We start from the raw sequence: 72,089 nt of genomic DNA on the forward strand, positions 1-72,089 counted from the left end.
CTCTCCTGTACTCTCCATATACCTGATCACCACTCCACCACCCTGCTCCCACTCCATCCCCTCTTAGACCAAGTTGGTTTCCTCCTCCCTCCCTCCACCTCCCATATCTCTTTCCCTTTATGATAATGATTCAACCATCTTCCCTAGGGTCCTCCTTGTTATTTGCCTTTTTTGGGTGTGTGGATTATAGCATGGATATACTATTATTTGAGCTAATATCCACTTATAAATGAGTGCAAACCATACACGCCCTTTTGGATCTGGGTTACCTCACTCAGGATGATATTTTATAGTTTCATCCATTTACCTGCAAAATTGTCCTTGTTTTTTAATAGCTGAGTAGTACTCCATGGTGTAAATGTACTACATTTTCTTAATCTGTTCTTCAGTTAAGGGATATCTAGGTTGTTTCTGGTTTCTTGTGATTTATGAATAAAGCTGCTATGAACATAGTTGAGCCCCTGAGGGATGGTGGAGAGTCTTTCAGTTTTATGGCCAGGAGTGGAATAGCTAGGTCTTGAAGTAGAACTATTCCCAATTTCATGAAAATCTGCCAAACTGATTTCCAGAGTGGTTGAACAAGTTTGCATTCCTATCAGTAATGGAAGAGTGTTTATCTTGCTCTACTTCCTTGCCAGCATGTGCTGTCCCTTGGGATTTTGATTTTAGCCAGTATGTTGGGTATAAGGTAGAATCTCAGAGTCCTTTTGATTTGCATTTCCTGATGACAAAGGATATGGAACATTTCTTTAAGTGCTTCTCAGTGTTATCTCTCCTTTTTCAATTCTGATTTTGTTAATTTGAGTACTTTCTCTCTGCCTTTTTGTTAGTTTGGCTAAAGTTTTCTCTACCTTTCCATTTTCTCAAAGAACCGGCTCTTGATTTCATTGATTCTTTTTTTCCTTTTTTTTTTTAATTAGATACATTCTTTATTTACATTTTAAATAGTTTCCCCTTTCCTGGTTCCTCCTCCCCAAAAGTCCCATAAACCCTCTCCCCTTCCCCTTTTCTCCAATCAACCACTTCCAGCTTCCCTGCTTCCCTGTCCTGGTATTCCCCTACACTGCTGCATCTAGCCTTTCCAGGATCAGAGGTCTCTCCTTCCTTCTTCTTTGGCATTTTTTGATATGTGAATTGTGTCTCGGGTATTCTGAGCTTCTGGGATAATATCCAGTTACCAGTGAGTGCATACCATGCATGTTCTTTTGTGATTGGGTTACCTCACTCAGGATGATATTTTCCAGTTGTACCCATTTGTCTAAGAATTTCATGAATTCATTGTTTTTAATAGCTTAGTAGTATTCCATAATATAAATATATCACATTTTCTGTATCCATTCCTCTGTTGAGGGTCATCTGGGTTCTTTCCAGCTTCTGACCATTATAAATATGGCTTCTATGAACATAGTGGAGCATGTGGCCTTATTACATGCTGGGGAATCCTCTGGGTATATGCCCAGAAGTGGTATAACAGGGTCCTCTTGTGGTATCATGCCCAGTTTTCTGAGGAACCACCAGACTGATTTCCAGAGTGGTTGTACCAGCTTGCAATCCTACTAGCAGTGGAGGGGTGTTCTTCTTTCTCCACATCCTTGCCAGTACCTGTTTTCTCCTGAGTTTTTGATCTTAGCCATTCTGATTTGTGTGAGATGAAATCTTAGGGTTGTTTTAATTTGCATTTCCCTAATGACTAAGGATGTTGAACAATTCTTTAGGTGTTTCCTCAGCCATTCAATATTCCTCAGGTGAAAATTCTTTGTTTAGCTCTGTACCCCAATTTTTAATAGGGTTATTTGGCTCTCTGGAGTTTAACTTCTTGACTTCTTTGTATATATTAGATATTAACCCTTTGTTGGATGTAGGGTTGGTAAAGATCTTTTTCCAATTTGTTGGTTGCCATTTTGTACTATTGACAGTATCCTTTGCCTTACAAAAACTGTAATTTTATGAGGTCCCATTTGTCAATTCTTGACCTTAGAGCATAAGCTATTGGTATTCTGTTCAGGAAAATTTCCCCTGTGCACATGTTCTCAAGAGCAATTCTCAAATTTATCTGGAATATCAAAAAACTCAGGAAAGCTAAAACTCTTCTCAACAGTAATAGAACTTCTGGGGGAATCAGTATCTCCGACCTCAAGCAGTACTATAGAGCAACAGTGGTAAAAACTGCATGGTATTGGTACAGTGACAGGCAGGTTGATTTGAAGACCCAGAAAAGAACCCACACATCTATGATCACTTGATCTTTGTTTGACAAAGGAGCTAAAACCATCCAGTGGAAAAATGATAGCCTTTTCAAAAAATTGTGCTGTTTCAACTGGCACCTAGCATGCAGAAGAATGCAAATTGATCCATTCTTATCTGCTTGTAGTAAGCTCATATCCAAGTGGATAAAAGTACCTCCACATAAATCCAGACACACTGAAACTAATAGAAAAGAAACTGGGTTTCATTGATTCTTTGTGGTGTTCTCTTTGTTTCTGATTCATTGATTTCAGCCCTGAGTTTGACAATTTCCTGCCACCTACTCCTCCTTGGTGTATTTGTTTCTTTTTGTTTGTTTCTACTGCTCTAAGGTATACTTTTAATTAGATAGTATGAGAACTCTCCAGTTTAATTATGAAGGCACTTAGTACCTTGAACTTTTCTCTTAGAACTTCTTTCACTGTGTCTCATAAGTTAGTGTATGATGTGCCCTCAATTTCATTGACCTATAGAAAGTTTTTAATTCCTTTCTTTATGTTTTCTTTGACCCAATAATGAGTCCAGTTTCTATGAGGATGTAGGCTTTCTGTTGCTTCCATTGTTGTGGAAGTCAGCTGTAATCCATGGTGATCAAATAAGGTGCAAGGGGTTATTTCTGTCTTCTTGTGCCTGTTGATGCTTGCTTTATGACCAGTTATATGGTCAACTTTGGAGAAGACTCCATGAAGTGCTGTGAAGTTATATTCTTTTGTATTTGAGTGAAATGTTCTATAGATATCTGTTAGGTTCATTTGAATCACAGCATCTGTTCATTTACTTATTTCCCTATTTAGTTTCACTCTAAATGAACTGTCCATTGATGAAATTGTGGTGTTGCAGTCTCCCACTAGTGGGTTCAATGTGTGATTTAAGTGATTTAATTTTTAGTAATGTTTCTTTTATGAAGGTGGGTACCTGAAGTGGAAACTTAAGGGTTCTTTGCAAAGTCAGTTTTGTAGGATGGTGTTTGGCAAACAAATAAAGGAACATTTCACTAAAGCAGACACTGGTGAAAGGATGTTTTGCTAAAACAAGCACATGAAAGGACATGTGATGATGAATTCTTGGCTAGGAACTCACATGTATTAGTCCTGCTAACACTGAGTAGTTGAGCTCCTCTTGTCAGGACTCCATAAAGAGAAAACTCACTGAAAAACTTCTGGTGTTGTGCTGTGGCTGCTTTGCTGCTTCTGTGGACTCAGGCTGATTGGCAGAGTGATATCAGCTGAGACAGACTCACATGCTGAGACAAGACACCTGGTGAGGCAAAACCCATGGAGGACACATGATGTTTGGCAGAAGTACAAACAGACAGAGGAGTCTAGGCTAGGCTTGTTTCTAGAGCGATCTGAGCAACGCTTATTGGTTTCTCCACTGATCTTCACTTCACTGAGAGAGGGGCAGCAGAGAAATTCTTCTGGTCTCCCCACTGGTCTCTCATGAGGAATTGTTCTAATCCTGCTGAGGCCTAGCTGTTCCTTCTAGGTAGGGTCACTGGTACCACTATCCCAACACTAACACTGCTGAATTGGACTGCATGAAGTGTTTGCACGTGGATTGAGCTGTGACTGCTGACCTGTGAACTGAACTGCTGATTTCCTGACCACATTGGGATTGGATCCAAAGAACCATTTCAAAACAGATCCACTTCCCCAGTATCTTTTCCTTTCCTCTACCTCTGGTGGGTTAGAAGGGAGGTTAAATTTTTTAAGAAACATCATTAAAAAGAAGTTTTGTATGGAAAAAAATTAAAGTTACAGGTGAGCTTGCATTTGGAGCACAGGCATTCAGAATTGACATGTCCTCTTGGCGCATTTTCCTTTGATATATATGATGTGTCCTTTCATGACTCTTTTGATTATTTTTGATTGAAAATCTTATTTTATTCGATATTAGAATGGTTACTCTAGCTTGTTTTCCCAGCCCTTTACTCTGAAGTCATCTCTCTCTTTCTTTTTCTTTCTTTCTTTCTTTCTTTCTTTCTTTCTTTCTTTCTTTCTTTCTATCTTTCTTTCCTTTTTTTTTTTTTTTTTTTTTTTACAGAGATGTGCTTCTTTTGTAAAACACAGTAATGGATTCTGTCTGTGCATCTATTTTGTTAGTATTTATCTTTTTACTGGGGGATTGAGTCCATTGATGTTGACAGATATTAATGGTCAATGATTGTTAATTCCCGTTAATTTGTTGTTGTTGTTGTCATTGGTAGTAGTAGTAGTAGTAGTAGAAGCAGCAGTATTTTCTTTTATTGGTTTTAGCAGTGTGACATTATCTATTTCTTGTGTTTTCCTGAGAGTAGTCAGCCTCATTTGGTTGAAATTTTTCTTCTAGTATGTGCTGTAGGGATAGGTTAGTGAAAAGATATTATTTAATATGGTTTTGTCATAATATATTTTGGCTTCTACATCTATGTTGACTGAAAATTTTGTTCTGTATAGTAGTCTGGGCTGACATCTGTGGTCTCTGAGGGTATGCATGACATCTTCCTGTGGCTTTCTAGCTTTTTACTGTCTCTGTTAACATGTTGGGTGTAATTCTGATAGTTCTACGTTTATGTATTACTTGGCCTTTCCCCCTTGCAACTTTTACTATTCTTTCTTTGCTCTGTACATTTAGTGTTTTGATTATTATGTGGCAGGAGGATTTTCTTTTTGGATCAATCATATCTGTTTGGTGTTCTGTAAGTGTCTTCTATGTTTATAGGCATCTCTTTCTTTAGGGAAATATTCTTTTATTACTATGTTGAAGATATTTTCTGGGCCTGTGAGCTGGAAATCTCCTTCTTTGATTTGTATTATTATTAGGGCCGGTCTTTTCATAACATCCCAAATTTCCTAGATGTTTTGTGTTATGAACCTTTTAGATTTTGTGTTTTCTTTGACTGATCTACAATTTCTTCTATCATATTTTCTATGCCTGAAATTCCTGAAATTCTCTCTTCCATCTCTTGTATTCTGTTGATGATGGTTACCTCTGTAGGTACTGTTCTCTTCCCTAGGTTTTTTTTTTTTTATCTCCAGGATTAACTCAGTTTGTGTTTTCTTTATTGCTTTTATTTCCATTTTCAGATTTTAGACAGTTTTATTCATATCCTTCACCTGTTTGATTTTATTTTTCTGCATTTCTTTATCTCCTTGCTTCCTCTTTCAATGCCTCTAACTCCTTGGATATATTTTCCTGTATTTCTTTCAGGGCTTTATTCATTTCCTATTCAAAGAACTCTATCATATTTATAGGATTAGATTTAAGATCATCTTCTTGTGCTTCATTTCATTAGGATATTCATGGATTGCAGTATCAGGATAGGTGGGCTCTGATGGTGCCATGCTGCACTGGAACATGTTGATTATGATCTTGCACTGACTTTTAGCTATATGGTTTCCTGAGCAGTTGACTGTATCATCTTAGTGACAGCAGCACTTCTAGGGAAGGCTGGAGTAGCCATGTGCCAGACAATGGAAATCAGAGGGCTGGACTATACAGGTTGGGCCCCAAGCAGACTCGACTGAAAAGGGATTGGTGGGACAGTTCCTAAGCTGGTTACACCTGGGGTCCTGGAGACCTCCATGGGGATCTGGATACTCTTGAGGTTCATCAAAACTCCTCGGGACTAAAGAGCAACCCCAGAAGCAGACAGTGGAGTTCAAGGGAGTGTGCCAAATTCACCTCTGCTGGTTATGCTCCAGACAGACCTGACTGAGAAGGGATCCATGGGCAGGGTTCCAAGCTTTTTGGGGTCCCAGAGGCCTCCATTGGGGTCCTGCAAGGCTTCACAGAACTGAAAGCATGAGCCAGTGTGATAATATATTTAAACGGTTGAAAACAGAAGCATGGTTCATCAGCAACTACTTCATATTTATCCCGGGACCTTTCACATGTTTTATCACTCTTTCATCAGCTGAACATATTCCTCCTAATAGATTCAACAATTAAGTAATAATGATGTCTCCATATGAGAATTCTTAATGCTAAAAATATAGTACCATGCCTATAACATACTATGGTATAACATAGTTTAATACAACATAAGTATAACATGTTGTAGTTCATACACAAACATGGATGACAAGCACTCACAATGCCCCACTATCATTCATTTTGGTGAGGACTTCCTTCCTTCATTAGACCTTCCTCCTACATCTTCAATTCAGTGTTCTTCGATTTGTCATTCCTATCAAAACACAGTCAATCAATATAATTCATCTGTCTCTAAAATTGTTCCCTGATTTATAAATCTTCTTCCAGTCTCTATGTTTTCAGTTATGTTGAAATTCTCAGCTTAGGAAGACAAGGAAGGACACTTATGATTAAGTACATGATGTCACTTCCCCTTTCATTTTTCAATCCTCCAACTCAACCTCTGATGCATGTTCCATGTATTAGTCAGCCCCCACGGATCATTTACCTTTTATTTCAGAAAGTTTCTGTCTCCTCTTATCCTAATACATACCCTGAGTCATTCCCTGTATCATAAGAAATCCACTCAGGTGTGCTGATCCACCAAAAATTACTTGGAGAACCCAAACTAGCATATTTTTTCTTTTTCAGTTATACCTTCAGAGATATCCTATTGCCTCTGTCATTATCTCAGAATCTAGAGATAAGTGGATAATATATAACTTTTCTATCAAACAAATCTTTGCAAATTCATGTTTAATTTGCTCATATTTTTATTCAACAGATACTATTTAGCATGTGCCATATATGAGGAATTGTTGCAGACACTAATGATCAAATAGTAACCAGATAGAAATACAAGTTTCCTCACCTGATGGAACATGAGAGAGAAAAAAGATGAGAGAGGAAGGCCTGGGATGTGATGCAGGATTAAGGAAATTATTTTACTGCATTAGCACTGAATTTTCATCGGTTTATAAGACTAATTAGTACAGAACAACTGTTCACATTCACCTAGGGATACAGGCAAAGTCTCCTCCTTGAATCTCTATATCTCTATAGCACAAAGAATTCTTGTTATTAAAAGTAAAAAACAAACAAAAATACCAAAATCATATAGAACCTGATAATTGCAATTAAATATAATGAAAGGAAGGGATCATTGATTTCACACACACACACACACACACACACACACACACGCACACACACACAATTTGTCATGGAAAACTTTAGTCTAGTTTTCAAGTCTATTTTCCAAGTTGAATTCCTGCTAAAAATAGAATGGTCGATTGGATAGTGAGAAATGCAGAAATACATCATCTGGAACATAATTGACCTAGTAAGAGTGCCTAAAGAACTAGAAACTAGATGACTCTATTGAGAGTGCCTCTTTACCTGGTCTTCTTGTGAGTTACATTTTTTTATCTGTGTGCCTTCCTCTATATCTGTATGGACATCTTATTTCCTACTATATAGATGAATATCACTATTTTAATAAACTGGCAAATCAACTACTATAAATTTTTATATGAACGTAGCAAGGTCTTATAAATCTTCCTTTGCCTGTTCTACTTTGATAAAATAAAACCATTCTGTCCAATTCTTCAGGATTTTGCAAAGAATATGATATAAAGGATAATACTATGACTTTTTATGAGCATAGCACATGGTATAATGTAGCCTTTAAATATGATCATTTATTTTATCATGATAATTCTAATCATATTGAATGATTTTCAGATCATGTCTATATTTATCTTAAAATGGCTTCAATTTTTAGTACACAAGCAAATAAATGCTTTCTGTTATACATTTAAATCTGAGAAGCTACTTTGAACATGATATTTAAATATGTTGTGACATATGAAGATGACTATGTTTTGGAAAATGCAAGTTCATTCTGTACATGTATTTGACTGAGCTTCTAACTGGAAACTGTGAGAGAGTTGAGTGATATAATGGGAGTGCAGAGAATGCTAGACTTATTTAGGTACTATTTTTGTGAGATTGACAGATAATTATTATTAAACACAACACCAACAGTGAGGAACGTTCCAATTCCAACCTTTCAAAAGTGAACAGATAATTCAGAGGAAACACATGATAGGAAATATCTGTGTCCTTTCCAGTTCTTCTGAGAACTGAGAATACAGCTTTGACAATAAATAAAAGAGTCAAGAAATGATCTCATGAAAATCTAAAGCCAGGTTTCATTTTTAATATTGCCTTTCTGAATAAAGAGTAAATCCATATATATTTTTTACATAATGGGATATTTTCTGGTAGGTAAGAGATACAAGGAAAAAATGAATAAATTCCCTCACATATTTCATTACAATTTAAAACTTAAGTTCGAACTTTAGAAGCAGGAAAAAATGGTAAGGTCTATTTATGATGGGTAAGAGTTAAATACTGGTTAATTTTTTTATCTTCAGTATTAGACACTTTTACATTAATAAATTTTGGCACTAAAAGGTATTTTTCCAGAGGTTTAGTTATTTTTATTTTGATGACATTAAAGCAGAAAACTATATTGATCTGTCTTCGATTTAAGAAAGGTGGCTAAATTTTGAACTAAATGATACCAGGTAGGTAAATAAAACATGAAGTATCAGCAAAACCAGCTGTATCTAGGTAGCTGTATCTCCTGATGGTCCCAGTGCACTTAGTGGTTAGGTATCTTTGAAGATGCTATTAGATTCAAAGATCTCCATATTGGAAACTTGGGCACTACAACATATTCTCATGCATGTACGCTAATGAAGAGTTTCATCATCAAAATACCTATTGGCATAATGCCACTTCTGCTGTGGTTTTGACACCACCTCCCTTTGCCTTCTCTTAGTTTAACCAAACTGTTTAAACTATGTCTCTTGACTGAATTCTTTCCTTCAACAGGGTAATAACTGGGATGGATTCATGTCAAATAAGAACATTTGCTATTCTTGCCGAGGACCCCTGCTCAGTTCCCAACACCCTCACTGTAGCTCACGATTGGCTGTATCACCAGTGTTTGTAAGACTCTCTTCTTATGTTCATGGATAAATTCATACATGCAGACAAAATTTTCTTACAAATAAAAGAAAATAAACATATACTTTTAAAAACTCAAGAACTTGAAGACTGGCCAGTCCCCCATAACAATTCCATTCTGCCCAGACCAAAGATGCTGAATAAACTCATCTCAGCATTACAGTATTTTTGGTTTTAGTATGCAAAATGTTTATATGTCTAGTATAACTGCTTTGCCAAGGATCAAGGCTTTCTTCTCCGAATTCTGGGATGTGTAGATGTAGAGGTATTTTAAAGCACCCTGGAATGATGATTGAAAAGACTATGGCACAGATATTTCCTACAGACTTAGATTAGTGCCCTTTAATTGCTCATTTTGATCTTTGTGGCTCTTAAAAGTATGAAATTTCTTAGTCCTTACCAGGAAAGAGATATAAAGTGGCTTATTTGGTAGTGTTATTCTTGATTCTTATTTGACATAAAATCTTGATGTGTTTCACATGGAGACCTGACAGTTTTTTCAAGCTTTTGATTTACTTATTTTTGGTTTATTCACTGCTTTGTAATTTGTTATAAGAATGGGATTATCTTCTACTTCCATCAAGACTGAATCCTTGAGTTCTAAAACACAAAGTTTTTTGCAAATAACAAAATTACTCTCAGGAAAATTGCCTCGACTGTATTTTAAGAGCCTAATTTGGCACCTTAGTCATAGTTTGAATAATCTGCACAAACTCATCACACAGGAAATCTACAAATTGTATCCTCATGTTTTAGCTCCTGCGACTAATGGGAAGGAAGGACAGAAGGAAGGAGGGAGAGGAAGTAAAAAAAATTAGTTATGCACTGAATACACACTTGCTTTAGGTACACTGGGAAAGGTTATGAAATGACAAACCAAAAGCAAAACAATACAAAAGCATTCTACATGTAAAAATAACACACTGGATAAGCTGTGATTTATTATTACCTGTCATTTTAATTATTTTTAAATGTTACTTATTTTGTTTTTTCCTTTCTTATCTGACTCAGCCACAAACCTCAGTGAAAATGTAACACAAGCAAAGGGAATTAATGACCGAATGACAGCAGTCTTTGTGTTGTCTCACCTGTTTAATGCTGAACAGTTTGTCTTTACAAAACTATTGGCAAATTTAATAGCTTCTACACAGGCAGAGTTGCTCCTAACAACTGGAGTATATCTGAAAAAAGCAATCAACATATGCCAATTAATTAATTAATTGGTTGATTGATCTTTGGTTATTTTATTTATTTACATGTCAAGTGCTATCCTTCTTCCCAGGTTCCCCTGCACAAATCCCCTATTCTTTCCCCTTCCCCTGCTTCTATAAGGATGTTCCCCAACCCAACCACTCACTTCTGCCTCAACACCCTAGAATTCCCCTACACTGGGGCACCAAGCCTCTACAATGTTGAGGCTGAGCCATGAGTCTCTTTTCTGGCTGTGTAATATTGACTCTTCTGTTGTAAGCTTGAGAAAAGTCTGAGAGTTGCTGTGGGGTGTCAGTGACCATCAGGACTGGCAGCGTCTGATCCACACGAGGCAAAAATGAAATCTGGTTCAACATGACATACTGAGCCATGCTGGTTTAAATGTCTAGAGTCAGACCATGAACAGTTTATGGCAAGCATATTTAAGCATAGTATAATTTGAGGAATAAAATTCCTGGTGTAATACAATCCCAATGTGAGCAAGGAGGTATAATTACATTGAGACTCAATTCAAAGGACATGTAACTTATTTTAAGAATATAGGTTTTAAAGATAGACTACATATGTTATATCAAAGGCCTAGGGAAGAATTTGTCCTATAGATAGCACAGAGGTGATATGGGTTATTAGCCACCTCCAATGCTAGCTGTGAGAGCCTGGGGAAGCTCCTGATTATACAAATAATGCAAAGGTCACAGAGTCTATTGAATATCTCTGATTCTGGCTGTGGGAGCTTGGATGAATCCCAGGCCATACAGATAATGGAAAAGTCACCTAAATTAGCTATCTCTGGTTCTTTCTCTAAAACCTTGGAAGGATTTACGCTATAGATAATATAAATCACCCGGTGGTTTTCTTTCTTTTTTTAAAAAATTTTATTTTCTTTTGTTGTTGTTTTGGTTTTAGAGGTTTTATTTGTTGGCTTTTTTGGGGGGGGGTTGGTTTTTGTTGTTTGTTTGTTTATCAGGACAAAGTTTCTATGTGCAGTAGTCCTGGAACTTACTCTGTATGCCAGGGTGGCCTGAACCTCAGAGAGCCAATAGCCTCTGCTTCCTGATCTCTGGTTCTTGAACACTAAGTTAAAGTCTGGCGATCCCATTATTTTCCAAAATTGCCAAGTTATTGATCACCTCCATTTCCAGCCTTCTGGATGGAAAAACGGGTTATACATCTCTCCTACTGTTGAAAAGACAATTCCACACATTTAGCATTCTTGGTTTTCTTAGTCCTTATTTATAAGGCCGAGAACCTCTGTGCTTTCAACAGGTTATAAAGACATTTCCAAGATGGCTGAAGTACGTTATTTAGAATGGAACATTATTAGCAGTTCATATCAAGCTGAGTGTCAGTCTCAAAACCAGACTGTGGTGATATCAATTTTATTCTCAGGCCATGGTTATTATGAAGATTTATGTCTTCATTTTCTAATTCAATAATAACAAATTCATCCCCAGTCAACCCTAAGCTGGACAGAAAGTCTACCCAATCTTCTTTGAGGCACACAGTTGTTAATAAGAACAACAGTTCCACTGACTCTTTGTGACAGACTTCTAAGTCTTCTCTTTCTAGAGTCTGAGGATTGTGTGAGGTGGCCAGAGTTAACTCCATACAATTTTTACCTAAAGGAGCATCAGAGTGGAGAGAAGGGATTGGACCACTGCACTGTGATTCTTCTCATTTTAGCACACAAGTAGAGATATTACAATCCTTGACATCAGAATTTAGCCTCTTTTTTCTATATTGTAGAACAAAATGCAACTAATAAAAAATTATTCCTGCCTTTATAACTCCTTCAAATACATACTCACAAACCCTTGCCACTAAACTCAGATCTCAAGCTTGAGAGTTGTTTTCATGTGTCTTGTCATAGACTACAGGCTTAGATAGGTGCCATCCAGTAAACAATTATTGAATTAAATACAGAATTGTGTTCCAATTATGCAGAGAAACAACCCTACCACACTGCAGTTTCTGACTAATTTATTTCATGTCATTTATTTTCTTTGGAGTCAATGAAAATCTTTAAAAGAACCACTCCACCCCCAATCTCAAACTCCTCTACTCTCTTACACACACACACTAACACATACTATACATATACACACATACACACAGACATGGACATACACACACACACACACACACACACACACACACACAAAATTGTTTTGTTCAGAGGTTTGGCTATTAAAAAGGAGTTAAAAATCCAAACCTAGTGTTTGTTATAATGATGCACATTAACCAACCTCCTTCCTTACCTCACCTTTGAACTGCATTTAAATGACTTTTCTTTCTAGCCAAAAATGCTTCTAAATATAATGTGCAAATAAATACAAAACTAATTACTAAAAGATCCCTTCTGGCATAGGCAGACCATCCTTAATAGAATAATAAATAACTAGTTTGGGACTCCTTGATCTTCATCTTCTGTACTTTTTATTGTTATTTTTTTCTACTAAATGAGAACTAAATCAACTGAACTCAGGAAAACCAAAATTTAAATCACAAATAAACATCATGATTTAATAAACTTAAAATCTCCACCATTAACTCCTAGCACGTATTTATTAATTTATTTGTTCATCATAATTCACTTGGTAAAAGAGTCAACTCAAAATAGTTAAGTATTTCTGTGATTTCATTAAAAATAATAGAAAACAGCAAGCAAATTTTTGTATGGTAATATCTATGTAAATATATCCCAGAAATTTTATATATGCAATGTATAAAGGTTTATTCTTATTAAGAAATTAGCCACCATGCCTCATGCTTATAATCTTAGCACTTGGAAGGGAGGCATAGATGGAAGAATCACCATAAATTCAAGGTCAAATTAGTTTACACAGTAAGTTCTAAGCTAGCCAGTACATGATCTTGTCATAACATTATGAATAGAATATTTTCCATTTTACAAAAATATTTTATATGTTTATTTTCCACTTCTAGATCACCTCAATTCAGAAGCCAACTTTTAAAAACAGAAGTATATGTTTGCTATTTAAATGTGATAATGTTTACAGGTATGAAATAGACTTGCATATATATTTTGTTCTTTATAAAATACTTCTTTAGAAATTGTATTGACAGCTTTATATGCCATAAAAGTAATGCATATTTATGGAGAATTATGTGAAATTTTGATATATCTACACATTGTATGAGGTTCAAAGTGGGTTAAGCATATCAATGTCATCATTTTTTCATTTATTTGTGGTAAAATTTTCGTAATTCTTTTCTCTATATTTCTTAACTGAACAAAATACTATCATTATCTATAGTCCTAACACTTGATAGTAAGTACCAGAACTTGTGCTCCTTTCCTAAGATTTATTGACTAAATTCAAATTTACCTAGCTTTTTACTAAGTCAAGCCTTTGGTAACCGTTATTATATTCCCAATAATTTTTAATTTAAATTTCAAAATTGAGAGCATCAAAAAATGGCAGTATGTTTTTCTAACATGGATAATGTCGCAGGATTTTCCCTGTCCAATTTCATTAAAATATTTGTGCAGCAGGAGGCTTGTGATTGGACAAGGAAAAGGGAGGCAGAGCTAGGAGTTGCAGGGATAGAGAGAGACAGAAAAGAGGGGAAAAGCCAAGAGGGAGGAAGATGGACAGGAAGAAGTTCCTGAACTAGAGTAGTTTTAAATAGCCATAGGTAGTTATGTATCATAAAGATTAGAATAATTGGGATACTTTGTCTAATCTTGGTGGGCAGCTTTTATTAATTTTATCAATTGGTTCTAAAATTATTGTATTGGCATCTTGTGAATTGAGAATTTATTGATATATAAATCAGACTTGTTAATTGTAAGCTTCTAGAGTTTTTTTCTACCAGGTTTCTGGGTGTTGTAGCAGTTGGCGGAGGGGTAGACAGTCATTGCATGGGGCTGAAGCTCAGGAGTTCCAGCCATGCCCAAGAGTTCCCCAGGCAGAAAGTACCCTGGAGGGACCGCGTTGAGGCAGAAAGTTGCAGGTAGTAGAGTGGGAAGCCTGCAGGTAATTTTTAATATTTCCCAAAAAAGACAAGACCTTGCATTTTATTCTCTGTACAAAAAAATGAAAATTGTGTTTTGATGAACTAAAATCCAAATTCCAGTTCTCCTTTAGACTAGGTGAATTTCAAGTATAAAACAACAGAGAAACTTAAAATAACCTTAGATATCTATCACACTATGAAACTATTCTGACATAAGAAAACATTTCCAGAAAATACAATTTACTAATCTAAACTCTGAGTCGGGGGCTCTAAGGAGATGGCTCAGCAGGTAAATGTGATTTCTGCTAAGCCTGAGAACCTAAGTTTTGTCTCCTGGAACCAAATGGGAGAGAGAGAGAAGGCGAGAATGGGGTGCTGCAAGTTGTCCTCCAACTTACCAATTTCTCTGTGACATGGGAAGGAACACACACATACACACATACACACACACAAATACACATAGCCACATGCATAAAGTCAGACTTCATCTAGAGGCACACTGAAACATACATTGATGAGCGATGCACACACTCATCAATAAATAAATTGATGTAATTGAAAATTTTGAAATAATATTAAGTTTATGCAAACTTTCAAAGCTAAATCCTGGATAATTTTTTTCTAAAATAACAATTGAAACTTTTTCTTCTTAAAATCTATTTATTCTCTCAGATATTTCATTCCAATTGCAGTTCAGTTTCCCCTCTCTCTATCCACATCTTCTCCATATACCCTACCTCCTCCATACCCTCTCTTCCCTCCTCATCCATTCCTTCCCCATTTCCCTTTCCAGAGATATCGACCAAACATGACATATTGAGTTGCAATAAGATTAGGCACCTCTCCTTGGAAGGACACCTTAAACCCCATTTGTCTCCACTTAAGGACCAGGCCTGATTTTAAGAAAAAAGACCATAAGGCACCAGCTCCAGGAACAGACCATAATTCTCATAAACTAGTCCATAAGACACCAGCTCCAAGGACAGGCCAAACAATCCATAATAAGATCATAAAACCCTCTCAAAAAGAATAGCCTGGAAATGTCCATAATAATAGAAGAATATCTTATCTCAGAATGGTCCCTCTGTGCTAAGCAGCCCTATATCATTATATGGTTAAATGTTCATGACATCAGAATACAGATCACTGACCACCTGTGACCCCCCTATCACCCAATGAAATTTTAGATTACTTAATGATTCTAGAGAGTTCAACTAGTTCCCTATAAGAAGGCCTGCGTGCCTATGTCTAGAGTTTCCATCTTAGAGAATGGTTGACCCCTGCATGCTGAATGTTTCTGAAGAATAACTGCTTTTGTTTTTGCATACTATCTGAGCCTATAATCTTTCAATGGCTTTTGGTTTTATAACCTGCCACTTTGCTGTTTATCAACTGTAGGAGCTCTCTAGTGGAGTTCTTTGGGTCACTTAGGTAGACGATCATGTCGTCTGCAAATAATGATAGTTTGACTTCTTCCTTTCCAATTTGTATCCCTTTGACCTCCTTATGTTGTCGAATTGCCCGAGCTAGTACCTCAAGTACAATATTGAAAAGATAAGGAGAAAGGGGGCAGCCTTGTCTGGTCCCTGATTTCAGCGGGATTGCTTCAAGTTTCTCTCCATTTAGATTGATGTTGGCTACCGGTTTGCTGTATATTGCTTTTACTATGTTTAGGTATGGGCCTTGAATTCCTGTTCTCTCCAAGACTTTAAGCATGAAGGGATGCTGAATTTTGTCAAATGCTTTTTCAGCATCCAATGAAATGACCATGTGGTTTTGTTCTTTGAGTTTGTTTATGTAGTGGATTGTATTGATGGATTTCCGTATATTGAACCAACCCTGCATTCCCGGGATAAAGCCTACTTGATCATGGTGGATGATCGTTTTGATGTGTTCTTGGATTCGGTTGGCAAGAATTTTATTGAGTATTTTTGCATCGATGTTCATAAGGGAAATTGGTCTGAAGTTCTCTTTCTTTGTTGGATCTTTTTGTGGCTTTGGTATCAGCGTAATTGTGGCTTCGTAGAAGGAATTGGGTAGTGTTCCTTCTGTTTCTATTTTGTGGAATAGTTTGAAGAGTATTGGTGTTAACTCTTCTTTGAAGGTCTGGTAGAATTCTGCACTGAAGCCATCTGGTCCTGTGCTTTTTTTGGTTGGAAGACTTTCTATGACTCCTTATATTTCTTTAGGAATTATGGGACTGTTTAGATGGTCTAGTTGGTCCTGATTTAATTTTGGTATTTGGTATCTGTCAAGGAAATTGTCCATTTCCTCCAGATTCTCCAGTTGTGTTGAGTACAGGCTCTTGTAGTAGGATCTGATGATTTTTTGGATTTCCTCAGTTTCCGTTGTTATATCTCCCTTTTCATTTCTAAGTTTGTTAATTTGGATACTTTCTCTGTGCCCTTTAGTCAGTCTGGCTAAGGGTTTATCTATCTTGTTGATTTTCTCAAAGAACCAGCTCCTGGTTTTGTTGATTTTTTGTATGGTTTTCTTTGTTTCTACTTGATTGATTTCGGCCCTGAGTTTGATGATTTCCTGTCTTCTACTCCTCCTGGGCGAAATAGCTTCTTATTGTTCTAGGGCTTTCAGGTGTGTCATTAAGCTGGTAATGTATGCTCTCTCCATTTTCTTTTTGGAGGCACTCAGGGCTATGAGTTTTCCTCTTAGCACTGCTTTCATTGTGTCCCATAGATTTGGGTATGTTGTGTTTTCATTTTCATTGTGTTCTAAAAAGTCTTTAATTTCTTTCTTTATTTCTTCCTTGACCAAGGTATCATTGAGTAGAGTATTGTTCAGTTTCCACGTGTATGTGGGTTTTCTGTTGTTTCTGTTGCTATTGAAGACCACTTTTACTCCATAGTGATCAGATAGGAGGCATGGGATTAGTTCGATCTTCTTATATTTGTTGAGGTCTGTCTTGTGACCAATTATATGGTCGATTTTGGAGAAGGTACCATGGGGTGCTGAGAAAAAGGTATATTCTTTTGTCTTAGGATAGAATGTTCTATAGTTTTTGGACCCTTACACTCTCATATTGAGGCAGAGTAAGACAACCAGTAGAAGGACAAGGGTTCTAAAAGCAGGTGTCTTAGGTAGGGTTTTACTTCTCTAAAAAGACACCACAACCAAGACAATTCTTATAAAAGACAACATTTAATTGGAACTGCTTTACAGGTTTAGAGAGTCTGTCCATTATCATCACGGTATGAGCATGGCAGCATTCAGGAAGACATGGAGGTGGAGGAGCTGAGAGTTGTACATCTTGTTCTGTAGGCAACTAGGAGAAGACTCACTTTCAGGCAGCTAGGAAGTGGGCCTTAAAGACCACTTACAAAGTGATACATCTACCTTAACAGGGCCACACTTACTCCAACAAGGCCGTACCTCCTAATAGTGCCACTTACTGGCCCAAATATATACAACCCATCACAGCAGGCAAAAGCAGCAGGAATAGCTCCTATTTTTTCTGTTAGGAGTCCAGGTTAGTTGAGAGTGTGGATTTTCTTGTGTTCTTTTTTTAAAAATTTATTTATTTATTTATTTTTCTTTATTCACTTTATGTCTCACTCACTGATTCCTGCTGTCAGTGCCCCCCCCAATCCTTCCTGCATTCCCCTTCTCCTTCTCTGAGTTAGTTATTATGTCACTCTGACACTTCAAGTCTCCACAAGGTGCCTCCTCTCTCACTGAAGCCAAACAAGGCAGTCCAACTAGAACATTTCTCATAGACAAACAACAGTTTTGGGGATAGACCCACTTGAGTTGTCTGGGATCTAGATGAAGACCATGTTGCACATCTGCTGCATATGTGCTCAGAGGCCTAGGTCCATCCTGTGCATGTTCTGTGGTTGGTAGTTCAGAATCTGAGAGCCCCAATGGTCCAGGTTAGGTAACTCTCTTGGTCTTCATGAGGAGTCCCTAACCCTTTCGGGGCCCATATCCCTTCTTCCTATTCTTCCATAGGAGTCTCCAAGCTCCATCCACTGTTTAGTTGTTGAGTGTTTGCATTCCTCTGAGTCAGTTGCTGGGAGGAGTCTCTCAACAGACAACCATACTAGACTACTTTCTGAAAGCATACCAGAATATCATTAATAGTGTAAGGAATTGGTGCTTATCCATGGGATAGGACATATCCCCAATGCTGTGAATCATAGCTAAGGACATCCCCATTGATTATTGGGGGTCTCCCCTATTCCAGGTCTCCATCTATTCACAGAGATATTCCCTACCTCTCCAGTCCTTGTCAGTTGCAGATTTCCATTTATTCTAATGTCGATCTGTGCATTCCACACACTTCCCACCCTGTTACAAATTAAGCCTCAACAGATACAAAAAAATTGAAATAACACCTGAATCTTACCAATCATATAGTGTTGATGAACCCTCTGGCTCCTACAATTCGTCCTCCTCCTTTTCAGTGGGATTTTCTGAACTCTGCCTAATGTTTGGCAATGATTCTCTACATTATTTTCCATCAGATGCTGGATGAAATCTTCTGATGAGAATTGGATTAGACACCAATATATAAATGTAGTACAGTGTCATTAGGCATCATTTTATTGACTTTTTTATTTGCCATGCATATATCATTCTATCCTACATAACATGAATATCAAATAAATATGATGCAAATGTGACCCCTAACAATTTTCCTGTGGGCTCCCTTAGTTTTAAGACTAGTATATTACTATTTAGTATTTTCCCAAATTGACCATATACTCAGATACAAAGCAAGTCTCAATATATATGAGCTAATTGAAATAACTCCCTGTGTCCAATCTAACAATGATGGATTAAACCACAACAGAAACAACAGAATGCTGACCAACCTATGGAAACTGAACAAGTAACTCCCTTGTGAATGAAGAGAGACATAATGAAAGAAATTAAAGATTTTCTAGAATTCAATGAAAATAAATTACAACATGCCCAAACTTATGAGACACAATGAAAGTTGTTCTAGAGGCAAATTAATAGCATTAAATAAATAAAATAACCAATAAAATTATTTTTAATGTTTTTTTATCTTTCAAATGTTATTCCCTTTCCAGGTTTCCTCTCTGTAAACCCCATATTCCCTCCCCCCTCACCCTTGCTTCTATAAGAGAGCTACCCCACCCATCCATTATTGCCTCAATGCCCTAGTAGTCCCCTACACTAGGGCATCAAGCCTCCACAGGACCAAGGGCCCCCTCCCATTGATGCCAAATAACACAATCCTCCACTACATATGCAGATAGAGCCATGGTTCCTTACTTGTCTACTCTTTGGTTAGTGGTTTAGTACCTGGGAACTCTGATTTTTCTGGTTGGTTGATATTGATCTTCCTATGGGATTGCAAGCTCCTTCAGATCCTTCAGTCGTTCCCCTTACTCCTTCATTGGCGTCCCTCAGTCTGATGGTTGGCTGATAGCATCTGGACCTGTATTGATCAGGCTCTGGACGATCTTCTCAGAGGACTGCCATATCAGGCTCCTGTCATGGTGCCTTCATGATGCATGAAGCGCTTCTTGCATGCATCAGCAAAAGTGTCTCGGTTTGGTGTCTGCAGATGGGATGGATCCCTAGGGTCTCTGGATACCCTTCCCTTCAGCCTCTGCTAGATTCTTTGTCCCTGTATCATAAAATTTAAAAGACCTAAATATGTACAACCATTAGCTTGCTTTTTCCTTGTGAAGAAAAAAATGGTCCTCCTCAGTCAATATATTCTTGAGTACTCTGAAATGATTTATTATTGTTCTATCTACATCATTATTTAACCATGCTTGCAATACTTATGTTTAATAACTTAAAATACTTATTTTTTTTTTTAGTTGTTGTGCTGGAGAGGTAGCTTTGCAGTTAAAATGTTAACTGCTCTTATAGTTGTCTTGAGTTTTGTTCCTAGTACTCACATCAAACAGTTCATAAGTTCCTGTAAGTTCAGCTCCAGGAGTCTTGACATTATCTTCTGGCCTCAGCAGATACCTACGTGTTGTGCACCTAAAGTCTCTCTCTCTCTCTCTCTCTCTCTCTCTCTCTCTCTCTCTCTCTCTCTCTCTCTCACACACACACACACACACACACACACACACACACACATTTGTCTATTTCTAAAATTTATATTACTACAAAACTGAAATATTCAATTGAAATAATATAAAGATAGCAAACTCCTATCCATTAGTGTTAACTTCCAAGTTGACTTTATATATTAGAACACTTTCTTTGTACAGTCATATACAGATAATTTAAAAATGGAATAAAGTTTTACTTAAATTTCCAATGTTGCAATTTTTAAGTCTTTAGGAGTTAGTGCCCTTTAATTTAATTTAATTTTAAATAAGAAAGTAAATTAGATTTTTTATATTAACATTTCCTAGTTTATAGTGAAGAACAAAAATTTAAAAGTATCATTTGCATTTCTACTCAGTTTATTCTAGTTTTTAATTTCCTTTAGTCTTCTCTAACAATATAAAATGCTGAGAAGTCTCTGATTACTGCTGACATTTTTAATAACATAGTAATTTTTTATTTCTTCAAGAATTTCATATAACGTATGCTGATTACATTCACTCCCTCTTTTTCCTCCTACCTCCTCCTAGATCCAGCCCCACTTTATACCATTTGCTTTCAAGAAGAGGCTATTGCATTTTAGATGTCCTTGGCTCTGGCTCATAACAACATTTTGCTCAATTTTCTGGCATATTCCCTGATCCTTAAGTGTAGAAGTCATGGTGGAAATATATCACTCAGCAGATACCTACATAGAACAGGCCCTCTTTGGTCAGTTGATCTTTGCCTTTTGACTAGTTATAGCTTCGGGTAATGATTTATGTGTATTGCAAAGAAAGATTTCTTTTTAAAAAAGGTGAGAGCTACACTTATCTGTGGATGTAAGCATAACTTTTCAGAATACAGTTAACTTATACTCTTTAAGAAACACCGCATTAGATTTCCATGGCTTCATCATACAATGGTATTTGCCTAAGTTTATAGCATCAGATATAAATTACCTTTCCTTGTCTCTCCCTATGTCCACGAAGTGGCTGGTGATTAACACAGGATAAAGGTGCCACTGTGCACCTTTAGGATTATCTTGCAATGTTGGTCATATATAGGTATGTTACATATATATATATATATGGGTCATATATAGATTGACTGTTCTTCTCTCTTGGTAGTTTGCATAACAAATTTGCATATTATGAAAGATACCCTGCAGGGAGCAGGCTTTCAGTTCAGATTAAGAGTAATTCTCCATTTCCTGTGTCAAAGATAATATGGTATCTTCAGGAATAGGGTCTTCTCTTCTCTTTCTCCTTTTCCTTTCCCTCCTCCTCTTCCTCCTTCTCCTTCTTTTCTTCTACTGTCTTCCTCTTCCTCTCCTATCTTCCTCTTCCTCTCCTGTCTTCCTGCTCCTCCTCCTCCTTGTCCTCCTCCTCGTCCTCCTCGTCCTCCTCATCCTCCTCCTTCTTCTCTAAATATATTAAGATCAATGGTAATAGCCTTTATTTTCACTTGGGGAGTTATCTTGGATTCCTGTGACAATTAACTAAAGAACAGATATCCCATGCCTAACTAGTGTTTCTGACTACTGATAATATTTATACAAAACAAGCAAAAACCTACACACACACACACACACACACACACACACACACACACACATGGTAAAACAAGCATGTAAAATATTATTTATTACATTTTCTTCTAAGAAAGCCTAAACAGTTTATATGATTATCTGGTTGAATAACTATCAATAGTTTTATGGTGAATAATTATTATAGAAATATCAGAAAAACCCAGCACATATAAAAAGATAATGGACAAACTATATAAAAAATAGAATTCTGAGCACAATCCACACCATGCTCCATAATTCAGCCCATCCTCAATCATTACCAGCTGAGAAAGCCAGTCTATTATTGGCAAATTTGATTTATGTCAAATCGATATTATTTCTGGTAATAGTAAAAGACTTTCCCCATAATCCACACATCAAATGAGGTACAAGAAGAACAGAGGAGTGGCCCCTGGTTCTGGAAAGACTCAGTGTAGCAGTATAAGGCAAAACCAGAACAGGGAAGTGGGAAGGGGTGGGTGGGAGAATAGGGGGAGGGAAGGGGGCTTATGTGACTTTCGGGGAGTGGGGGACCAGAAAAGGGGAAATCATTTGAAATGTAAATAAAAAATATATCGAATAAAAAAAAATAGTTGGCTAAGTCTAGAGTCTTAAATTCTCCATAGTTTTTGTTCCTGCTTTTAACTTATGCCCCATTGAGAGAAAGGCAGATATCATCTCCTAACCCACAGTTTACCTATATTATTGACCTTCTAATGACACCTCACCAGAAGTTTCTCTCTTTGCCTCTCTAAAGGGTTTCCATCCTTCTGCCTGCATTTCAGTCTCTGCCAAAATGCAAGCAATAGTGATTGTTCCTATTGCTATAGCAAAATCTAAATAAAACCTCTTTGTTTGTTTTAAAATAAACTTATTATGTGGAATATCCACATAGTGTATAAACTCCTTAAGGCCCACAACTACCCATATTTATTTTCAAATAACTGACTGATTATTCAACTTTGCAACAGCTGAATTTTTTCTACAGTGCAACGTTCATCTTATATAATGTTTATGCATTTGTGGAGATCATAGAGATAACAGATGATATGTTCCAAATGTGCAATTGGTGAGGTGTGCAGACATGTTCAGCTTGGCACAGAATGAAGATGTATACATCATTCCTCATAGGACAGAAAGTTCACTGTAATATTTTATTTATAGACATATAAGTTACAAATATAATTGTTATTTTCAGTGTCATACATGCATTTGATTTGCTGGGATTAAAATTCTCTGGAAACTGAAATATATTAACTTATATTTATACTTTTCACTTAGTTTTATTCAAGAAATGACCACTCATTCATTCATCACACATATACACACATACACACATGCTTAATAAATAATTTCATAGGCCCATATTTATTGCCCATGTTTGTAATCCCAGCAGTCAATAGGCAGATGCTATAATAGCTCTGTTATATAGCTGAGTTCCAGGACACCCTGTGATACGAATTATATATTGTACGAACAGAACGAATGGAACAGAACAAATGATGAGAATATTCATTTAGGAAGACCAACAAAGTCAACTCACCTAAAACTTTGAGGCTTTCAGAGTTTAAACCACCAAGCAAAGAACATACACAAGTTGGAACTAGGCCTCCACACACATATATAATAGATATGCAGTTTGGTCTTCATGTGAGCATCGAACTGGAGCAATTTCTATCCCAAAAGCTGTTGTCTGTATAAGGGATAAGTTCTTCTAACTGGGCTGCCTTGTGTGGCTTCAGTGGGAGAAGAGGCACCTAGCTTTTCAGAGATTTGAAGTTCCAGGGTTGGGGATACTGGGGGGTTGCTATGTGCTCATAGAAGTGGTGGGGTATGGGGGAAGAATTGTGGGAGGGGCTGAATGGGAGGGGAGCAGTAAGTGGGATGTAAAGTGAGTAAAAAAAATTAAATTTAAAAAAAAATAATTGATTTAATTATTAACACGCGTGTGCGCGTACACGCGCGCGCACACACACACACAAACACCATAAGATTATAACATAATTTAAATTTGGAAGTGGAGCATACCTTAATACATTCATGGCAAAATTATATCTCTGTGTTCATGCCATTAAGGGGAAATCATTTGAAATGTAAATAAAAAAATATCGAATAAAAAAAGAGAATAGTGAAAAAATTATTATATTATTTTTCTCATTTAGTTTTCATATCCAGTGTTAAGTTTGACTGATATTATATACCAGAAGTAATATCAAATACTAATACATTAGTTTTATAAAATGATCTAGGCCTTGGGTTAATAGAGATTGCATTTACATTTTATCTATTGGATACTCATATTACATCAGAGTGTCATTTCATATATTAAGAAAATATATGCAAGATTTAACTCTGAGACAAGCTTTTGTATTAACTAATTTAAGTTTATTTCTAAAAAATATTCTCTTTTTAAAATAGATTTCTTCTATATATTATATCATGATTACAATTTTCCTTCCCTCTTTTCCTCCCAGTTCATTCTCATATCTTCTCCTTCCTTTCTGATTTTTATTAGAAAAGAATAGGCTTCTAAGAGATAATCATAAAACATAATAAAATAAAATATAATATAATAAAACAAAAACTATTGCATTGAAATTGGTCAAGACAAACCTCAGGAATGAAGAGTAGCAAGAGAAGACACAGGAATCACATACCCACTCATTAATACGTTCAGAGTTTCATAAAAATAAGCTATACTATAAATATCCACATATCAGGCCTACGCTTGCTGTGTCAGTTTCTATGAGTGCATATGAGCAAAGATTTAAAGAAGATTTAAAGATTTAAAGATGAAGATTGAGACACACTATAGCATTATTGCATAAACCTTAGTATAGTAGATATGATAATTAGTTTTAAAATAGTTTAATTTTAATAGCTTCAAACTAGGAGCAAAAACATACACAAAAGAATCAAACACAGCACAGTCTGGCGGTTCCTCCGAAAACTGGGCACTTCACTTCCAGAAGATCCTGCTATACCACTCCTGGGCATATACCCAGAGGATTCCCCACCATGTAATAAGGATACATGCTCTACTATGTTCATAGCAGCCCTATTTATAATTGCCAGGTGTTGGAAAGAACCCAGGTATCCCTCAACAGAAGAGTGGATGCAAAAAATGTGGTATATCTACACAATGGAGTACTATTCAGCCATTAGAAACAACGAATTCATGAAATTCTTAGGTAAATGGATGGAGCTAGAGAACATCATACTGAGTGAGGTAACCCAGACTCAAAAGGTGAATCATGGTATGCACTCACTAATAAGTGGATATTAACCTAGAAACCTAGATTACCCAAAACATAATCCACACATCAAATGAGGTACAAGAAGAAAGGAAGAGTGGCCCCTTGTTCTGGAAAGACTCAATGAAGCAGTATTCAGCAAAACCAGAACGGGGAAGTGGGAAGGGGTGGGTGGGAGGACAGGGGGAGAGAAGGGGGCTTACGGGACTCTTTGGGAGTGGGGAAATCATTTGAAATGTAAATAAAAAATATATCGAATAAAAAAAAGATTAAAAAAAAAAAGAATCAAACACAGCACAGATTAGCGACGCCTTTTAATATCTGCATTTTTCTGTATGTAAATTTTACCAAAGCAATTGCAGGACACTTCTTCCCTTGCTTAGAAAATTTGAACTCAAGCTAAGTTCAATAGTATTTTCTGTCAGTCAGCAGAAAAGAACAGCAAAACTGAGGCTAGCACTCTGGGACAATGAAACATGTTTAAAATGTACCCGTTTCTGTGGGCATCATGCCTTCTATATAGCAATCTATTATTTATTGTACATTTTGTCAATCAGTAACTTTAAAAAATATTATTGCTTAAGATTTGTCTAGTGCCCAGTAAATTCTAATATGTGCTCCTGGGTGTGAGATCTGTGGACTCTCTCGTTTTACAGAGACTAAGATCTATGTAAGTAAGTTTACATGTTAGTAGAGTAAGAGTGTACATGCATATTCCTGCCTCTATATGTATTATATACATAAATATATAAATATATTTATGAAATAGGTCATGCATATGTTTTGTTACATATACTTATCTTTGTATGTGGAGGGTGTATGCATGTTGGAATTAGAAGACAACTTGCTGGAGTTGGTTTACTCCTTCTATCATTAGGGTAAAGGGTATGAAGAGGGATCTAATTCAGTTAATCAGGTAGGTGGCAAGTTGCTTTGAACTGCTGAGCCTTCTTGCTACCCCTCCCCCACTGTATTTTTGTATAGTGTTTCTATATTATAGAAGTTTCAAGGGTTTTTATTTTCTTGTTATAGGAAACTTAAAAATTCACCCAATGTTCTTTCCTAATGCTGACATAATGGGTTTTAATGAGAGCATACATGTTCACATAGTCTTCAATCCTAACAATAAAAGGTGAAACCAACAGGATTGGCTTATACAGACGTTTCTCTCCTTCCTGCACAGATGGCCACATTCTGCATCGCCATGTGACAGTCTTTCTGTCTGAGCTGCATGTGTCCCCATTTAGATTAAAAAGGAGCCTAATCATACTGGGTTGACACCAAAGCTCATTTTAAATGTACCTCTTTAAAAGTCTTTCCTCTGAATGCTGTCATATTAGAGCCTTGGTGGGCAGATCTTTTTAGTCAGTTGTCCAAATAATAATCCATCTTCAGGGTTATTACTTCTGTCTCTGTAAGAAAAAAATTCTCAGAAAATGATCTTCAAAGATCATCAGATGCACCATAAAATAACTAGTTTTGAACTTTGCACAGTGCCAGGCATGTTTACATTGGAGCAAGATAGCTAGGTTATCATCAATAATCATATGTCATATGATTATTCAACCTGAATTGACATGTGTTATAAATTAGGCTCCATTACACATATCCAAGTCATTGAGCTGGAATGCATTCAAATGCTTACCCTCATATTTCCCTAGACTAACACCTTATTAATTTGATCAAATAAAGTAATTCTAGAGGGAGTTTCCTCTTCTGCTATGTATCCCTGCTTGCATATTTTATGTGTGCATATTCTCCCCTTTCTCTGTTGTAGTCTCTACTTCATAGACAAACTGGACTTCATTTAATCTGTTATTTGATTTAACTTTGTAGCTTACTTTCTTCAGCAAACCACTTGAAATTTCTATGACCTTTCTTTTTAGATTCCGTTTGGTTGGCAAGAGGCCTGATGCTCCATAATTCCTACTGTTGTCTGCAACCTTAAAAAACAGCCCCCTTGGCTCTTACTTGCATGTAAATGTTATCAGTGGAAACTCCCTCATTATAGCAGTACTATTTCTGCCAGTGAGAAAGTTACATAGTATTGAAAGACAATGACACAGAGTGTGCCAGCATCCAGTCACTCCCTGAAACTATGAACAGAAAAAAAAAAAAGGGAATTCATTTTATGCTCCCATCATGACAGCCTATCATTCTTCTGATTGACATATGCCAAGTTGTTCCAAAGCCTAGATTCTTAAAGGTGTTCACAGGAAAGTCTCAGCATGCATCCAAAGGCTTAAAGTCTTTTCTAAACTGCCTTAAAAGAAAACATGTCACTAAGTAAAGGATTAGTAGAAACAAATAATTTCTGTAATTGTTTTTTCCTGGGATCAAGTTTTCAGAATTGAGCTATTATCAAGACAGATGTCTAGTATTAAATGACTTCTGAGTATTAATGACATATATTACAGATAATTTCTTTTTTCACATATAAATACATTGATTCCATGAAGTCTAGGAAATCATAAGACAACTTTTGTTTTCTTTTCTTTAAGGATAATCTCCATGATGTTATTATTTAAATCTTTTAAATGATATATTTGATTATATTCTTTTACCTTCCCAACTCCGTAAAGATCCTCCCCAGCTCCTTATTTACCCAACTGCATGTGATCTCTCTTTTTCTTAAAAATCAAAAGAACCAAAATCAAAATAACAAAACATAATACATACACACGTGGGCTCCTGTGCACGTGCAAACACATACACACACACACACACACACACACACACACACACACACACACACAGAGTCCATTTTATGTTGACCAACTCCATTTTGTATGGGGCTACCCTGAGTGTGACTGCTATATCCAGGAAAATTCTATTCTCTGAATCTTTTCATTGTTTAGTCTACAAACAGAGAATGATCCAGAAATCTATTTTGAGCACCGGGAGATGCTTCAGGATGACAATTACTTTCTTTGTCCAAGGTTGAATTTATAGGAGACTATGTAGGAATGGTAGAAGACAGAAGGTTGTTTTTCCCATTAACTTCTCTGAGGAATGACATTCCGTATGTATTAAGCATCCTCAAATGAAATCACTTATGTAACCCTTGGCAGTATACATTGAATTCTAGGTTTCCATATATTTTACGACATAACAAACTACAATGCATGAATACCCCCACTTAATATTTGGTTTGCAGGCCCACTGATGAGGTTATGTTCACACACAGTCAAGGCTTGTAAGATGGGCTGCCTTGACAGCACGCCAGTTACTCTCAACTTGTTAGGAATAGACATCTCATCCAGATATCTCTAAACACTATAAAGAAGAACAGTTTTCATTTTTTAATGAAGTTCAAATAGACAATTTCTATTGCTTAGCCCAAGGGTTAGATAAATTCAACCTTTGACAGTCATCTCAGGTCTAGTCTCTCCTAAGAGGTGGGAGCTAACACATTCTAAATTTTTGACCAGAGGAGCTCCCCATCTGGCTGGTACTAGGCTCCAGCTTTTCTTTCTCCAGCAGGAGATTGCTGGGATGATTCTAATTTCTTGAGGTCCATTGTTTCAATAGTCTGATGGATGAACGGGGGGGCCATAAGTATCTTTGCAGCATCTCCACTTCTGGTGTAATGGTATTAGTTGACTGGTTGTAATGGTATTAGTTTAACTAGTTGTTAACGCTATTAGCAGAAATAAATGTTCTTTTCTTTTTTAAATAGTTTTTATTCTTCTCATGTATATTACATCCCAACTGCAGCTTCCCCCTCTCTGCACCCCCTACCCCAGCTTCCCTCTCTTCTCCCAGATCCACCCCACCTCCTCTCAGAGAACAGCATGCCTCCTAGGGATATCAAAGAAACACTGAATAACAAGCTAGAATAAAACTAGGCACATACCATCACATCAAGGCTGGACTAGGTAACCCAGTAGGAGAAAAAGGGTCCCACAAGTAATCCAAAGAGAAATCTTTGGTCACATTGTTAAAATTTCCATAACAACACCAAGCTACTCAGCTATAATATATATCATATATATTATATAATCTTTATTTATTATATAATATGCACTTATAACATACATATATGTATGTATACAATATTCACTTAGAGCACACACATATGTATAACACACATATCTATCTCTATCTCTGTATCTATATTTATATATCTATATATCTATCTATATCTATCTATCTCTATCTCTATCTCTATCTCTATCTCTATATCTATCTCTACCTCTATCTCTGTATCTATGAGAACAGGCTCCCTGATATCTGCTGGTTTTCCTTTTTAAGATTCCAGATTAAACTATTTAATCAGGCCATAGGGCTGACACTGGCTACTTAGAAAGACTTTAAAGTGTAATCTGCTCTAGAGCAACAGGAATGAGCTTTTCAGACAAAATCCAATAAAGTTCTACAGGAAACATCAAGAACTGCCCTATAATTGTAATTGCTATAATTGTAACCTTAAGCTCCTATCTAGGTCCAAATGACTTCCATAAAATCTCAACAAAATTCCAGGACTGCTGTTTGTCTTGTGACATTTGAATACCACACCAAATGAAGATCAAGTCTTTTATCAAGCATTTATCACTAAGAGGGTTGGCTACAGTTGTATTATCAATGCTTTTCAATTCTAGCCCCTTTTCTTTTTTTATTTGTCATTTATTCTTTTTTTTATTCGATATATTCTTTATTTAGCCCCCATTTCATTTTAACCTTCTCAGATGGAAGCAAGGCAGGCTTTGCGTATAGGTAACCTTTAGGGAAAATTAAACAGGTTTTCTCTCTTGCAGGGTGGTAACAGATTTGAGTCTCCCTAGCTTACCTCTGACAGTTTGTGCTGGCGAAAATGCCGTTTAAAACAGCAGATGGTTACATGCATATCATAGGAAGGGGGGAAAGAAGCAAGTAATACATCAACTGGGATCACAGCCCTGGGAAAACTTGCACATTTCAGCAGAAGCTACAGAGACTTGAATGTTTATAAGCAATAAGGAACAGGAGAGAGAACAGGAGGCAACAACCTCAGTACAAAAAGGGAAAGGTTAATGTGGTAGAAGGGGCGGGCCTGTTACTCTTCCCAGAGGAAAGAGTAAGTGCGTTTGATAATTCTGTGGCTGCATAATGTGTACAGCTTCAGAACAGGGCATTATGGACATGGGATGCTTAGTGAAGCAGAGAGAGTTGCCTTCGCAAGTTCACAACTGGGAATACATTAGCACTGCATCTGGAAGATGCTTCACCTCTGCACGCACAGTACAGCCCACAGCCAGCCTAGCTTTGGTTTCTTCTCTTATATCCCGCTGATTTTTTTCACCTTTCCATCATGAATCTATATCAATTAAACAGATTGTCATTTAAAAAAATTCCCTTATTTCACATATACAACCAATGTTCTGATTTGCTTCTGGCAGAGTCCTGATGCATGTCTGAAACCTGGGACTTGTTATAGATGTTGTGGAGTCCATTATGCTTCATGCTTTGAGCTGGTTCAGTGTAAACACCTGCATCTCCTGTGATTTTCGTGCTGACTTTGTAGAATCGTCATGTTCTCTCTTCTGTGAGTGGGGATAACAGTACCTGCCTCACAGGTTGGCTGAGAGGGCAACTGCAACAGTAAGCACTGCTGGTCACTCTGTGCCCTTTTACTGACAGCTGAGTGCGATTTATCATGAACAGACAATAATTCAGAGCAGTCTCTTCAAATTCACTTCACTTCAATAATTCAAGTTCTCTCCCTCTTCTAGCAGATGGCTTTTAAAATTAATAAATGGTAAATAGCTGGCATTTGGTGTTTGCCACATGCCAACCATGGCTCTTAAGTGGTTTACAGTCTTGTTTCCTATACTGCAGCAAACACATTCAGCATTATTCCTCCCTTAGATGTGTAGAAATGGCGACAGAGATAAATGAGGAAGATTGACCTACAGCCAAGTAATGAGTGGCTAGAGGAAACCAGCGTTAGTCCCAGGCTGTCTGGCTCCAGGGTCCACACCCTTACCTCTTCTCTACATGGCTTCCTGTGTTTGTTCTGACATTAGCCTATCTCTGAGTTTCACTGGTTTCATCTCAGCCAAACCTTGAGTCAATGCACATTCCCAATGCGTTGGACTAGTGTACTTCCCATGACCTCTTGCCTGGTAATTCTCTATCTTTTCAAGTAATTGTAATTTGTCACATTTCATTGGTTTTTGTTCAGCTGGTTTCTAAACAACCGTTTATTGCTTTTGAGATGAGGAAGTGCCTGTTTGGGGTTTAATGTACTTGTATCTGATCCTCCCCATTCGCCTTCCCAACCCACAAAGAAAGCTTCAAGAAGACAGGCTCCGTGCCAGCCATCAGTATTTACTTACTATTCAGTCTGTTCTTTTTTATTATTATTATTCAATATAATTTTTTATTTACATTTCAAATGATTTCCCCTTTTCTAGCCCCCCACTCCCCAAAAGTCCCGTAAGCCCCCTTCTCTCCCCCTGTCCTCCCACCCACCCCTTCCCACTTCCCCGTTCTGGTTTTGCCTTATACTGCTACACTGAGTCTTTCCAGAACAAGGGGCCACTCCTCCTTTCTTCTTGTACCTCATTTGATGTGCGGATTATGTTTTGGGTATTCCAGTTTTCTAGGTTAATATCCACTTATTAGTGAGTGCATGCCATGATTCACCTTTTGAGTCTGGGTTACCTCACTTAGTATGATGTTCTCTAGCTCCATCCATTTGCCTAAGAATTTCATGAATTCATTGTTTCTAATGGCTGAATAGTACTCCATTGTGTAGATATACCACATTTTTTTGCATCCACTCTTCTGTTGAGGGATACCTGGGTTCTTTCCAGCATCTGGCAATTATAAATAGGGCTGCTATGAACATAGTAGAGCATGTATCCTTATTACATGGTGGGGAATCCTCTGGGTATATGCCCAGGAGTGGTATAGCAGGATCTTCTTTTCTTTTTTATCAACTTTGATCCCTCCACTGGGACTGTTCACAGGAGTTTACTGTGAACCTGACAAGTGTAAGGACCTCGCATTAGTGGATCTTTGGACATGAAGATCGTGAAATCAGTTCTTTCTGGCAAAGTTTGCATTAGGAGAGTTAATAGAAAATGATTATTTAGGATGCTACATGGAAAACAACAAATGATATTTACTGGAATAAAATATAGTGTTTTTCTTCTACTTCTATTTACCTCTTGAGAGTTGCCTTTGGTTACCTGAGTTAAATGGATAAGTTTTTAATATAAATTTTTATTACTGTTCTTTGAATAGCTATTAAATTTCTAATTTTGATGACTATGTTTGTCTTCTTTTGACATTTTATTAGCACTGTTCTTTTTGCTCTGAACAAGCGATGTTAGGGAGAAATTCTTTCAAATGAAGTGGATAATTAGTATAACAATGTTCATGACCCTCATGCTTTAAAAAGTAGTTGACATTTAAGAACTAGTGGGACAGGTTGTCATTAAATTAAAATAATTACATATGGACTTTTGAGATAATTGCTAATTTAAAATTATTCTTATCTTGGCACTGTATACTTTTAAAAAATATATGCCTGCTTAAAGCCCTTAATGTCAACAGGACATGAGATAAATCAAACATGTAGAGCAGCATCTTTGTGAGTGATTTTGTCTGCTCAATGGATGCTCCTTCTGGGGCTTAATGCTCAGCATTTTAAAAGAATCACACACTACTCACTAAGCCTGATGTTGAGTAAAGGCACAATTATTGTCTAATCAATTAAGGCATGACTACCATGTGTGGAAGAAGAGGATTAGGGGTGAATTTATTGTTTCTTTGCCTTCTGGGTCCCATGCTCACTTAAGAACTGCATAGTGGCAAAGGTACAATTCTACAAACAGAAATTTTAAAAAGCAGGAGGACAAGTGATGTAGAAACCAAAGCAGTATGTACTTCTGTTAGCCAGTTCAAAGATGGCAGCCAGGCTTGGGGGTGGTGTGGTAACAGTCATATAGTCATAATGCAAATCCTAAATACTGACTGAATCTGAGATGTGATAGAAGCTACAGTGGACCATATATGTGTATAATATATATTATAATATTGTATGTAAATATATATTTATATCTATATAATATATATGTAGATAGATAGATAGATAGATAGATAGATAGATAGATAGATATTTTGCAGAAGAAGGCATGTTGTAAGCATTTGGTTCATAGATATTGAGGCTTCCACATTCCAAAAGCTACTGAAAAAAATTAGAAAATTGGTGAATGAGAAGTCCTAGTAGTATATTTTTACTTCTCTGACAATAAGCCTCAAGACCCAGAGGAAAAATGTTTCAGCTTGAGTTCAGTATTAGGATAAACCTATATACACATCTGAAGAAGCCAGTTGGGAAGAACTAAGGATATGCAAACTTTTTAGATAAAGCAGCAATGTTATCAGGTATAAATGTTAATCTATTTCCAAGAAAACCCTAAGAAAAACACACAGGAAAATATGTGAGGAAATATCCAGTTATCCCTTGATAAAGTCAAGGTGCAATTTAAAACAAATCATTACAAATTCTTTTGGAGTAAGTTATGTGGTAAGGATGTATATGAGCATATTGTATGAACATAATAACTTAAAAAGTTATACTTTATTCTAATAGTATAAGAATAATGTTTGAACACTGTATGACTATGTGTAAATAAATATAGAAAACTTGACAGGTATTAGTAATTGCTTAAAGGATGTAATGTGCCTTTTAGTTTTTTTCAATTTATTGATTGATTCATTCATTCACTCACTCACTTAATATCCCAATAGAATCCCCCCCAATCTACTTCCAGTCCCACCTCACACAGCCGCTCCCTACAAAGTGTCCCCTTCACCTCTGAAAAGGGGGAGGTCCCTCCAGGTACCAACCCATCCTGGCATATCAAGTCAGTGCAGAACTATGCACATCCTCTTCAACTGAGTCCAGAAAAGGCAGCCCAGTTAGGCTAATAGGGTCCACAGGCAGTCAACAAAGTCAGAATAAGCTCCTGCTCCAATTGTCGGGGGACTCTCATGAAAACCAAGCTGTACATCTGCTACATATGTGTAAGGAGCGTAGGTATGCTCTTTGGCTGGTGGTCCAGTCTCTGACCCAGTTTGGTTGACTCTTGTTGATCTTCTTGTAGCATTCTTATCTACTCCAGGTCCCTAAATTTTTACTCCAATACCCCTAAAAGACTTCCAAAGCTTGGTCTAAGACTTGGGTTTGGGTTTCTGCAGCTGTTGAGATCATCTGGTAGATGAACGTTCGGTAGAACCTCTCAGAGGATAGTTATGCTAGGCTCCTGTCTGAAATCCAAGCTGACAGATACAAACATAGGCTGAGAATCCAAGGTAGTTGAAGGAGGAGGCAGCCATGAAATGTGTTCCTTTGACACATCTCACTTCACCCCTAAAACTGACAATGGTTGCTACTGCATTTATTGATGTCCATTTCACACAGAACACTTGTGTATCTAGGTCAGCAGTATCAAATATAGCTGTTAACAGTGGATCCCAATCTTGTCTACTCAGTGACAAGGATACTCTTGTCTATGCAGTGACAAGGATCCACATGTGAGGATGCTCTTGGGCTTACTTCTGAGATGATACACCTGCATTCCTTGGAGACCACTGTGTTCTCCACTTTGATGAATGAGCCAGTCAGCTATGGCTCCATGGAGATCTACATGTAGATGCAGAAACAACTCCTACTGTGACTGCATGGGTAGTGGATTCACAGAAACACGCTGTAAGACTTCGATGCCTCTTTGCTCGCTAAATCCTTATCACAATGATACAACATGTGCCAGTTAGTTTTCAATGCCATCTTACCACAATCCATAACCAGAATGTGTAAGATCTTCAATAGAACAATTGCTTACTTCAGAATGGCCTGTGAGTGCATATATGGGTGTTTGTCATCATTGTTAATTGATGAAGAAGACCAAATATATTGTGGCATTTTGGCAGCATCCTTCTCTATTGGGGGGTCTTGATGTACACCACACAGGCTAAAGGTATCTAGAAACAGGCAGAAAGGTAGTATCCAGGAGCATGCATTCTTTTCCTTCTGTTCAAAAGTATGGCTGTAATGGTACCAGCTACTTGATTTTATGACTCACCAAACAACTGCAAGCTAGAACTATATGCCAAATAAAAAGAAGCCAAGTTTTCCTTCCCTAAGATGCTTTTGGACAGGGTATTTTATCATACGAATGAGAATGAAAGTAGAACAATTTATAATTATTTGTAAATTCTGCTTTTCTATATTATATGACTTCTAAATATTTTAATTTGCTAAAAATTTAGAATTCAGTATGTAAGGGAGTACTGTGAAGGTTATAAATGTTTTAAATCAATTCCTAAAAATAAGACATTAATTGTGGTCATGATAAATAGGTAGTTTACATATGGGACTATTCTCTGAACTACAGAGATGCTATTCAAATCTTCCCACATATAGGAGTTTCAACTTTGAAACAGAATAATAGCATTTGTGTCAGAAGTTCTAAGATGGCCTGAGTAAATGTTATATGTGCAATTTCCAGCATAATGAACTGATATTATGAGAATAATCATTATTTTTTATTTCTACCAAGGTCTGGACACAGCAATTCAAGAAAAGTATGTAAATTCAGATATTAATATGTGTATGCAAATATATGATGAAATTTTTAGGATGATTCTGCTTATGTATGAGATAACATAAGAAAAAAGATTCAGATCGGGAACAGCCTCAGTCACAGTGCACCATCTCCAAGCAGTTCAGGAAGCCAGCAATCCACCCAGCATCCAGCTAGGAAGAGGAAGCCTGCATAGGTGAGTCCTGTTCTGCAGAGCAGAGGATACAGTATGGCAGCCTCTGGCAAGAGCCTTCTGGTCTCTGCCTCTGGATTGGGAACAGCATCGGCCACAGCAAGCCATCTCCAAGCAGTGCAGGAAGCCAGCTATACACCCAGCAGCCAGTGAGGAGGAGACAGCCAGCACAGTCTGCATCCAGAGCTGATGGGGCCACAGTGGTACATACCCAAATTCAACTACAAGAGAGTGGGTCTCGGCTGTCATCTTTGTTTCTGTGACTGTGCAACAGATTGGTAGGCAGGTTTCACCAGTATAGAGGATCACTTGGGACACACTGCACCAGAACTCCACCTCCACCCAGGAACTCAGCAGCACCACAGCAATTTGCAGCAGGAGAAAGCAGCTCACCCAAGGTTGCTGAGATAGGCCTACTGGCACACACACAGGAGGGGCAAGCTCCAGCCAGTGACAGCAGGCCCAACTAACACCAGAGATAACCAGATGGCAAAAGGCAAACGTGGGAACGTTGCTAACAGAAATCAAGGCAATATGGCACCCTGTCCAAACCCAATTCTCCCACAACAGCAAGTCCTGGATATCCCAACGCACCAAGAAAGCAAGACTTGGATTTAAAATCACAGGTCATGATGCTGATGGAGGGCATCATGCAGGGCTTCAAGAATGACATAAATAACACCCTTAAAGAGAACACAAGTAAACAGCTAGAAGCCCTTGAAGAACTAAGGGAAAACACAACAAAACAGGTGAAGGAATTAAACAAAGCCATACAGGATCTATAGAAGGAGGTAGAAACAATAACGAAATCACAAAGGGAGACAACTCAGGACATAGAAAACTTAGGAAAGAAGTCAGGAGTCATGGATTCAAGCATCAACAATAGAATACAAGAGATGGAAGAGAGAATCTCAGATGCAGAAGATACCATAGAAAGCATTAATACAATAGTCAAAGAAAATGAAAAATGCAAAAAGCTCCTGACCCAAAATATCCAGGAAATCCAGGACAAAATGAGAAGACCAGAGCTAAGGATTATAGGTATAGAAGAGAGTGAAGAGCCAGTAAATATCTTCAACAAAATTATAGAAGAGAACTTCCCTAACCTAAAGAAAGAGATGCTTATTAACATCCAAGAAGCCTATAGAACTCCAAATAGATTTGACCAGAAAAGAATTTCATCCAGTCATATAATACTTAAAACACCAAATGTACTAAACAAGGAAAGAATATAACAAACTGTAAGGGAAAAATTCAAGTAACATATAAAGGTAAACCTTTCAGAATTACGCCGGATTTCTCACCAGAGACTAGCTATATATTGTATTATGGATTATAAATAAAGACTACATGTAAAGAAATTTATCTGCCATTCACTGTTATTCCAATTATTTAAAATTAGAAAATAGTTTTGTATATTTTTTTTAGTGAAATAGACTATTGTAGAAACAATTCTTTGGAGATTTTAAGCAGGCAATATATGTGGGATTGGAAGGATTCAAATTTATTTATTTATTTATTTATTTATTTATTTATCTATTTATTTATTTATTTATTTATTTATTTATTTACATTTTTTGAGACAGGGTTTCTGTATATAGCCCTGGATGTCCTGGAACTTAGACCAGCTGACCAGGCTGGTCTAGAACTCAGAAATCTGCCTGACTCTGACTCCCAAGTGCTGGAATTAAAGGTGTGTGCCAACACTGCCTGGCTAGGATTCAAATTTAATACTTTGGATGATACAAATTACACTTGGTCCTCTGCTGGTTATACTGTTTATCTAAAATGTAATTTCTCACATAACTCATATATATATATATATATATATATATATATATAACCCTAGTCACTATAACTACTGTTGCTATGTTACAAAAGAGTGAAGTTTATCTGTGACTCAGACACTGGAGCCAAATGGCTTAGACTCAGTCTGGTTTTATCACTTTCCTGACCAAGCCAGGGAGGCATCTTAGCCTCCATGGATATTGGTTTCCTCATTTTGATGGTAGGCACTATAATAGCTCCCATATGACATGCAAGCTGTGAGGAATAAGTAGCTTGAAACTCACAACTCCACACTGGGGATAGAATACCTAGATTAGCCCTGGCACCAGGGAGAGCTATTTACCTTGACAGTAATAACAAAAGTAGTAATTACTTCTGCAGTATTGTTATTTGCAGTAACTCAGAAGAATTGAAACTCCTAAGCTTCATAATGGATAACATTTCTTAAGATCAATACTACTGTAGTTCTAGGCATGGTAGAAAACTCTGTACGTTTGTTAGCTTTCAATCACTGCAAACAGCTCAAAAAGCAGACATGATTGTTGTCATTACTTTTAGGTGAGGATACTGAGGTTAATAGACTTAGCTTGACTATATAATAATATCAGAACAGTTTATCTTCTGTTCTTAATACTCATAAAAATTAAAGGCATTTTTAAAAAATATTCAATACAATGAAAATGTGAGGTGAACTCCTAGAGCACTGGAAGTCTAGTTTTGAAAATTAAATTTGGTTGGGCATACAGTTACTTTTGCAGATTATTTATTGTCTTATTTCTAAGATTATACCACCATTATTCCCTTCTGCTTGATGATGCTGAGAATGGGTCTCTGCAAACTCCATGTTGCACGAGTTTCTTCTGACATCTGTCTTTCAAAATAGGCACTGGGAAAAAAGAAGAGGCAGAAATTCTTATAGGTTATGACAAATGTGTTCCTCCACTGAATTTGTTAACTGCTCCAAATCTTCCTTCCTATGACATCTCCACTTCTGGGCCCCCAAATCCATCTCCTGTGGCTATACTGCAGCAACTGTCCTGGATTATTGCAGCCAGTCTCCTCTCTTTCTTTTTGATCATTTTCAACACCTGAGCCCACTTTCCATCCCCCTCAGTCTTAAAAGGGAGTGTGTCATCAACAAAGAGTGACTTCCCTCAAAATTTTTCACTTTAGTTCTGCCAGATTTTCTTCATCATTTGTGATCCTTCTTGATGATCTTCCCTTGACTAAGCCTCTGCTTGTCTATAAATTTTGTCTTTAAGGTTTAATAACAAGAGTCATTCAGTTCAATTTTTCCCTATTATAAGAGGATCCCAACATGAAATCTACCTTTATTGGTTTTAACTTCTTTCTAGGTCTTGTTTGACAGCTTGAAAAAAATATAACTTTTTTTCAAACCTCTAAAGTCTCTTCCACAGAAGTACTTACACCTACCTTGTTCAAAAACTATAAACTCTGGTCCTATGAACATTCTCCCTCGTCCTCTAGATTTTGAGTGCCTCCACCTTATTTTAAATTCTAGAAATTATGATGATTACATCCTTCTGTATAATAAGCGCTTTATATTAAATTTTCTTTTGTTGAAATAACTTTTATGGTTCCTTTCATCTCCAGTAGCCACCGAGTGAAGTTTTAACTGACTCAAAGTTTGAAAGCCTATTCATGGTAGATAGAAAAGTTAACACTGGACCACGGACATCAAATCACAATCTTTAGAGAATGTCAGTAGAGGACGTGTCCCAGACCTTTCCAGGTTCCACACTGTAAATGGGAATTCATACACTGTTGTTGTAGACCACATCAGGTTTGTTCTGTGAAAGAAATGAAACAGACCATTCCAACAAACTAGCCCGGCAGCATTGTCAACATTGGAGACAACAGACCTTGTGAAGTGTTTATTGCAGAATGATTGGAAATGAGAAGCTTGAATACAAATTATCCTACTGAAAGGGCCATTGCTCTTATTTCAAACGCTAAAACAGTAGACACTAGGTTCTATTCTATTTGGATTCACTGGAAAGGAAAGACACTGACCCTGACATTTTGGGTCCCTCAAAATAATAACTTCAAAAATCATTAGACCACTTTATAGCTAGTCAACCAATAGTGGAGCTTACTTTTATTGAACTTCTAATCAGCTCTTTTTATTATAAACAATCCTTGAATGAAATGAAAATTTCTTGCATGTATAATATGAATCTTCATCAAATTTACTACTTCTTTTGCCATCTAACTCTCCTCAAGGCCTCTTTTAGTATCTCTCTCCAAATATTTTATTTTCTTTTCCAAATTTTTAGATAATCAATTTATTTTAAAGTAACTGAGTCAAATTAATGCTGCACACATATATGGGGTAATTCACGGAAGCATAAATACAACCACCAGGGGCCACATTCTCAAATAAAAGTAACTCTCCTCCCAATTGTAATCAAATGCCAATAGCGCCTTAGTCAGGAATAGGACCTAAGAAATGTTTCCTTTTCCATTATAGAATTGTTAAGTGTTTTAATCTTGTGAAAGTTTTGTATAAGTAACTGTGCCTATTGTGAACTCATTTGTGGAATAGCCATATCACATCAAGAGGAAAGAATTTCTCTCTATCCATTCTTTCCTTTGACCATTACATTCTTCCTGCACCTTCTCCTGAGCTGTTTCTTGAACCTTGTGTGTGAAGGCAATATTGAACCAGGCACCCCATGTATAGCCAATCATGTATACTCATTCTCCATACTACTAAGAATAATGATTTTTCCACTAAAGCCATTACCCTGTGCAATTAGAAGTTTCCATGAACATGGTTGAAAACAACACAAATGTATGGGTACAAACATAAATCATAAGAAGGCAGTTTACCACCATGATCATTTTTGTTTTTTAAAATCACTATCAAAATTTCTGCTGTAGGGCATGGCTTACTGAGTCATCAGTTTTAAGCATATTTCCGGTACCAGGCATGGATTTCTACATGTGGAAGAGAGTCAAGAATCAATCATCAGACTGATTGGTTTCCCCAATAAACAGTATTACCACTATTGCACATCTTGCCTGGAAAGTTATCATTGTATCATATAGGGTGCAGTGCTAGTTAAGACCTCTGATGCTTATGTGTCCTTAGAGCTGATACAGCACCTTCCAGGACTGTGAAAGCTAACCAGCAGGGGTAATTTCTTGGTCAGTTCAAAACTGACTTTTCTGTGCTCTATAATCAAAGGATGTAGTGTCTTCAGTTTGTATTATATTGGATGCCTCTGGAGCCTCTTTGACATACATAGTAACTGTTAGAGATTCTTTGTGCTCTGTTTCCTTTAGTGAGACCTTTCTTTGACTCCCCTTTTCCTGATCTTCATTGCTCTTCTATTCACCTGAGTATTTCTGTCCTGACTTTTCTCTCTACTTTCAATTCATCTATATTCTAGTATATTCACTTCCTAAATCAATTACTAATGGCCCTTTCTTAGACTTTTTAGTTTTTATAGTTAATAAAAATGCCCCAGTACACTTTGTAATGTAGAAATGGTATAATATACATGGAAGCAAGATCATTATAAAATACTTAGTTGTAAAATTGTGCTTGATTCTTAAAATAATGAACTGAATGCCTGGCAGACTGCAGGATTCAATAAAATGACCATGTGTTGTCCAATGTGTGAAAATGGATGTCTTAACTTTAAAATGTCTACATGGTAGGGGTGTCTACCCTGTACAGTACAGTACCATGCCTGTACTATTCATGTCCTTTTTCTTCATCTAGCAATGACATCATTTTTCTGCTGCTGTGGCTCAGGTTGAGCTGAGCCTACTCAATTTCACTCTCTGACTGCTTGAAGTAAGTGACAATAGGCACAAACAAGGATCAATCAGGCATGGCTCTGGTATTTGTAGCGGAACACACAACCCTTTCTTCTGAGATTGTTCAACTGATAAAATAAATCCCTGGATTTCTCTGAGCTTATGTGTTTCACTATATGAAACAAAGTGGAAGACAAAAAGTAATGAATCTAGAGGTCTGTGCTATTTTAAATTCCATATTTTAGGCTTATTTAATGCCAGTTTATTAATGTACCTCCATTGGATTGTTTATTACATGTTATGAATTATTTTCAGCTTGTGAATTTTCTTTCTTTCATCAGAGTTAACAATATCAACTAAAATAATCAGAACAATTTTTATGAAGAATATAAGAAATATTTGGAAAATCGAAGGGGCAGAGAGTTTATTTAGATCATATTGTTAGGAAAATATAAAAAAGTATATAAAAGTATAAAATACTACAAAGCATTACTTTGTACTGTTGACCTACATTTATGAATATTTAAAAACAATCTTTGATAAAAGGCAATAAAAGCCAAAACTTCCTCTGTAAATATGTACCACTAGGGAGAAATTAATGGAGTAGACTTTGTCAAAAATTATATTCAATTAGACATAGCATTAAATATCTAAACAGTTCAAATTGCAGATTTCCTGGATTTAATGATGATAGCTTTAAAATAAAAGGGTAAGGTAGGTAATAAAGGAGAGAAGAGACAGGAAGAGGTAGGTAAAACTACAGTTGGAACATAATATATGAGACAATGAAATAATGAAAATTTACTTTCTATGATGATAAGATGCTAAAGAATGGCCAAGAAGCCAGGAGAAGAAACCAACCAGTGTTGTTGCAAAAGGCAATTCACATTGAAGGCCTGGATTTCTGTTAGCATTCAGTCCTAGATTTATGCTTTATAGTTATTTCGATTATTATGATATTATTAAATTATTATGATATTATTAAATTATATTATTAAATTATTATTTATTAAAAATTTCTAGTCTTAAAACCAAATGAATCTACTACATACTTATTTTTCAGGATGCATAATAAACTAATTTTAAAAGATATAGAAGGAAACTAGTTATGGGGTAATTGAATTGGCAAGAGTTCTGAAATGATAGCAGTGAGTTATAAACCAACATTTACAGAGAGCATCATAGAACATCTTTAATATGGCCCTTTAAAGTTGTTCTAATTAGGGTTGTTTTTCATAGAAACTTCAGAGAGGTTAGTAACTTGTCTATAATTCCAGAGTTAGTGCATAAAAATTAGGATTCAAACCAAACTCTATTCTAGAGGGATTTAAATCTAGCAACATGATCTACATTCAAGAAATTTCTTCTAGATAACACCAATTGAGACAGCATGAAGACCACTTGTGATGAACAGCCAAGGAGTCATTTCCGCAGACCTATCCCATCACTCACCTTTTTCTTTTAAAACACTTTAGAAAATTTGACCAGACATTGGATACTATGGTTGACAAAATTTGTAGAAAGGTTTGCTCTCATGTTAATATATTCCCTCCCCCTTTGTCTCCTTCTAAGCGAAGGAATTATTTAAGAGGGTTACTTGAATATAAGTTTCCAAAATCAAAAGAGTATAACCAGTGAACACAATTTTTTTTTAACCTTACAAACTCTAAGACCAACAGGATCAGTGAAGAGGCAAGGGGAAGTAAAATATGAACTGTTTTGATCATTTATGCCACATAAATGATCCTACCAGTGGAAATCCCAAAAGTGTGCCAGAGAGTCACCTATCATCCAATATAAAGATGCAATATTAAAGTCCAAACAACCATATGATACATTTTATAATCCTTCCACTTCTAGATTCCGAGGAAGCTTTACATCTGACATTCTTATGCTCTTAAATGAGACACAAGAATGTAGTGCTGGTCCTGGAGAGATGATTCAGTGGCTCAGAGCCTCTGCTCTTGCAGAAGAACACAGTTTAGTTTCTAGATCCTCCATCAAGTGGCCTTAAACCAATTCTAAATTTAGCTCCAGGGGATCAAATACCCTATTCTGGCTTTTATTGCCTCTTAGACTCATGGACATACCTAAACACATGTACAGTAAAAAAAAAAGTGAGTCTTAAAAATGTACACATGTTAATAACATTAGTGACACATGCACTAAGAACAAACACCAGTCAAACAAATATGGGCAACAGTTTGAACTGAAGACTGAGGTATGAGAGTATTTCTTACCCCTATTCTCTCTCTCTTTCTCTCCCTCTGACTGTCCTGCTATCCTTCCATCCCTCTCTCCCTCTGTCACCTCTTTCTTTCTCTCTCGTTCCCTCCCTTCCTTCCTTTCTGTAATTCATTATTTTTGATTCTTGGAGTAAATTTTCAGTCTGCTACAAGGTTCTAATGTAGATGTAAGCAAAAGAGGAAAGGAAAGAATAGAGGGGAGGGAGAGAGAATTAGTTGTATGTACTTAAGTCTGAAGACTGTCACCAAGAGAGAGGCTTTAAATTAGAAAATACTCTAAATTTTGATTATTTTAAAGGCTTCTTACAACTATACAAACTCCTCAACTTAAGCAGTGTTTTCCTGCTTTCAAAATAAAGTTCTTTATTCTAACTTATAAGCCAAATAAACCATTTTCTCCCCTCAGTTGCTTTTGGACTGTTTTAGGAAAACAACAAAGAAGTAAACTTAAAAAGAAAATTCCCAAGTAAAAAATACCTTCAGAGGTAATCCATAGTTTAGACATAAAAGGAATAATTCTGCCCATTGCCTTACTTCTAACTAGGTCAGGAAGTTGTTCCCTAAGGAATAATGGAAGTTGAAATAGATTGAGAATAACAAAAGAAATATAATTTTCATAAAAAGAGTACCTACAAAAATTTAACTTCAAGTGGCTATCCTCTGTGACTACAGTCACTGTTAACATTAATCGTTTTGTCTCATGTTCAGTGATGTTATTCACCTAAGAAAACTCTTAACTCATTTTCCTAATTCTTGCTCATGACCACTAGTCTTCTTATATTGGCTTTGAGGGTTGTAACCAGGATGTCAGGTACCTTTAATTTATGTGACCAAGGTGTACCTTTTCTTTTTTCTTTTATTTTTTAATTCAATATATTCTTTATTTACATTTAAAATGATTTCCCCTTTCCTGGATCTGCCCTCCCCAAAAGTCCCATAAGCCCTCTTCCCTCCCCCTGTTCCCTAATCAACCCCTTCCTGCTTCCCTGTCCTGGTATTCGCCTTCACTGCTGCACTGAGCCTATCCAGGACCAGGGGCCTTTCCTTCCTTCTTCTTGGGCATCATTTGATATGTCAATTGCTTCTTGGGTATTCCGAGCTTCTGGGCTAATATCTGCTTATCGGTGAGTGTATATCATGCGTGTTATTTTGTGATTAACTCACTTCACTCAGGATGACATTCTCCAGTACCACTCACTTACCTAAGAATTTAATGAATTCATTGTTTTTAATAACTGAAAAGAATTCCATAGTGTAAATGTACCACACTTTCTGTATCCATTCCTCCATTGAGGTACATCTGGGTTCTTTCCAGATTCTGGCTATTATAAATAAGGCTGCTATGAACATAGCGGAGCATGTCTCCTTCTTACATGCTGGGGAATCCTCTGGGTATATGTCCAGGAGTGGTATAACTGGGTCCTCTGGTAATATAATGTCCAGTTTTCTGAGGAACCTCCAGACTGATTTCCAGAGTGGTTGTACCAGCTTGCAACCCCACCAGCAGTGGAAGAGTGTTCCTCTTTCTCCACATCCTTGCCAGCACCTGTTTTCTCCTGAGTTTTTCATCTTAGCCATTCTGACAGGTGTGAGGTGAAATCTCAGGGTTGTTTTGATTTGTATTTCCATGATGACTAAGGATGTTGAACAGTTCTTTAGGTGCTTCAATACCATTTGATATTCCTCAGGTGATAATTCTTTGTTTAGGTCTGTACCCCATTTTTAATAGGGTTATTTGGTTCCCTGGGGTCTAACTTCTTGAGTTCTTTGTATATATTGGATATTAGCCCTCTGTCAGATGTGCAAGTTGAGAAAGGTCCTATTGCATCATTGTTATTCTGGGCCAGTTCCTTACCACCTTCTTTGTTTCTGTTCTCTTCTTTGTTTATCAAGGCCATGTGTGAGAGCATCTTCTGAATGACAACAAAAGGAGAAAGAGAGAAAGAGAGAGAGAGACAGACACTCTTCTTTCAAAGTAACATATGAGATAGTCCTAAAATTGATGTCCTAACTTCTACCTTACAACCTTTCTAATTTTTTCATAGTGATAGTAATTTTTTGCAGAAAATATTATTCACTGTTGCAACTATATTAAGTATTAAATAGGTATCTTTTGTTTTCTATTAGAAGTTATAGTATGACAAGGATGTTCTCTGTAGGTATAAGCATAAACAAACATATATACACAGTAAAATTTGACAATATATTTAAGCATAAATGTTATATTTTATATGTTATTATTTGCTATATGTATACATAAATAAACCTTGGATACCAAATATTCATTCATTTTTAATATTTATGAAAAATATTCAAGTATATAAATATATGGCCTTGAATTTCCTATGTGCATAATTTTATATACACATTTGTATGTATATATTTCAATAAAAACAAATATATGTATATATATTATATATATGGGAATTATTAATATATACATTCATGTTGGTACAAGGATCATAAATGTTTATTTTTTTCCAAATTTCATTCTATAACTAATATTTAAACTGTCTTAAATTTACATCAACACCTTTAACCAAGACTTTAGAAAAGTACTACTTTATTCAGACTGTTTGAAATTCAATAGACAAATAGGATTTTTAACACTGATATGCAACTCTACAAAGAAGTAGACTGTTGCTAGTAATATTTAATAGAAAATCATCATTAAATTAGAAGTTTTTATAATGCAAAGTTATTTATTATATACTGCCCACAGGATAATATATACATTCACCACCACACAAGAATGAATGACACAAAGGCTTTTCTCCTAAATAGCTGCCAAACAAGAAACAAATTTTATTTTATGTAAAACAGCATGTAAGTCACAAGGAGATCCTTACCATTCCAGGAGCACATACAGCATTCCAGGCATCAAAGGAGCTATAAGTCTTTTTTTTTTTTTTGAGCCATTGAAATGGAAATGTTCTTAAGGAGCTTTTCTAACAAGAATATTTTTCTCTGAGCTGAAACATCTATGAAAGTCTATTAAAAATTCTCATAGCAATTAAAGATATTTTGAATTATTATAAATATCAGAGCCATTATACTTTGAAATGCTGGATGGTTAAATTCTTGTAAGATGATTATCAGAGCCTTGCTATTACTGAATATTTTAATGGGATTATTTCAGCAGAAACATCAAACTCAAGGTTAATGAAATGGATATCAAAAGGGCCATGATCTGAAAAGAATCTTAAGTGCCCCAGGAATTAACATAATTTACATCTGTGATTAAATTAGGAATTATTAGCCTACCGCTACATTACAGGATAGAGCATGTCAAGTTTACAGGAGCAGTGATCTCATGTAGTCTTTAAACCTCTGAAAAGAACAGCAAAAAGATTCAACTTGGAAAGAAGGTCTAAATGTAATCAGTCCATAGAGCAACTCTGGATTTGAACTTTATGTCTATCTCTGGGAGGACAAAAATGTTCCCATTCTTGAGTTGTTCTTTCTCTTTGCAGTAACAGATTCCATAATACTTCAGCAATGTTTACATAGTTATCTTCCACACTGTTGCTCTTCCTCAGGGACTGTAAAACTCTTTTCTAATACTTGTTCTGCCTTTGCCGTGCCACCTTTAGAATCACTAACATTACATATGTCATCTATTTAAGAATTTCTTTGTAAATCCATTATGTACCCAGTTACACAATTATCAGCTTCTAGATTTAAAAGGATGAAATTCTCTCACCATTGCATGTATAAAAATCCCCAGGGATGCTAATCAAATGACTCTCAACAGGAAAAATAAACTCTGAGGTGAAGAGTGCTAATTTCAAGTCATCTCACCAGCTTTCTGTCTTCTCAGATTTGTGACAGTGAGATTTCATAAGGCAGTAAATGCTGAATTAAGTATACATTGCAGGTATTCCTAAATCTCCATCTTGGATATCTTTCAACAATTTGCCATTGTTCCATAAATTATTCATTGATGAAGTGTTTAGTTATACAAAGTATCCCCTTTATTTCAACCTAATACTTTGTCTCTTTAGTTTATCCCAAAGGGTTATTAGTCATAATTCAAAAGCATATAGAAATTCTCTGCCATCTATAATGAAAAGACATTAAGATGGCTCTTATGAAATTCTTTTACCTTTAGGTAAAAGAGCACAATAATGTTTTACAGATTCTAGTATCTTTTAGGATGTTATGAATAGCTTCTACAGTTCTTTGCAAGTGATTATTCCTCAGGGTATATGGTAATTAACAGTCAAGGGAGGCCTAGAGTTAACACCTGGCTCCAGATGCGGTTTGGACAGAAAGTAGTGCCAGCGTATTATTACTTTCATTTCTTGGCCACTATAATCTTGCTAATGCAATTTGAGGCTTCATTAGATATTTTTTTGGCTGTCACATCACAAAGTTGGCATGTAAAGAATTGTAAAGACAACTATATCCACCTAGTTATTTTCTTCCAGTATAAAAATTCAGACAAGTTTATTTTGTATCACCCTAAAGTTGTCAAATTAATTTCAGCATTTAAATGTATCCAATTTAATATAGCACGTATTTCTTCTCACCAGAGTCATTTAAAGCAGCATATAGAATTGAAACAATATACTTCCAAATCTTGTTATTGTTTTCCTGTGTTAGTTTGAGATATAAAGGAATGTCTTTTATTCTAGAACAGGACACCGCCATAGGCAAGCCAAACCTTTGTGCAAATGCCATGAAAATTGCTACGTTGTAAGTAAATTAGAAACATTCAAAATTACTACAGAAAAATAATCTTTAAAAAGTAACTAATAAGAATGAAAAGCTTATCTATTAGGAGTAGAAGGTATCAAAAGCCTGAATATTATATCTTTGAAAAACATTATTTTTTATGAAGCATTCCTTTCTCCTCTTATGTGCCCATCAGTCTACATGTCCCGAAAGTCCACCTCGGAGCACACATGTTGGCGCCATCTGCAGTGCCACGATTCCAAGTGCTTCTTTGTCTCCAGCATGCATTTTCAATCAAGTCAAGAGATGACAACTGCACCTGGACCACCCAGTTCCTCTGCTCCTGATCCTTCGGACCCCAGTGTAAGACTTCAAAGTGGATGAAGATACCATCCAGCTTCCTTCCTGAGTAATCACTCCTTTTCTCATGAATCAGGGAAAGAGGGAAGCAGCTTTTGCTTTTTATAGATTTTGGCAGACTCTCCCTTAACTCTGATAAGAATTTTTTGGAAGATGGTACATTTAGCTTTGAGGAATGTTTACATAACTAACTGTATGCGTCAGTGGAAAAGTACTGGAGCTCACTGAATATTATTTTCTCATGGGAACAACACCACTTTCTTGATGTCGGCCTTCATTTTCTATTCTTTGAATGCTAATGTAGACATGTTTTTCTAGCAGCCTATTTTCTCATATGTTTTTGATGTCTGTTAGCCTTATTTTCTTTACATGCTTCTGAAGAGATTAAGATCAATTTTAAATGTTTTGGATCACTCTACAAACTGAAATTGCTTAACTAGTTTCTGTTGATTTGTTTGTGTATGTATTGAAAGCATGAGATAATTCATGTGCTAACTGATATAGTTCATAAAAAAGTATTCTTTAAGAATTTTATATGAATATATAGTAAAACATGATCATATCCTACGTCTCTTTGGATCTTCTCCAAATATTTTCCCTCCAAACTTCTTGTCTTCTAGTCCAACATGGGCATGGGTTAAGGGACACCCATTGAAGTATAGTTAACCTTCTAGTTGCCACACTCCCAAAGAATAATGATTATCCCTTCTGCTGTAGCATTCAACCTCTGGATCCTCCATTGGGATTGTATGTGCTCATGAACTCCTTTCTCCATATAGTAATTTTAGTTGCTTGATCTTATGCTGGCCCTACACAGACAATTACACATCCTCTGATTTCATAAGTTATGTCTAGAAGTCAGATCTAGGAAATCACAGCACTCCTCCCAATTCCTGAGCACTCTTTCTTTTTAACTCTACTTGTTGATATTCCCTGATTTTGGTTAAGGTCTTGATAACAATGCTCCATTTTAGGCTGATCACTCAGTCATTTATTTCAGCACTTTGATCAGTTACGAGTCCCTGTGTTTACTGCATTCCCCTTCAAAAAGAAAGGTATCTGACCAAGGTTGATAGTATACCAGGTCTATGGATATAACCTGCATATTTGGAAGAGAGTTTACAACAGGACTATTTAGCAAAATAATGATAATAGGTTCTACCAGAGTATATAACTTCATTATTTTATTTTAATAGTTACTATTTCTTTTCTGAAAGCATTGCTAATTGTTTATTGTACAAGGCAATGGTTTTCTTCATCAATCATAGATGATGGCTTGTAAAAAATAATCCTATCATTAACTGTCATTTCCCAAGCCTTAGCTTGTCAACAGCCACTTCCATCTCCATTGTCACTAGCTCCTTCTTACTTATTTCTTATTCTGTGTGTAAAATATGTGTTTGCACTTTTTAAACCTGTCCCCATCTTCTATATTAAACCCAGGTTCTCAGCAGTCAGAATGCTTCCTTATGACCCATTCTGATCTTTGCTGTTTTAAATGTTTTGTCTCTAAAGCATGACAATGCTCAGTGTGTACCTTCCTATAATAAATTCATTTAAATGTAGTTCATTATTTCACAGTCTTATAAAAATGAATAAAACATTTCATTGGATACAGGCAGTGAAAATTTCTAAAGATTTTCTCACCAGTTCCTACCTCTTCAGGCTTTCTGCCTCCAAACACATCCTTGTAGAAAACAATTTAAGCTTCTGAATACTGTCCAAGTTTCAATCCTCAACCCATCCCCTTTGAAGATAAAATTCCATTCTCTAACCATCAGACTTAGCTTGGAAATCATCCTTGAGGACATTCTCCTTTAGGCATGGAAACAATAGCTATAACACATTTCCTCAGGCAACCATATGCATATCCATGTCACTTTAATGTCCAAGGATTTTTCAAGTTCAACTCAAACACATTCACCTGGTCCTGTAATATTATGTTTTTAATGTGTCAAACTGTGGATCTTGTAATACAGTCTCAATTAATAGGTGACAGATGAATCTCCATTTTTTTCTTTGTAGCTATAGCTGTATAATATGTAACTTCAAGAATCTTTCTTAGAAATTAAATGAATATTTAATTTGATATTGTAATTTTGATTTAACTTAAGACAAAAACTGAGATAAAATTACTTGATATTACTTTGAATTCACACTATACACAACCAAATTTCTGTCTGTCATCTACACTAGCTGATGTGAGTAATTATTGTGTTTATGTAACCAACTTGGGGCACTAATATTTATTCATAAAGTTTATTAAAACTCAGTTTTTATGATTCTAAAGGGCTTTACCATGTAATTTAAATGCATATTTAAGAGAAAGAAATCAATCTTATTATATAATTATTTTCACAAAACATAACTACTAATCATCCAGCAATGAGAGGTACATTTATTAAGATTATTATGGTTCCATCTTGCAGTGTATGTGTGAGTTTGATTTTCATTCTTCCATACTTGATTTGTAACTCTGATGTAAAAAGCCTGCCTTAAGCATTTCTAGTGATATACACAGAATTTAATATGTTGATTAAAACTTTATTGCACCAAACTGTGTTTAATTAAGTCTAACGACAGAACATTTGTTTTGAGGAGAATGAGATCTATTTTTGTTATGATATAACTGTCCTCAGTAGGGCCGGGCAGTGGTGGTGCACGCCTTTAATCCCAGCACTTAGAAGGCAGAGGCAGGCAGATTTCTGAGTTCGAGGCCAGGCTGGTCTACAGAGTGAGTTCCAGGACAGCCAGGGCTACACAGAGAAACCCAGTCTCGAAAACAAAACAAAACAAAACAAAACAAAACAAAACAAAACAAAACAAAAACAAAAACAGAACAAAGCAAAAACAAAACAAAACAAACAAAAACCCAAAGCAAAAAAACCTGTCCACTGTAATATTCATTAACATGTTTGGTCAATTTAAATTTAGGAATACATATTCCACTCAACATTAGTCTCCATAAAAAGTTCTCTATTAAAATTGCACATGTCTGATAAAAAAATGGCAAATCTCATTGCTTTCAAAAATGTTCATGTATAAACCAAATGATAAGAACTACCCAGCACCTGCAGCCTTTAGGCAAACTTTCAATAGAGATTAAAAGCACAGTATATCTGGAGAGTAGCAGTGTAAAATCATTTAGTTTGTCAAGATCACCCAATTTATCTTCTTGTTATACAGATATCTGTATGAATCTCTGCAACCAATCCTTAGTCATGATAATACTTCTTATTCTCCCTTCCAAGGAGCTCATTCCATGTCCTCCTTCACACTGTACAAACATTTTAAAAATGATAGTCATCATTCACATAATTAGTATGTACCAAAAGTTATATTTCACTGATTAATGAGAAAGCAAATAAGAATTTTTTTATTGACTAAAAGAGCATATATGGCAGTTAAATTTGCAAAATGTTGAGATTAATTTTATCTTGACATTACATTTTCTTTATAAAAGAACAATTCTATCCTACATGACTGGAGGATTTGGATTTGAACCACTCTCAGAGTTCCCACCCTCAGACTCTTATGTTCTCTTCTGCCTTTACAAAGTTGTAAGTATCAAAACAACCCTGAGATTTCACCTCACACCAGTCAGAATGGCTAAGATTAAAAACTCAGGAGAGAGCGGGTGTTGGCAAGGGTGTGGAGAAAGAGGAACACTCCTCCACTGCTCATGGGATTGCAAGATGGTACAGCCACTATGGAAATCAGTCTGGTAGTTCCTCAGAAAAATGGACATGACACTTCCGGAGGACCCTGTTATACCTCTCCTGGGCATATAGCCAGAGGATTCCCCGGCATGCAATAAGGACACATGCTCCACTATGTTCATAGCAGCCTTATTTATAATAGCCAGAAGCTTGAAAGAACCCAGATGCCCCTCAATGGAGGAATGGATACAGAAAATGTGGTATATTTACACAATGGAGTACTACTCAGCAATTAAAAACAATGAATTCATGAAATTCTTAGGCAAATTGTTGGAACTGGAAAATATCATCCTAAGTGAGGTAACTCAATCACAAAAGAATACACATGGAACTCAATCACTGATAAGTGGATATTAATTAGTCCAGAAGTTCTGAATTCTCAAGACACAGTTTGCATATCAAATGATACCCAAGAAGAGGGAAAGAGAGGGCCCTGGTTCTGAAAAGAGTTGTTCCAGAATTGTAGGGGAATACCAGGACACGGAATTGGGAGAGGGTGATTGGGAAATGGGCAGAGGGAAGAGGGCTTATGAGACAAAGAATATAGAAAATGAAAAAATAAAAAAAACATAGTTGTAAGATGATCTAACTGACAGAAAGCTGAAGTCATTGAACAATTTAGGATCATTGAAGCCCCAGGTGTTCCTCCTACTAAAAGAGTGACTGAGCATTTCCACACCTCAGTTTCCAGACCGAGAATCTTATTTGAGAATGAGATCTTGACATTTCCTATTTTTTCCAATTTTTTATGAGTCAACCTCAATTTATAAAAAACAAAATTGTTTTAGCAGTGTGACTATGCTTTCAAGGCCTCAACTTTTTATTTATCACATGCTGATTTAGTTGCTACTTGTATGTTACAGTCACATTTAGAAAAGGACTATAGGACTTTCCAATTCAATGATTTTTCTGAGTTTGGTACAACTGACTCTTCCATTCATGATTTTCTGATTACTCATGGCACAAGGTCTTAATTTGAAAATCAATCCCAAGTTTCAACAAAATTCAAACTTACTGCCATAATTCAAGCATAGAAACTCATAATGTCTCTGTTCAAATTTCCAGATCTAAATTCATCTTGTTCTTGTTGCTGTTTTGATGAGTTCTTAAATGTTTGCTTGGGTGTTAAATGAACCTGATAATGAGAGGGTAATGGTAGGTACTTCACACATTTTCTTTTACAATGTGCCAATGGATCCCGTATATTCTTACCAAATCTCTCAATAATTCTACTTGTTTGAGATGGTGGGGGTGTGGGGATATCTACTAAGATTCATATAAAACTCAAATACAAAGATACTTTCCTTTATAAATAATTATTTTTATGTTTTAATGTTTAATATGTGTAGTTGCTTATTTGAGACTGTGTGCACATGTGTATATATGGAGTTTGGAGGACAACCTTTGGTGTCATCCTCAGGAACTTAACTGCTTTTAAGACATTTGACCTTGTAAACTTCAATCAGACTACACTAAATGACCAAACAATCCTGGAGGTCCTTCATTTTCTACCTCCAGAGTGCACTACTGTGCTTTCTTTTATATTTTCTGTTTCTGTTTTTAACATTGGTAATAGGGATCAAATTTATGTCTTTTTATTTTCAAGACAGTCTTCACTGTATGGAACAATCTTACTTCCTCAAGGAATAGCTCAGGCTATCTATCAACCAACATGTACCTACGAGTGAATACATTTACACACACACACACCCACCCACACACACACACACACACACACACACTGAAATAAAATTGAAATGTTACAAAATAGAAAATAGTTACATGATTTGAAATAAAGAATGATGATAATTTCCTTTGGGAATGAGATAAGAATTCCTTGATTTCAAAGAAAGGGGAAGTAAAAGAAAATATGGAACTTTGTTGAGGAATATATATATATATTTCATATATCTATCATCTATGTATCTATGTGCCTATGTATCTATCATCTATCTATATATCTATCTATCTATCATTATCATCATCTACCTACTTTCTATCTATCATCTATATATTTTCTTATTCAGTATATTTATGGAAGTGTCAACCTCAGAATATTGTATGGACTAAAAACATATTGCACCACTGTGACATACTCTCAGTCTTTGTATATCACAAGCAAATTCTTGCTCTATAGATTATGCTAAACCTGAATGAACTATGGAGTGCACACTGGCTTCAAATGTGTTTTTTTCCAAGATTTTTCTCCCAACTTCTGGTAGGATAAGCATGCATCAGCATATGTAGCTTGCCTACATGTGCAAGCAATATACTAGATATTCAGAGGATTTTTTGAGAGGGACTGGGAAGATAGTGAAAGGAAGTTCAGTTCCAGGGGAGAAAGTATTTGATGGACAGCACAGGACAGCACATGAACAATAGACTAAGTTTACAACATAAGTACTCTGTGCTGTGCGAAGCATAAAGACCAGCTATGTGAAGCAATTATAATTATCTGCCCACAGAATTTGAATACAAACCTAGTCACAAGGCTCTCTGTTGTCTCCCTACATAAGATCTCATGGAGATGTCTAAAGCTTTTGTAGTTAGTCTGGAGGAATCTGTTGCTTCTTGGTCTAGAACATTGCATTTGTTTCATAATCAAATTATTGGTGTTTCTCATTTCCCACCAAAGTTTTCCTTTTAGCTTAGATTTTCTTCCTGACATAAACCATGCTTTTGTAAATGGCTTCATAGTACAATATAAAGAAATTAATTCAGTTCACGATATATATTTTTTCTACATTAAGAAGAGGACTATCCAACTATGCAACATCTATCCAACATAGGGGAATGATGTTTCAATTCACTTGGCATCACTCCATTTGCATACTGAACTACTTCCCAAACAAATCTCAATAGTGCTCTTTTTTTCTTTTCTTTTTTTATGAGCAAGTAGCTTGAAAAAAAAAACCTGATATGTGTACAATGGGCATCTGATCACGCTGCTGATTGGATTTGACAATATATTATGTTGTGTCTGCTTTCTTGGCATTTGCAAAAAGATTTCCTAAGTGTGAATCACCCATATTGACCACAAATCTCCTATTGCAGTTGCCATCCAATCTGGGTCAACTGGATTCACTTATTAAACATTTAATGCTATTCACACATTTCCAGTTCTATATAAACAGACAAAAATCATGAAAAGTACTGCATATAACTCATTTAGTGTAATCTGGCCACCATGCTCTTCTGTGTTGTTAGGAACATGTTTCTTACTAAACAATCTTTTAAAGGTTCTTTCTATATTTTTCCAATTCTTCCCAGTACCTTTCACACTGAATTTAGTTTTAGTAGGAATATTTTTTTAAACCAGAAACTCAAGTAGGAATATTTGCAAAAGGAGAAACTCTGGTATATTTTGGAAAAACCTTATCAAATGTTATCATGCTGAGAAATGGCCTAACATATCTTCATTTTCCTCAATAACTCAACAATCAAGTCATTTCCTCTGAAAGCTGATTTGTCTGCTACTAATACAAAGGATCTTTATGGTCAAATTATATATTTTGTACAGATGGCACTGGATGGATACTGAAAGGTGAAAATGCATAGCATAGTACTTGCCTTTAAAACTTTCACTAACTAATGGCAGAAATATTTCAATAGATAATACTACATGGTAAGAGATATTAACAAAGTTGCATGAGATATAGAGGCACTCACACCTGTCCCTGCTGGAGAGCTTAGTCTTAAAACATTCATGGCTTCTGACACTATCATTATCTATATAAAAATAGATGTAGCATTTTGTACAAATCTCTTGATTATAAAGAACAAATTTGAAGCAAGCAGTCCTAGCCCAGTGACATGAAACTGACACCCACATCTGCATTCATTAGCTTATTCCTGTTTATACATTGTGCGTGCATACACTGGCTCAATAATGTATACTCAGAACATTCCTAGGCATGACTCAGAATGCGGTTCAACAATACAGTTCAGTCTCGGCTTCCCCGGATCCTGGGGTCCATTACTCCACATACATTGTTCAGATCAAAGGAAAACTCAAATCAACCCACAGCTCTGTGGTTGAGAAAACAGGCTCTGACCTGTTTACACCTATCTGTGGCTCCTTTTCAAAGGGAAGCTTATTTTCAAAAGCCAGATCTCGATCCTTTCATGAAGATGGAAAAATAAAAATATAAAAACAAAACAAATCAAAAGCAGCAAATGAAGTTATGTGTAAAGTTCCCATCCATTAAGCCTGGCTGGTGTTACTAAGTCTATCAAGGGCATTGCCTCATAATTGAATTTGCCTGCAAATTATTAAGATCATAAATTACCAGAGGAAAATGAGTGCAGTACTAAATAATTGCCCCAGCATCTGGATGAACATCCTTTGCTATCTATTAGTCCAATACTCATTCTTTCCTATTAAATATATTTTTTCCACTGAAAGAAAACTATTCTTTTATTACTTCTAAGTATCATGATGGCTACTTAAGAAAAACTTTTAAATTACTCCCAAGTACAACCCTACTGCTTATAAGGTAGTCAAAAAGCCATGCAATTTTATTGGTACATTTTAATACCCTATGAAAGAATTAAATGCACATATTTTTGTGTCAGAGACTAGATGGTCATATTCTCCCCAGTTTCTATAAAGGCCTTTCATCTACAGAACTACAAAATGAAAAGACCTTCTATAATGAAATAAGCTCCTTTTATGTTTTAAGTACTTGATTGATTTACAACTCCTTATTGAAATGAAGGTGTTCAAGTCATCCACCCCCAGCTGCTTTTTAAGTTAAAAATTGAACTAAGTGATCTTGCTCTTGGTGTTTTATAATGTCAATAAAATTTAAAGAGCTTTGGAACAAGTAGAATTGCCTAGACACCAGGGACTACATGATTCTGTTTGTGTTTCTATCCAGTTGATATGGTTTCACACAGATCAGGGAGAGGCTTCATGGGAATCCCGAAGGCTGAGATACCTGATTGGATCAGTCACCCAGTTCAAGGCACCTTGCCCAAAAAGACATTTTCTGGAAATTATTTTCTTTTTTCTTTCTTTCTTTTTTTTTTACATTTTTATTTATTTATTTTTAATTTTTCAAATGAATAGTTTTATTTAAACTTAAATTTTCTATAGCAAACAGCTTTGTAGAACATGATTGTCACTGAAAAAAAAAAAAAAAAAAAAAAAAGCAAAAGTAGTCCGGTGTGAAAATTCAGAGATAATGGAATTTGATTGGCTATAACAAGAGTGAAATACTGTTTCATTAGTGTTTCTTTTTTTCTTTATTGTTATTATTATTAGATTTATTCTTTTTTACTCGATATATTTTTTATTTACATTTCAAATGATTTCCCCTTTTCTAGACCCCCACTCCTCGAAAGTCCCATCAGCCCCCTTCCCTCCCCCTGTTTTCCCACCCAACCCTTCCCACTTCCCTGTTCTGGTTTTGCCCTATACTGCTTCACTGAGTCTTTCCAGAACAAGGGGCCACTCCTTCGTTCTTCTTGTACCTCATTTGATGTGTGGATTATGTTTTTGGTATTCCAGTTTTCTAGGTTAGTATCCACTTATTAGTGAGTGCATACCATGATTCATTTTTTGAGTCTGGGTTACCTCACTTAGTATGATGTTCTCCAGCTCCATCCATTTGCCTAAGAATTTCATGAATTCATTGTTTCTAATGGCTGAATAGTACTCCATTGTGTAGATATACCACATTTTTTGTATCCACTCTTCTGTTGAGGGATACCTGGGTTCTTTCCAGCATCTGGCAATTATAAATAGGGCTGCTATGAACATAGTAGAGCATGTATCCTTATTACATGGTGGGGAATCTTCTGGGTATATGCCCAGGAGTGGTATAGCAGGATCTTCTGGAAGTGAGGTGCCCAGTTTTTGGAGGAACCACCAGACTGATTTCCAGAGTGGTTGTACCAATTTGCAACCCCACCAGCAGTGGAGGAGTGTTCCTCTTTCTCCACATCCTTGCCAACACATGCTGTTTCCTGAATTTTTAATCTTAGCCATTCTGACTGGGATAAGGTGAAAACTCAGGGTTGTTTTGATTTGAATTTCCCTAATGACTAATGAAGTTGAGCATTTTTTATTGATATATTTTTTTATTTACATTTCAAATGATTTCCCCTTTTCTGGGTCACCACTCCCCGCAAGTCCCATAAGCCGTCTTCTGTCCCCCTGTTCTTCATCCACCCCTTCCCACTTCCCTGTTCTGGAATTCCCCTATACTCTTGCACTGAGTCTTTCCAGAACCAAGGGCCACTCCTCCATTCTTATTGGACATCATTTAGTTTGTGGATTATGTCCTTGGTATTCAAAGTTTCTAGGCTAATATCCACTTATCAGTGAGTACATACCATGATTGATCTTTTGAGACTGGGTTACCTCACTTAGTATGATGTTCTCGAGCTCTATCCATTTGTCTAAGAATTTCATGAATTCATTGTTTCTAATGGCTGAATAGTACTCCATTGTGTAAATATACCACATTTTTTGTATCCATTCCTCCGTTGAAGGACACCTAGGTTCTTTTTAGCTTCTGCCTACTACAAATAGGGCTGCTATGAACATAGTGGAACATGTGTCCTTATTGCATGCTGAAGAATCCTCTGGATATATGCTCAGGAGTGGTATAACAGGGTCCTCAGGAAGTGTCATGCCCAGTTTTCTGAGGAACCACCAGACTGATTTCCAAAGTGGTTGCACCATCTTGCAATCCCACCAGCATTGGAGGAGTGTTCCTCTTTCTCCACATCCTCGCCAACACCTGCTGTCTCCTGAGTTTTTGACCTTAGCCATTCTGACTGGTGTGAGGTGAAATCTCAGGGTTGTTTTGATTTTCATTTCCCTAATAATTAATGATGTTGAACTTTTCTTAAGGTGTTTCTCAGCTCTCCAAAGTTCTTCGTTTGAAAATTCTTTGTTTAGCTCCGTACCCCACTTTTTAATGGGGTTATTTGGTTCTCTGGGTTCTACTTTCTTGAGTTCTTTGTATATAGTAGATACTAGCCCTCTGTTGGATTTTGGGTTGGTGAAGATCCTTTCCCAGTCTGTTGGTTGACGTTTTGTCCTTTTGACGGTGTCCTTTGCCTTACAAAAACTTTGTAGTTTTATGAGGTCCTATTTGTCAATTCTTGATCTTAGAGCATAAGCTATTGGTGTTCTATTCAGGAACTTTTCCCCTGTGCCCATGTCCTCCAGGGTCTTCCCCAGTTTCTTTTCGATTAGTTTCAGTGTGTCAGGTTTTATGTGGAGGTCCTTGATCCATTTGGAATTGAGCTTGGTACAAGGAGATAAGAATGGATTGATGCACATTCTTCTGCATGCTGACCTCCAATTCAACCAGCACCATTTGTTGAAAAGAGTATCTTTTTTCCACTGGATGCTTTCAGCTCCTTTGTCGAAGACCAAGTGACCATAGGTGTGTTGGTTTATTTCTGGGTCTTCAATCCTATTCCATTGATCCGCTTGCCTGATATTGTACCAATACCATGCAGTTTTTATCACTATTGCTCTGTAGTAGAGTTTAAAGTCTGGGGTACTGAATCCCCCTGAAGTTCTTTTACTGTTGAGAATAGTTTTAGCTATCCTGGGTTTTTTGTTATTCCAGATGAATTGGAGAATTGCTCTTTCTAGCTCTATAAAGAACTGGGTTGGGATTTTTTTAAGATGCTTCTCAGCCATTTGAAGTTCTTCAGGTGAAAATTCTTTGTTTAACTCTGTACTCCATTTTTAATAGGGTTATTTGGTTTTTTGGAGTCTAACTTCTTGAGTTCTTTATATATATTGGATATGAACTCTCTATCTGATGTAGGGTTGGTGAAGATCTTTTCCCAATTTGTTGGTTTCCGATTTGTCCTTTTGATGGTGTTCTTTGCCTTACAGGAACTTTGTAATTTTTTGAGGACCCATTTGTCAATTCTTGATCTTAGAGCTTATGCTATTGGTGATCTGTTCAGAAACTTTCCCCCTGTACCAATGTCCTCAAGGGTCTTCCCCAGTTTCTTTTCTATTAGCTTCAGAGTGTCTGGCTTTATGTGAAGGTCCTTAATCCATTTGGAGTTGAGCTTAGTTCAAGGAGACAAGGATGGATCAATTTGCATTCTTCTGCATGCTGACCTCCAGTTGAACCAGCACCATTTATTGAAAAGGCTATCTTTTTTCCATTGGATGTTTTCAGCCCCTTTGTCGAGATCAAGTGGCAATAGGTGTGTGGGTTCATTTTTGTATCTTCGATCCTGTTCCATTGATCCGCCTGCCTGTCTCTGTACCAATACCATGCAGTTTTTAATACTATTGCTCTGTAGTATTGCTTGAGGTCAGGGATACTGATACCCCCAGAATATCTTTTATATTTGAGAATAGTTTTAACTATCCTGGGTTTTTTTGTTATTCCAGATGAATTTCAGGATTGCTTTTTCTAACTCTGTGAAGAATTGAGTTGGGATTTTGATGGGTATTGCGTTGAATCTGTACATTGCTTTTGGCAAAATGGCCATTTTTAACTATGTCAATCCTGCCGACCCATGAGCTAATATCCACTTATTAGTGAGTGCATACCATGATTGATCTTTTGAGAGTGGGTTACCTCACTTAGTATGATGTTCTCCAGCTCCATCCATTTGTCTAAGAATTTCATGAATTTTTTGTTTCTAATGGCTGAATAGTACTACATTGTGTATATATATCACATTTTTTTTTTTTATCCATTTCTCCGTTGAGGGACACCTGGGTTCTTTCCATCTTCTGGCTATTATAAATAAGGCTGCTATGAACATAGTGGTGCATGTATCCTCCCATACCCAGGATATATGCCCAGGAGTGGTATAGCAGGGACCTCCAGAAGTGACAAGCCCAGTTTTCTGAGGAACCTCCAGACTGATTTCCAGAGGGGTTGTACCAATTTTCAACCCCACCAGCAGTGGAGGAGTGTTCCTCTTTCTCCACATCCTTGCAAACACCTGCTATCTCCTGAGTTTTTTATCTTGGCCATTCTGAGACCATTTGTTACTTCAGTAAATCTCGAAAGCTTGACTTATGCAGAATTTTCACTAAAGTGCTTCATTTACCTTAGCTCTGCTTGTCACTTCTGTCCATGTGTCACTCAAATTAAAAATGGCCTCCTCTTTATCCTCAGTCAGTTCTGTAGGCTTTAGAACACCCCCAGCCCATTAGTTCATCTGTATTTGAACTGATTTTGATGGCCAAATATCATACTCATGATATATAATTCTTCAAATCCTAAGACTTGAATCATCTAGCAGTGATACGGCATAACTAATATAAACACAAGAATTTTTCCCATCTTGATATATCATTACCTGCAGCAGACAACTGAAGTTTCCACTAGTATTTTTCAAAATTGACAGACTTTGAAACAAACACATGCTGTCGCTTGAACATGCTGTTAAATCTTGAAAAATCTCTCCCCTCCCCCAGAAGAAACTTAGGGAAAAATGTTGATAATCTATTGAAAGATTTGGCTAATTTTATTCATGTTAGGTTACATAAAGACTACAATAAAAAAGACTACAATAACTGACTATAATAAACATTTCTGTAAAGTGAAAAGCTTTTTAAACAATTAGTTTAAAACATATTTATGGAACGGTAAAATTTCTTTAAGGCAATCAAATGCTGCCACTTGGAATCATATGACTCCTCTTGCTTACCTGTAATATGGTTTTTCTTTTTTCTTTGCTTCTTTGCTTTCCTTTCTTCTCTTTTGGATGTAGATTCTAACTTTTATTTGACTGAATAAATGAACTAAATTTTATTATAAAAATTCTATCTCCTGAACAGGGAAGGTTTTTATGTGTCATGGAAGAACTAGAGTACTTAAGAGAAGTTGAAGGTTAATGTTTATTAAAGTGATCTTGAGATATATATTTTTGAACATGTCTTATTTAACAAATGAGATATTTATTCCTTAGTCTAAACAAGTGCTAAAATAACATACAACTTGGGCCTTAATTGTCATGGCTGTGTTCTTAAATAGAGGAGTAGTGTTGTTTTTGGTGGTGGTATTTATTATTTTTTAAGTTTTATTTTTATTAGTTATTTTCTTTATTTACATTTCAAATGTTATTCTCATTTACTCATTAACCCCCTGAAATCCCCCATCCCATTCTCCCTCCCCCTTCTCACTAACCCACCCATGTCTGCTTCCATGTCCTGGCATTCCCATACACTGGGGCATTGAGTCTTGACAGGACCAAAGGCCTCTCCTCTCATTGATGTCTGACAAGGCATCTAGAGCCATGGGTCCCTCCAAGTGTACTCTTTGGTTGGTGGTTTAATCCCTAGAAGCTCTGGGGTGTTGTTTGGTTCATATTGTTGTACCTCCTATGGAACTGCAAACCCCTTCAGCTCCTTGAGTCCTTTCTCTAATTCCTCCATTGGGGACCCTGTGTTCAGTCCAATGGTTGACTGAGAGCATCCACCTCTGTAATTTTCAAGCACTGGCAGAGCCTCTCAGGAGACAGTTATATCAGGCTCCTGTTGGCAAGTACTTGTTTGCATCCACAGTAGTGTCTGGGTTTGGTAACTGTATATGTAATGAATCCCCAGGTGGGGGCAGTACCTGGATACCCTTTCCCTCAGTCATTGTTCCATATTTTCTCTCAGTATCTCCTCCCATGATTATTTTGTTCCCCTTTCTAAGACGGACCAAAATATCCACACTTTGGTCTTCCTTCTTTAGCTTCATATGGTCTGTGAATTGTGTCTTGGGTATTCCAAGTTTCTGTGCAAATATCCACTTATCAGTGAGTGCATACCATATTGTGTGGGGGGGTTGGTTTTTTGTGATTGGGTTACCTAACTCAGGATGATATTTTGTACTTCCATCCATTTGCCTAAGAATTTCATAAATCCATTGTTTTTAATAGCTGAGAAGTACTCCATTGTGTAAATGTACCACATTTTCTGAGTCCATTCCTCTGCTGAAGGACATCTGGGTTCTGACTTGTTTCTGGCTATTATAAATAAGGCTGCTATGAACATCATGGAGCATGTGTCCTTATTACATGTTGGAAAATCTTCTGGGTCTACAAGCAGAAGTGGTATTCTTTATGAGACAGAATCACAATCTCCAGCCTGCATAAGAACTAACTATATAGACTAGCCTCAGATTTGCTGCAATCCTTCTGATTCAAGCCTGCCAAGTCTTAGAATTTCAATGTAGAAAACTACCAGTGGAAAGTTGAATAAGCTTTCAACTAGAGATGGACTAAAGGGCTAGGGATGTCCTCAGGTCAGTTCTATAAACTGACTGAGGATGAAAAGAAGATCATTTTTAATTTGAGTGGTACTTGGGTGGAGGTTATAAGCAGAGCTAATGTGAATAAAGCACTTTAGTGAAAAATCTATGTAAGCCAAGCTTCAGCGATTTACTAAATGTGTTGGCCAGCCAAATTGTAGTTCTTACCCTCTGAGGATTCAATTTACTTTTCAACTAAGGAAAGATGTTAATTCCCTTGGTGGGATGTGAGCAGACCTGCAGATTAAAAAGTGGCTCCTACTACTAGGATTCACAAACATTATTAAAATAGCTCAGACTTGTAAAACTTCAGCATGTCCCCACCTAACTGGATCTTACTTATGACTCTCATAAAAATTATTTACTTTGTCTTATATTCACACAATGAATCTGCTCATGACATTTTAATACACTGTGACGTGTTAATGTAGTAGGACTTTATAGGTACATTATATGAGAATTTTTATTTCAGGGCAGCCATGAAAGAAACAGAAGTGGGTTAGACGTTACTGCAGCTAGGAAAACTGGCAGTAGGGTGTTCCTGTGATTATTTTTTTTAATGTAACTACAAAGTATATTTATATTTTCAAAAATAGTCCCTACTGTTGAAAATATTTATTCAGCTGGATGGAGAACATTAATACACAGCTGTAGTCAGCCTTTAAGAAACAAAAAGTGTTGGGAGTTGGGAGGGAAAAGAAGACAGTTCAATTCCAGTAGAAAGAAACGTGAGAAGAATTAAGAATAAGATACATATTCTGACTGCAAGTATGGTACTGTACTTTATTTAGGTCATTCTGTATTTAGGTATTACAAATTGACTCCAAATATGCCCATGTTTTCAGGAAATGCACATGAAAATGAAAACATTATATATATATGATTTGTGTGTGTGTGTGTGTGTGTGTGTGTGTAAGTGTTTTTAGACAGAATAAACAGAACTATAGCAATGCCTGATTTGAGGCGATTCATGGAAAGTTCAATATGGGAAAATTCTCACCAGAGGAAAAATATCAGTTCTATCTTTTTTAAACTTGTTTTTAAAATGATCAGAGCAGCTGAATCTTCAATTAATTTTATTTTATTTATAAACAGAATATATCAAAACAATACATTCAATTTCATCACTTGATCATTTCCTTATCAATTATTAGATATATTCAGTCTATATTTTATCAATTCACTTTATATCTGTTCATAGTATTCTATATTCTAATTTATAGAATACTCTGCTATTGTTGATGTTAGGTTACAGTATCATTAATGTCTTGATTTGCTCACTGAAAGTTGGAAATATCATGTAGAAAATGCATTTATATTACACAATTTATAGTGCACCATACCTACCAACACAGAATTTCTTACCATCTGGAGCCCTTGATTGACTGGGAATGAGTATCAGACTATGACACTGCCTGATGACACTCTGCTCTCAATGACAATTTGAGGTGTGGTAATATAAAATGTGTATCATTTTCAAACAGTGATGAAGTTGAAAATATGTCACTCATCATAAATCAGAGGCCATCTTTTTTCACACACTTTTGTGTGTGTGTTGTGCTCCATTTTATACCCCATTTTTATAATCAGAAATTCTAAAATGCTATTTTTATTTACTTCACTTATTCATGTATTAGCATACTCATATTTCCTACAATACTAAGTTCTTCCTCCTGAGATATATATGATAATAAAGTGATTATTTGTATTAAAAATTAAGTGAATCAAATTTAAACATTCAATTCCAATTTTTACAAGTATATGAATATATGTATTATTCATAGGAGAATAAGACCTGAGATAGTTCTGTGTTACTAACAAATTTTTACTTCCTTGCCCACATAAATGCTGTACAATTTATATTGATATATTGTGTCTTTGTTAATCATTGAACTGATTTTTTATTTCTCTACTATTAACTTTCTTTCTAGTTTAAAGCTTTAATCATAAAATGAATATTCTTGATTACGTGTTTCAATATGTTCTCGTGAGTCAATCCAAGATCACAAGATGGATGGGAACCATTGATGCTGAGCACACGCATTTCACATTTGAACACATATGGCCAAATGCTGCTAAAATATGTGTCTCTTTACATCTGCACCAATTGTAAATGGCAGTGCTGCTTTCTATGAATAATCCCTAACTCTTCAAATCACTCCTTCTGAAAGACAGTACATAGATTGCATCTCTGATTTGGCATTAATTTGTATGAATGAGGCATAGACCAGTATATTGATTTGTGTGTGTGTCTATGTGAGATTTATTACTTTTCATAATCAGTTTTAATTTCTGTATTTTAAATATTATTTCAGTGTGGGGTTGGACACGTTTTATTTCTGTGGAATAAATGAGTTATTTGGTGCATATACTATGAGAACAAATACAAATTTTTCCTAATTTTAAGCGCAGTATATGTTTGTCTATAGAGCTTTTTGTTCATGTTTAAGTTTTATCACTTCTTTTGTTTGATTCTTCTTTCCTTCATGTTGCCTTTGAGATACAGTCCCATAAAGCTCAGGGTGGCCTCAAACTCACAGGGGAGTCATGACCTTGATCTCCTGATTATAATCATTATCTACCTCTAGGTTCTGGCATAAGTTTGGGGGACTTATTTGAAACAAAGCCAAGTGAGCATTTCAGAGATAACTCTTGACAAGGCTACAAAAGGATCAAGCATCTTTCTGTTCTGTCATACAGTGTTTCATGCCTGTATACCAATGATAATTATTAAATGTGCATAGATTATGGTCTGTCAGGGTTTTTGTTGTTGTTGTTGTTGTTGTCTTCGTCATCATCGTTGTAGTCGTCATTGTTGTTGTTGGTGGTGTAATTTTGTTTTTTCCTTTTTACTTTTCTTAGTTAAAATTTGCGAGCCCAAGCTTGCTCTCATTAACAATGCTAAGTGATACTGTCTACCATGAAGGGGATTTTTGGTGGTGTTGTTGATGATGAGCTTTTGGGTTGAGTCATTGTGTAGCCAGGTTTTGTTGATGATTTCTTCAAAGACATGGAAAAATTATTTGGATATTGTAGCAGGAAACATCTGAGTCATCATGTAAAGAACTGGATTTGTGATTGTATGTGTTTAAAATGGAGAAAAATGTTGTCGAGAGAGTACTGGACTCTGGTGAAGAAATCAGAGAACAAAATCTCTGTCAATATATAGGAGACAGACCTCTTATGCATTGATTGTGAGTATAAATTTGATTGCTCTTTCTATATAGGATCATGGCTAAAGGTATACATCATTAATTCATATTTTTAGGGTGGGGTGATTTTGTTTAATTTTGAAAATGTGCCAAGGACGTGTGTTCTATATTATCCTTTAATGTGTAGTACTCTAAAACACTCGGTTGAGTTTATACATCCACCAATATTTTTACCACTGAATAAAATATAATCTTCAAAGCAGATATCAGGAACTCAAATTGAAAATTACACCTGCCTATTTCTTATGCATATGTATATGTTTGCTTATTACCAAGTAATGGCTGTGGTTTGAGTGCTTGGGTTTCTCTTATTATTCATATATTAAACTCAACAACCTCTGGCAATGGTTTATGGTAGTCAGGCCTTTGAAGAAAATTTAAAAAATAAAAATAACCCGGAATTGGTGATCCATAAAGGAAATATATTGTTCCAGTATGTATGGAGAAGATATAGCTAGTGAGTGATCATCATTAGGAATAAGCCCGTGACAGAGAGCAAACCTTCTGGGTATTGATCTTGGACCTTGGAGACTCTAGACCAGTGGGTTTCAATCTGTGGATTATAGCCCCTTTGATGGTCATATTTACTTATATTACTTAAATTACTTGTAAATGGGAGTCCTGATTTCCACACTATTACATTGTGACTGTATTCCAATGAGGAATTTAGAAGGACTAAACACATAAAGCACAGCAGATTGTAATAGAGCACAGAGAGTTGCTGAGACTTATTTCTCAGGAAGACATTCATTCTTTCCCTCTAGCTACTCTTATCTTGGCCTTCATACTTTTTGGTGGTTTGACTATAGTCTACTAATGGGAAATACATGGAAATGGAATACAATGGAAATACTAATGGGAAATAATATGCTGTTTTGAAGGTAATTGACTACATTAGAGAATTCTATTCTGAGCCTTAAAGGCTATTTATAAATTAAAAAAATAATTTATTGGACAAAATGAATTTTTGTCAGAACATGAAGTTTTAAGATTCTGTTTTATCCCCCTTTGGAAACATAAATATCTCCCTTCTTGGTAAAATAAATCGCTTTTCTCAAGAAGGGAAGTCTCATTTAACTGAAAGACCAGTACAGATAGCCTAGCCATGTAGTAATTAAATATTTCTAAAACTTATTTTTAAAGTAATCAGATAGCAATAAATGACAGTGCCAAAGTCCTAAAGTAGAGTTATTTGGTTTAAAAATCATTGCCATTCTTGTTATAAAAACTGGAAATCAAAGGCCTGGAGAGATGGCTTTTGAAAAGTATGGAATTCTCTTCCAGAGGATTCTGGTTTAATTACTAGCATCCACATTGTAGCCCACAACTTTCTGAAGCTGCAGTTCTAGGACATCTAATACCCTTACACAGACATGCATTGATGAAAAACCTGGAGTCACATAATTTTTTTTTTTTAAATGGAAGGAAAATAATTTTCTAGGCTAAAAGTCTTATTTTTTCTCTTAGTGATTACTTTGCTGTGTATGTACAGCATTTATTTATTGTAGTAGGATCTCTCTTTGTTGCCCAAGCTGGCATAGAGCTTGTGTAGTATCAAAGTATTACTTACATACACAAACACATACACACACACACACCCAACAACAACATGTGTGTGTTGGGTGTGTGTGTGTTGGGTGTGTGTGTATATCATGGTAACAAGACAGAAGAGTGGGGACATGTCAGAACAGCAGGAAATGAAAAATTGCCATGTATTTTCTGCTGGATATCTGACACTTTTCATTCCAACATTTCTATAAGTATTTTTAGACTTCATACTTTGTCAGGTACTAAATAACTGAGTGCTAAGAAGAATATCTTAAATCAATAATCAATGATTTATAATGAATGAGAGGTGAAAAAGAGCTTTCATACGTACAAGAGAAATCATTTAACTCATTTAATATCACTCTCATCCTGATATTATTTTTCTCATTATCAACATAAGGCTCAGGTATACTGTTATCAGCTATCCCTAGAGAATAAAAACGAATTGTTTAGATATTAAGCCCAACGTATTTACTATGTAGAAGTCCTTTCTTGCTGACCCCATTTATGGTTGTCACATAATCTTGACAATCACAACATCCATTCCTATTTACCCAACCCCCTCCTCATATTCTTATCAGAAAAATTAAAGTTATGGTATTAATTATTATTTCTGAACACACATGATTCAACCATGAACTTGGCAGAATATCACTTCATCTTTGACTTCTGATATTCTAATTTGTTGTAGCATTTTTATTAGAAATATTATGTAAAACAAAGGGTATTGCATTAAAAAATCCAATAAGATATTTGGAAGAGATATTATGTGATGCCACGGGCAACATAATGTAAGCTAGTTTCCACCCCATATGTTCTTTTTTTTATTGGATATTTTATTTATCTACATTTTATTTTTTCTTTATTTTGTATTAGATATTTTCTTTATTTTCATTTCAAATATTATCCCATTTTCTTGTTTCCCACCCAAAAATCCCTAACCCATCCCCCGTCTCTCCTCTTACACACCTACCTACTTCTATTTCCCTGTCCTGGCATTTCCCTACATTGGGACATTGCCCCTTCACTGGGGACCAAGGGCCTTTCCTCTCACTGATGTCCGACAAGTCCATCCTATGCTACATATGGAGGTGGAGTCACCGGTCCTTCCATGTGTATGGTTTCCCTTCCAGAAACCCCCATCCCATCCTCCCTTACTTTATACTTTCTAGGAGCTAATTTAAAATCTTTCCATCTAGAAGACCTCGGAAAATGGGAAAATCTGCCAAGCTCATGGATTGGCAGGATTAATATAGTTAAAATGGCCATCTTGCCAAAATCAATATACAGATTCAGTGCAATACCCATCAAAATCCCAACTCAGTTCTTCATAGAGTTAGAAAGAACAATTCTCAAATTCATTTGGAATAACAAAAACCCTGGATAGCTAAAACTATTCTCAACAACAAAAGAAATTCCGAGGGAATCAGTATCCTGGACCTCAAGCAATACTACAGAGCAATAGTGTTAAAAACTGCATGGTATTGGTACAGTGACAGGCAGGCAGATCAATGGAATAGTACTGAAGATCCAGAAATGAACCCACACACCTATGACCACTTGATCTTCAACAAAGGAGCTGAAAATATCCAGTGGAAAAAAGATAGCCTTTTCAACAAATGGTGCTGGTTCAACTGGAGGTCAGCATGCAGAAGAATGTAAATTGATCCATCTTTATTTCCTTGTACTAAATTCAACTCCAAGTGGATCAAGGGCCTCCACATAAAACCAGACACATTGAAACCAATAGAAAAGAAACTGGAAAAGACCCTTGAGGACATGGGCACAGGGGAAAAGTTCCTGAAGAGAACACCAATAGCTTATGCTCTAAGATCAAGAATTGACAAATGGCACCTCATAAAATTACAAAGTTTCTGTAAGGCAAAGGACACCATCATAAGGACAAATTGACAACCAACAAATTGGGAAAATATCTTCACCAACCCTACATCTGACAGAGGGCTAGTATCCAATATATACAAAGAACTCAAGAAGTTAGACCCCAGAAAATCAAATAACCCTATTAAAAAATGAGGTACAGAGCTAAACAAAGAATTTTCACCTGAAGAACTTTGGATGGCTGAGAAGCATCTTAAAAATTTTTCAACATCATTAGTTATTAGGGAAATGCAATTAAAAACAACCCTGGTGTGAGGTGAGATTTCACCTCACACCAGTCAGAATGGCCAAGATCAAAAATTCAGGAGAAAACATGTGCTGGTGAGGATGTGGAGAAAGAGGAACACTCTTCCACTGCTGGTGGGGTTGCAAATTGGTACAACTACTCTGGAAATCAGTTTGACAGTTCCTAAGAAAACTGGGCTTGTCACTTCCAGAGGACCCTGCTATACCATTCCTGGGCTTATACCCAGAGGATTCTCCAGCATGTAATAAGGATACAAGTTCCACTATGTTCATAGCAGCCCTATTTATAATAGACAAAAGCTGGAAAGAACCCAGGTGTCCCTCAACGGAGGAATGGATACAAAAAATGTGGTATATATACACAATGTAGCACTATGCAGCCATCAGAAAAAAATGAATTCATGAAATTCTTAGACAAATGGATGGAGCTGGAGAACATTATACTAAGTGAAGTAACCCAGTCTCAAAAGATCAAGCATGGTATGCACTCACTGATAAGCAGATATTAGCCTAGAAACATGGATTACCCAAGTCATAATCCACATATCAAATGATGTCCAAGATGAACGGAAGAGTGGCCCTGGCTCTGGATAGGCTCAGTGAAGCAGTATAGGGCAATACCAGAACAGGGAAGTTGGAAGGGGTGGATGGGAGAACAGGGGGAGGGAAGAGGGCTTATGGGACTTTCGGGGAGTGGGGAGCAGGAAAGGGGAAATCATTTGAAATGTAAATAAAAATTATATTGAATAAAAAAAAAACCAAAAAAGTTGTTTGATATCTGAAGACTGCTTTGCCATTAGACATGGAGATGCAGAGTTTGGACTTTGCCCAGCTGGTTTCCTGTCTTGCTTGGGGGATTACAGTTAAGTGATTGGAAGAATCTCAAAAGAGACCTTGAACTTTGGACTTGTTGAGACTGCTGTAGATTACAGGGACTTTTGAAGTTGAATAAATGTATTTCGCATTATACTATGTTCAAGTATGGCTCCCATAGACTCATGTTTGAACAAGCCTATGGAAGCCAGGGAATGGAATGTGATGGTTTGTGTATGATTGGCCCAGGAGGTAACCCTATTAGAAGATGTGGCCTTGTTGGAGTAGGTGTGTCACTGTGGGTGTGGGCTTAAGACCCTCACCCTAGCTGCCTGAAAGTGAGTTTTCCACTAGCAGCCTTCAGATGAAGCTGTAGAACTCTCAGCTCCTCCTGCACCATATCCGCCTGGATGCTGCCATGTTTCTGCCTTGATGACAATTGACTGAATCTCTGAGCCTGTAAGCTATCCCCAATTAAATGCTGTCTTTTATCAAACTTGCAAAAAAAATTTTCTATCTATTCTGTCTTTGTTCAGATCCCTCAATTGAGTA

Source organism: Apodemus sylvaticus, chromosome 20, assembly GCF_947179515.1.
Source record: "Apodemus sylvaticus chromosome 20, mApoSyl1.1, whole genome shotgun sequence".
Lineage (NCBI taxonomy): Eukaryota > Metazoa > Chordata > Mammalia > Rodentia > Muridae > Apodemus > Apodemus sylvaticus.